At 36.0% G+C, this 55,278-nt stretch overlaps 2 protein-coding genes and 1 long non-coding RNA gene across 8 annotated transcripts in view; 1 reads left to right on the top strand and 2 right to left on the bottom strand.

Moving 5' to 3' along the window:
• The window catches only part of LOC111746265, a 12,568-nt gene extending 5,756 nt beyond the window's left edge, over nt 1-6,812 (bottom strand). Inside the window, exon 1 of the long non-coding RNA XR_002783034.1 lies at nt 6,712-6,812. This is a non-coding gene — a long non-coding RNA (uncharacterized LOC111746265). The remainder of the gene's footprint in view (nt 1-6,711) is intronic.
• SETD9 (SET domain containing 9) lies at nt 6,713-12,728 on the top strand. Of its 4 annotated transcripts, none has more exons than XM_023537201.1 (6): nt 6,713-6,849; nt 8,245-8,555; nt 9,738-9,861; nt 10,061-10,176; nt 10,857-10,962; nt 12,253-12,728. In XM_023537201.1, the coding sequence occupies exons 1-6, from the start codon at nt 6,752-6,754 to the stop codon at nt 12,338-12,340; spliced, it is 843 nt and encodes a 280-aa protein (XP_023392969.1). In that variant the 5' UTR covers nt 6,713-6,751; the 3' UTR covers nt 12,341-12,728. The 4 variants fall into 4 exon arrangements, with proteins under 4 accessions (XP_023392969.1, XP_011369349.1, XP_023392971.1 ...); XM_011371047.2 differs by having other exon boundaries at nt 8,245-8,612; XM_023537200.1 differs by lacking the exon at nt 6,713-6,849 and adding an exon at nt 6,880-6,983 and having other exon boundaries at nt 8,245-8,612.
• A 2,915-nt stretch (nt 12,729-15,643) lies between these two features.
• On the bottom strand, nt 15,644-46,616 carry MIER3 (MIER family member 3). 3 transcript variants are annotated; one of them, XM_011371044.2, is made up of 13 exons: nt 46,331-46,457; nt 44,861-44,885; nt 42,074-42,219; nt 33,489-33,623; nt 31,805-31,925; nt 30,824-30,909; nt 30,538-30,610; nt 28,416-28,567; nt 26,269-26,350; nt 24,772-24,866; nt 19,960-20,087; nt 19,733-19,875; nt 15,644-19,629 (listed from the first exon to the last, which is right to left on the bottom strand). In XM_011371044.2, the coding sequence occupies exons 1-13, from the start codon at nt 46,337-46,339 to the stop codon at nt 19,172-19,174; spliced, it is 1,653 nt and encodes a 550-aa protein (XP_011369346.1). In that variant the 5' UTR covers nt 46,340-46,457; the 3' UTR covers nt 15,644-19,171. The 3 variants fall into 3 exon arrangements, with proteins under 3 accessions (XP_011369346.1, XP_023392964.1, XP_023392965.1); XM_023537196.1 differs by lacking the exon at nt 46,331-46,457 and adding an exon at nt 46,592-46,616 and having other exon boundaries at nt 19,172-19,629; XM_023537197.1 differs by lacking the exon at nt 44,861-44,885 and having other exon boundaries at nt 19,172-19,629; nt 46,331-46,358.
• Nucleotides 46,617-55,278: the final 8,662 nt, after the last annotated feature.

Genomic DNA, 55,278 nt, shown 5'->3' with positions numbered 1-55,278 from the left:
GTTTACCAAACAGGACATTCCTATTCTATCCCCTTCCGACACTCACGACCAAGAAGAGGCTATATCAAGATACTTGATACCTTATTTCCTGGTTTCCTGCTCTCAAAACCACCCTGCTCTTGGGTGACCATCCACCCACCCACCCATCCATCTATCCATCATCCATCTATCCATCTATCCATCTACCCACCCATCCACCCATCCACCCATCCACCTACCCACTCAGCCATCCACCCACCCACCCACCACGCATCTAGCCATCAATCCTACCAACCACTGTTCTGAGCTTCCCAAACTATTTCTATATACTAATGCTCTACTTAAGGACCTTTAATAACTACCTACCACTTACTACCACAAATCTCAAGATTTTCCAACGATCTGACCTTACTCTGCCTAAAAACTTTCTGTCCTACTATTTCTAATGTAAATTTTGCTCTAATCAGATCATTACATTCTCTGAATCCACTGTGTTCAATCCCATCTCAGCACCTTTGCTCATGCCAGTGGTTCTCAAACTTTTTGGTGTCATAATATGGTCTGAGAAGCAGCTGACTACCAATGGCACTGAATCTTCCAATTGATACTCAAAGCTACCACAACCGTGTACTACATAACTCTATGGAGCATCACTCACGCCTCAGTCCTAATAGATTTGTGTGTTTAGTATAATTATTTTCCACTAGATGGCAATAAAGTGGCTGGAATTAGAAGTGGCTTTTGCTAATTTTCACAAAGACTAACAGAGACCTTTTTTTTTTCTTTTTATGCAATATTTTTAGGTCCTACAGCACAAAATAACTTCAAAATATGTTGTGTCTAATTTTATCAATATGCAACATACTACTGTAATTCATAGAGTTGGCATTAACGTCAATGTCCAATTAAATGCTTTGTCACATACTTGCCTTCTCAAACTTTTGCATAACAATATGTGGTTCTAACACTTGATTCTCAAACATTTTTGTCTTCGGACTCCATTACACTTTTAAAAATGAAGTTTCCAAGAAGCTTTTGTTTATGTGGTTTATATCTATTGATAGTGTATCACATTAAAACATAAATTTTAAAATATTTACTTATTAATTCATTAAATCAATTTAAAAATCTTTTACATGTTAAAACGGATAACATCTTTATGAAAAGTAGGTAACTCCCCCCGAGTAGTGAGAAAAATAGCATTTTTTTATATTTTTGCAAATCTATTTCATTTCCAGCTTAATAAAAGACAGCTAGATTCTCGTTTTAGCTTCTGATTTCAATCTGTCTTATCACACATCATGTAACCCCCTAGAAAATTCCACTACACCCTAGTAAGAGAATGGGACAAAATAAAGACAAATAACATCTTAGATCTATTATGAAAATAGTTTTGACCTTGCAGATCTCTAAAAAGGTCCTAGGGACCCACGGTATCCTCAGGCTACACTCAGAACTGTGGCTTATGCTTTCCCTTTCCTTCCACCTCTCTTCTACCTATTTATCTTTGACACACTCCTAAACTTCAGTAATTCACACTGAAATTCTTTGGTAATTAATATTTAGTTTTTCTAAATTATATATTTTTCCAACTTGACGGTAATCTTTTGAAGCTGTACACAGTTATGAGTGAATAAATATTTGCCAGTTATGTTACCCACTTTAGACAATGAAGCTATTCAAATAGCCTCCAGAATACCCACCATCTTTAAATATACTCTCTTCCATCAAAGAACTGTGAAATCAAAGTTCTGTCTCTTACTTCCTATTCCTCCCTCCTCCTCAACACAAACACACACACACACACACACAAACACACACACACACACACACACACACACACACTAAAATTTCACTCAAGAAACAAGGGGACTAAAAATGTATCATCTGATTCATGCAAAGTAAGCCTATCTTCCAGCTTATAGTTTGAAAAACACTTCTTTCTTGGACAAAGTCAAAGCTCTAAGTTATTTACTGATCCTTCTCTTAAAAAGAGTGAATAAATAATGCCGGGATTTCATTAAATATCTGGATATGTGCTAGTTTGTCAACATAAACTTAGTCTTTTTCCAGAGAGAAAATCTTAACTCCCGCCTCTGAAGGTGGAAAGAAGGAAGAGTACCCCTTCTTGATTACCTAGGAGCAGATAAACATTGGTAGGTTCGCTCAAAACAGCTCAGCAATTCCTTCTTGCATTTCCCTACAAGGTTGGCTTTCCCACAATGAGTTATCTTGTATCTTATCTTCTCATCTGAACCTCCGATATTCCCCTGTAACTCTTCTCAGTTGAAGAAGATCTTGAAAATATAACTTATCAAAATTCCTGGGATTCAACTAAAATAATGCTTAAAAGGAAATTTATAACTTTAAAGGCTTAGATCATGAACAAAGAAAGGTCTTAAACAGTGATGTACTACTTTAAGAAGCTAGAAAAAGAAAAGCAAACTTGCCCAGAGTAGAACATATAAAATAATAAAGAACAGAAATCAATAAAACAAAAAATAGACAAACAACAGAGAAAATCAATAGTCAAAAGCTGTTTCTTTGAAAAGACCAAAAAATCTATAGTTAAAATGATGAAGAGAAAAGAGAACACAAATCACCAAAATCAGGAATGAAAGTGGGGTTATCACTATAGATCATACAGACATGAAGAGGACAGTAAGACTATATTTATGATCGATTTTATGCCAACAAATCTGACAACTTAGATGAACAAATTCCATGAAAAATATAATTTACCAAACTCAAAACACGATAAAATAGAAATTTTGAACAGCCCTACATCTTTAAAACAAACTGAATTCTTATCAAAGAAAACAACAAGCCCAGATGGTTTTATTGGTGAATTCTTCTATCAACATTCAAAAAGGAATAATACCAATCTTATGCAAATATTATTTTTTAGAAAGCAGAGAAGAAACACTTCTCAACTCATTTTGAGGTCAGCATGAGACTAATACCAAAACCTGTAAACTACAAACAAGCCATAAGACCGAAAATTTAAAAGTGCACTTCAAAATAAATGTGATATGACAACAAAAGCATATAAAAATCTATAGGGTTTGACCAAAACATTACTCATAACCGAGTAGGCTTATCTCAGGAATCCAAGGATGATGCAACATTTGACGAAGTCTCATTATAATTCACTATATTAAAGGAAGAGCAGAGAGAAAATATGTGATCATTTCAATAAATAGCAAATTAAAGCATTTGATAAGTCATCGTTCATTTAAAATTTAAGACAAAAATTCTTGACAAACTCCATAAAGTATACCTACCAAAAAATTACAGTAAATATTAAACTTGACAGTGAAACTTTAGAAATAGAAGAATGAAGTAGAGTTTTACAAACTAATATGGGGAGACTTCAAAAATATTTTTGAATAAATAAAAGAAGTTGCAGATACTTACAGTATTTTAAAAACACATACACACATTTCTCTAATGTTCTATAGGCACATACACAGGTATGTAAATACACAGAAATGAGACTGGCATAAAACACATCAGCCTAGTAACTTCTGAGAGGAGGTAAGGACCAGGATTGGTGGAAGCACAGGTTATAAGGTGTGATTAAAGGAGAGTTTAGCCTTATCTACCATATTTCTATTCGTTATAAGGAGAATGTTCTTTTCATTAATTACTTATATAACTAAAAAGTAATTTTAATGCCATAAATTTAAATTCAACATAGTACTGAAAGTCTTAGCCAGGGCAATTAGAAAATAAAAAGAAATAAAAGACAGCTGATTTGGAAAAGGAGAAGTAAAACTATTACTAGTTACAGATGACATAATATTACATATAAATATTATATATAGAAAATTGTAGGTTCCACCAAAAAATTATTAGAATAAACAAATTCAGTAAAGCTGCAGGATACAAAATCAATTTACAAAAGTCTGTTGTGTTTCTATACACTAGTAACAATCTATCAGAAGAAGAATTTCTTTTAAAAATCCTAATTACAATTACATCAAAAAGAATAAAATACCTAAAAAGAAATTTAACCAAGGAAGTGAAAGACCTGTACATTTAAAACTGTAATACAATAATGAAAGAAAATGAAGAAGACACAAAGAAATGGAAAGATAGTCTGTGCTCACAGAGAATACTGTCAAAACGTCCATACTACCCAAAGCAATCTACATATTCAATGCAATCCCTATCAAAATTTCAATGGCATTTTTCACAGAGATAGAACAAACGATCATAAAAATTGTATGAAACCAAAAAATACCCCAAATAGCCAAGCAATCTTCAGAAAGAACAAAGCTAGAAGCATCACACTCCCTGATTTCAAACTATATTACAAAGCTACAGTAATCAAAATAGTATTGGCATAAAAAGACGCACAGATCAATGGAACAAAATAGGGAGTCCAGAAATACACCCAAACACATCTGGTCACTTGACATATGAAAGAGCCAAGAATAAACAATGGGGTAAGAATAGTCTCTCCAATAAATACTGTTGGGAAAACTAGACAGTTACATGCAAAAAAATGAAACTGGATCACTATCTTATATCATACACAAAAATAAACTCAAAATGGATTAAGGACTTGAATGTAAAACCAGAAACCAACCATAAAGCTCCTAGAAGAAAACACAAGCAGTAAGCTCTTTGACATCAGTCTTGGCGATGATTTTTTGATATGACACCAACAGTAAAGGCAACTAAAGCAAAAATAAATAACTGAGACTATGTCAAACTAAAAAATTTCTGGCAGCAAAGGAAACCACTGACAAGATAAAAAGGCAACCTACTGAATGGGAGTAAATATTTGCAAATAATATAAACTATAAGGGGTTAATATCTATAATATATAAAGAATTGATAGAATTCAATAGCAAAAAAAAGAATCAGATTTAAAAAGTGGGCAGAGGATCTGAATAGACATTTTTACAAAGACATACAGGTAAATGAAAAAATGCTCAACATCACAAATCATTCGAATCAAAACCATGAGATAGCACCTCATAACTCTTAGAATGGCTATTATCAAAAAGACAATAACAAGTGTTGACGAGGACATGACGAAAAAAACCCTTGTGCAGTGTTGGCGGGAATGTAAATTGGTACAGTCTCTATGGAAATCAGTATAAAGATTCCTCAAAAAATTAAAATTATAACTAATTCCACTTCTGGGTATTTATTCAAAGAAAACAAAAATACTAACATGAAAAGATATATGCACCTCTATGTTCACTGCAGCATTATTTACAATAGCCAAGATATAAAAAAAAACCTGTGTCCAAAGATTAATAAATGAATAAAGATATTATAGTTATATATTCATGGATACATTTACATATTTATGTATTTATATATTATATGTAACATACAATAGAATATTATTTAGCCATAAAAAAGGAAATCCTGCCATTTGTAACAACATGGATGGATCCTGAGGACATTATGCTAAGTGAAATAAGTCAGACGGAGAAAGACAAATACTAGTTTCATTTATATGTGGAATCAAAAACAACAAATAAAAACAAAAACCAGGCTCATAGATACACAGAACAGAATGGTGGTTGCCAGAAGTGAGGATGGGTGAAATGGGTAAAGGAAGTCAAAAGGTACAAACCTCCAGTTATAAAATTAATTAGTCCTGTTAAGGTAATGTGCAGCATGGTGACTACAGTTAATACTACTGCACTGCGTATTTAAAAGTTGATAAGAGAGTAAATCTTAAAAAGTTCTTATCACAAGAAAAAAATTTGTAACTATGTATGGTGATAGATGTTAGACTTATTGTGATCATTTCACAATACATACAAATATTGAATCATATTGCACACCTGAAACTAATATAACACTATAAATCAATTATACCTCTGTATATAAGGTCTAGACAAAATGGTCCTTTCTACCTTGAAGATGATTAAACTATATGATAAAAATTAAAAATAAAAAGGCATTGGAAATATATACAAAAAGTTTGTTTGTTTGTTTTTAAAGGTAAGTATATAACTACAGGTAAGGATTCAACTCGTTCCTTTTGGGTCCTCTTAAGTTTAGAGATCATAGAAATCACTCTCTTTGAATGCCATTTATTAATACAACCTGGAACTGAATTCACTCCATTTAGCAAATAAGGTAAACGGATGGCAATTTACCAAACACAGCATCTGAGGGCAGAGCCTTTAGAGTTTGCCAACATCGTATAATATTAGTGTGAAACCGAGACTTTGGCAATTTTCTTTCTTTCCTTTTATTCCTTTCTGGAATAGAATAAATGTCCTTAGCCCACTTGCATTTACCTGAATTTTCACTAGCTCTGACCTGTTCGATTTAGACGTAGGATTCACCCTGACTCAGGCAAAAAATAGGAAAGCCGACCTTCCAGCCTGAGGAAATGGCACCAACACATTTATTTCTTAATAAACACTTGTTGACTTAAAGATAGTTGAGGGATTCTTGAAGTTTGCCCTTCCTGGAACTAAGCGTTGTCTACACTTGTCCTAAGTGTGTGTGGGGCGGGGGGAAGAACACACGAACAAATGGAGAAAGAAAAAGGACTGTGAAGGCTTCCGTCAGCTCCACGTACCTGTTCAGCGAGCTGGGGTAAATAAAGGAGCAGCGCGGAGGCCACCTGCGAGAGGAGCCAAGGATGCCAGAAACTCGGAGCCTGACACTGAGGGCGGAGAGCGGGGAGGGGCGGGACGACCCGGCCTCTGCTCCTCCCCCGGCCTGGGCGGCCCCGAGACCGCGACCTACCTCTCCCGCGCCATCCTCGTCACGGCGCCGCGGGACAGCCATGCCCGGCCGTCTGCTGCGGGGCCTGTGGCAGCGGTGGCGCCGTTACAAGTACCGCTTTGTGCCCTGGATCGCGCTGAACCTCGGGCACAACCCAAGGTGAGAGGACGACGCGACCGAACCAGGGACATCTTCCTTCCGCCCCGGCACCGCGGCCTCTGGGCCAGAGGCCAGCTGGCCCGAAGGGGAATGGAGTCTAAAGCAGACGGAGCCTCGATCAGGCGGAGCTTCAGGTGGCCCAAGGCCTGAGGCAGGCCGGCTCGTGGTGGGTGGAGTCTGAGGCGGGAAGGCTATTAGTGGGCGGGGCCAAAGGCAGGCAGGGCCCGAGGTAGGCGAGGTGGATGCAGAGGCTGGTGGAGTCGGAGGAGGGCGGGGACCTGGTGGGGATGCGGAGCTCTGGGGCGGGGCCGCGGAGCTCTGGGGCGGGGCCGCGGAGCTCTGGGGCGGGGCCTGAGGCCTATACCCATCGTACCCCGCGCTTCGAGGTCTGCGATGGAGTGGCCGCTCGCGGGCGGTGGCATGTATTGTCCGTTTTGCAGTCCGGATTGGCCGTGGCTCCTGTGTCTGGGCAAAAATAAGAAACTTCTGAAAAAGAAGTTTACGGTGGGAGGGTGCGTGATCTCCTCAACACCAAGGAATAGTTAGTTGGAAGCTTGACATTCCTTAGAAAAGCCAAACCGAGATTTATCTTCACAGCTCTGTGGTATATGGTGAAAGCAACCCTGCCCGCTGTGAAGATAACAGCTTGAAGTAGCTGACGCATAAAAACGAACAAAAAGCCACTAAATGCACATCAAAGTGTTGGGTCTGAATTAAGGAAGCTAGCTGAGTGGGTGACCATGGGATCAGTATTACTGCCGGCTTTAGTAAGTGGCATGCTAGTGATCTGGAAGAGTACACATAAAACTCAAATAGGCAGGCTAGCTTCGACAAAGGCCAATTAATAACCAGTGTTTTCCCACAGTTTCATACTACGGAAACGTGAATTCAAACGCATAATTACCTATAAAAATTTGAGGCAGAAATTGCTTCCTTTTATTCAAAAGTAAAAATAATACCGTTACGGGAATAAAAGTGATGCAATCATTTAAGTACTCCTAGGAAAGAATGTGATAAAGTGTTAACTTAAATTTTTACTTGAAACTACACGCCTAGAAAAAGCCATTGTTTCTGCTTCTGGCTTTCTTACTTAGCATCTTTAGTACCTTGGGCAAGTTCCCTAATATCTCCAAGCCTCAGTTTCCTTTTCTGGAAAAATGATGTAATCAATGTAAGAACCCAACAGCATTTGTGCCCTTCATAAATATTTGCTGTTTTTAACTTGTGTAGGTATTGTTGGAAGTTAGGTAACTAGTCCAAACTACTCTTTTACAACTTTCTGCCCATCACACATGTGAGAACAATCTTCGTTAAGGCCAGTAACCCAGAAGGGATTAAGCCAGTCTGGCTTTTAACAGTTAAAGTGTAGTGAATAGAAACTTTTCCCATTTTCAGGACCCTCCGATATGTTCCAGAGGAATCCAAAGACAAAGTTATCTCAGATGAAGATGTCCTAGGAACATTACTGAAAGTTTTCCAGGCTCTATTCATAAATGATTTCAATAAACAATCAGATATCTTGACTATGCTTCCAGAACCTGTTAAATCAAAATACCAAGACCTACTGTCAGTTCAACATCCAAGGGTGAAACTGCTTGAATACAGACATCATCAGCAAAGTATCTTTAAACCAGAAGAAATTCTTTATAAGACACTGGGTTTCAGTGTTGCCCAAGCAACTAGCTCATTGATTTCTGCTGGAAAAGGTGTCTTCGTTACTAAAGGATTGGTACCAAAAGGCGCGGTTGTATCTATGTATCCTGGTAATGGCACAATTAGTACTTTGCCAAGAGTTTCTTACACACCTATAAATACAAGTTCAAAAATAAAAAATAAAAAATACCTAACCTTGTAATCTTTAGAGTAAGAAGTTGAGCTGGAAACTCAGATTTCCATAGATTTTTAAATCTTGGTTTGGAAATTAACTGTTTGTAATTATGTGTTAGAAATTATTATATAAATGCATTTTTCTTTTCAAGGAAAATTTTCTAGTCAATGTTTAGGAGAATATAGTATGGCCTACTTTGATCAGAGTTAGAAAGCACTAGAGAATAAGTTTGGCTTAGATAATTGATAACTGAAGATATGGGTTGAAACATGAAAATGGTATGAGTTAAAACATGAAAGAGAATTTAAGACCTTTCTGCTATTTCTACACTTTGAAAGTAAAGCAGCTTTGCAAAAGATCATTGACTAGAATGCTCAGTAGAATATGTTGTTAAACTAACATTATTTGGTGTAGTGGAAAATATATGTGGATATTTGAGTCAGAAACACCTATGTTTTAAAAAAGTCCTTCTATTTTCTAATTTTTGTCCCCAAGCAAGGGAGTCTCAATTTCTACACAACTCTGTAAAGAATAGAAAAAGCTAGCAACAAATATTAAAATAAATTTAAAGTTTAACATGCCTGAAACATAAGAAGCACCCAGTAAATATTTTCTTACCTCCACTGCCTGTGAAAGGAAAAACCACCTGAATGTCAAACTCATCTATTCCCATGTTTACATTATTTAATTGGTTATTAACAAAATACCTTCTTAAAAGACTCTGATGTCAAATCACATTTCACTTAAAACACACACACACACACACACACACACACACACACCTTTGTAAAACTGAGCCTGAAGCATGTTCACATATTTGTTAACCAAGTCATACTTTTTTCGTCTGTGTAGACAAATGGGTTCTGTGCTCCATCTGCTATTGGGTAATCTTTAGGGAGTAAAGTAGCCAAACAAAATGTGATGATCTAGATTGGATGCGAAATATTAGAAAAAGGTAGAGAAATTAAAACATTCTTCCATGTTATGTTTATGTTGCAGAAAAAGGCCCTTATCGTGTTTATGATTTTTATATGTTGTTCTTTGTCTTGTTGTATCATAGGTACAGTATATCAGAAATATGAGCCAATCTTTTTCCAGTCCATTGGAAATCCATTTATTTTTAGATGCTTGGATGGGGTACTCATTGATGGAAATGACAAAGGAATATCAAAAGTCGTGTTCAGGTAAGTCGGTGCCATGTTCAAATTTAATTATAGGAGACAGAACTACACCACCATGACTATGACCACTAACCTTAGTTGTCCTGTTGATTAAAGTTTTTAAAAAGAAATTGCACTTTTTCAGTTGTAGGGTTAATTTTGAATTTTTGAATTTTAAGATACTGAAGAACAGTCCCTTAGCTGATGCTTTCACATCTTTCAGATCTTGCAATGGGAGGGATCGACTTGGCCCTTTAAAAATGAGTGATAGTACATGGCTAACATCAGAATTTCATAATCCACTGGCTGTAGGACAATATGTCAACAATTGTTCAAATGGTAAGTTGGCACCATAGGACTGTGAAAAAGATATAAATAAAGCAGTAATAATTCTCTTCCTTTGCCATATAACTGAGATATTAAACCAGAGGCAATCAGGTTTAATATCTCAGCTATTTGAAGCCCTTAAGTAAACTATGACTTTTAAAGGCATCCGCAAAGAGAGAATTTTGGGAAATAATGACATACATTAATTGGAATTCTTCAAGTTACTATTTTCTGGTTTTGTAGTAAATATAGGCAATTGAACTGCCCTTTTGATCATTATCATTTTTTAATATTTAATTTAGAGATTGTTTTGTGTGTGCCTCAATACAGCCTTATAAACAGTAGACTGGTATGCCCTCTCTGTTGCTAAGTTTGAGTCACTTACCTTCTCTGGGGCTTGACTTTCCCATAAGTATATCTGGCTACATTTAGCATAGGCTTTGGTATTAGGGAGATATGAACTTGAAGCCTGACTCCTCTACTTAATTTCAGAACCTATTTCCTGATCTTTAAAAAATAAATAAACATACACATATACATGTGTGTGTGTATAACCTAGCAGTGCCTGGAACATAATAGCAGTTATTAATTTGAGCATGTTCTGATAATTCTGAAAACTATACATTGTCATAATTATTTTCTATGACCCTGTAAAATGGTTCTATTTCTAAAAATTATATTCTCATTTCTAGACAGACCTGCTAATGTCTGTTACCAGGAATTTGATGTACCTGCAGTTTTCCCTATAGAACTGAAGCAGTATCTTCCAAACATTGCCTACAGCTTTGATAAAGAAAGGTTAGTCTTCTAGAAGAGCTTTCTAGAAGAGCTTTTCCTATCTTATTCTATACTTTAAAAAATATATTGTCTTAAAAAAAGCTATGTAGAATTTGGGGTAACTTTTTTTAGTGAAAAATTATAACTTAGATTTTTATGTAATCACACCTTAATGCATTAATGTAGACTTATTTAAAAATAAAAATCTTGCATTAGCTTATTAGTTCATTCTGCTTATTATTGCCATTTTTTATTTTAGGTGGTACTTTTATAAATATCAACCTTGAAAGTTTTTTTTCAAGTAATTCTATTGTTTTTTTTCCTATCTACAAAATCCTCAAAAAACATTTTTACTTTATTTTAAGGATCATGTTCCTCACCTCACATGAGAGCACCCAGTTGAAGAAAGAGGCCAAATTATACTATTATTTCTTTTGCCCATTTCACTATTAGATTTGGAACCTTAGCAGTGAAAGAAAGGGAGTATACCAACTATACCTAAATTAAAAAAATTAAACTTTAAAAAAAAAGCAAAAAAAGAAATATTCAGAAGATATACATTTTTAATGTAACATTTAATTTTCTGTCCAGTAAGTGTAATCTACTGAGAATACTCAAGTAGCAATTTTAAATATGACAATTTTGTAGGAAGATACAACCTTTATATCATTTCACTGAGTTGCTATTAACTGGCAAACTTATTTTGTATGGGTCCTATTAAATTGTCCTTTTAAAATGAATGATACTTTAAAGTTAAACTATTCCCTGTACTTAAAACTTGGTAACATTTCTCTATATATGTGTGTGTTTAACAATTAGGTTTTTTAGCCATATATTCTGGTGCATAATGTCACTAGTATTCAACAAGGTCAGGAAAAGTTAAATTTATAGGAACTTTGAAGGTTAAACATCTTGCTGTATCCATAAAAAGTATTTTTTAACTCATTAATTTTAAGTAATGTTTCCAGCTTTGCAGACTACAAAGATACAAATTAATTTTAAAATGTTAAACTATAAAGAATATAATTTTTAAATGCTTTTTGAGCATAGAAACATGTTCAGAAGTGGCAGTTGTATAAACTTGTTGATTTATGGTCTCTTAAAATGATATAGAGTAGGCATACTCTACTTTAAAATACCTTCATCAGGGATAAAAACAATTTCCTCATGGAAATGAAATGCATAAACTAAGATGATGGTAAAGAATAAGAATAAAATGACATCTATAAAACCCATAATTGTTAAATTAAAAATATGAGCTGGTGTCTGTTAATACTTCTAACTTTTGTATATTTTTCTTTTTGTTTTCAGCCCACTTCGATGTGTTGTTCTTGTCGCACTCAGGGACATCAAACAAGGAGAAGAGCTTTTTTCAAATTATTATACAATTGTCAGCTGACTCTATTAAAAATTAGGTTTTTTATTCAGCTATTGCTAAATATAAATTTTTTTGTTAATTATTTCTGAGTTCCACCTATAGAAGAAATATTTTGAGACCTAATTGGAGTGGGATGTGTTTTTTTTTGATATTTGTTTCAATTCCATGATAAAGCTATTTGCTTCATTCCAATTTTAAATGTGTAATGCAATTCCAATTTTATTTGGTTTTCACCAAAATACAGTTTATTAAATTAAAAAGTACTGCCTGAACTTAAATTTCAATGTTTTTTATATGTCTCTGGTGGTTTATATAATTTTAGCAAGGTCATCAGCAATTCTTGTACTGTTGATGTATATGAACTTCTGTAAAAGCTTCATTTTTGCAGAATAAACTAAATCCAAAAATATTTGGTGTTACCATGAGTTAACTGGGTGTACGTACCATTAGTGAGCTTGTGTATGTTTAAATATTGTTTTAGCTGGTAAGGGAGAAATAGGGGGTCATTATACTATTTTCTCTATTTGAACATTTACACTCATACAGTTTAAAACAGAATGTTAGATTGTTTTGGCATGGGAATATAGTTAAAAGATAGTGGTGGTGGGCAGAATACCTATTACCCATTTCTCTTGTTTCCATGTGGAAGGCTTCCATTAATAATGCTCCTGACCTCTCTCTCCGCCCACTGGAGGGAGATTGATTTTCTAAGATTACCTCTGGAGAAGAACTAGACACCCGTGGCCCAGACCCCTTTAGTTCCTTCTCTGTGGACTCTGCCTGCAGAGAATGTGTCCTAGGCTGCCCTATGCAAGGAGTAGGCTGTAGTGAGCCGAGCCAATGATGGAGTGAGTCTAGAGGTGTATTAGTAAGCCAAGTTGGCCACAGCTCTGAAGTCACCTTCTCAGGAGAGTTTTATTAGTAATAATTACTTTGATATTCACTGACTTGACTCCTGCATCCGATTCTCAGTTCTAAACTTGGATAAGGAAGAGGGTGTTTTTTATTGGGCTCCTCAAATCCTAACATGGAACCTGTTTAACCAGATTCTAACCACCTTCGCTGCTACACTAATAGTTTTTTATTTAACTTATTGAAATTTTAATAGCCTCCTGCTCCCTTTACAAAACAGATCACCAAGATTGATTCTTTTAAGTCAGATCTTGACCCATCTCTACTATCCTGGAATATATGCTGAAGTCCTTCACATACATAATCTAGCTGCTCACTACCTCTGAACTTCTCTCTTGCTCACTCTACCAGTCATACCTGCCTCCTTGCCACTCCTTGAACCTGCCATGCATACTCCCACCTCAGGACTTTAGCACTAGCTCTCTGCCTACAAAGATCTTCTCCGCAGATAGCCATATTAACTCAGTCCCTCCTTTACCTTGCCTAACCACTCTATTGAAATTGACAATCCCCAACTGCCACCCCTGAAACTCCCCATTCCATTTCTCTTCTTTTTCTCTCTAGCATTTATCATGTATATACACATACATCCATTAGAGCTTCTCTGATTATTTTTCTCAGACTCATTTGTCTTTTGTGTCAAGATCCTAAGAAACTAGGAGGGATTCATCTTGTAAAAGAGCCAATCTACTTGATCAAGATCCTGTTAGCCAGAATTTTATGTAAAATGTGGAAACTAACTCCTGTGGACATATTAGGAGAGCTGAACCATTTAGGAATGAACTGTTACAATGCCAATGACTAAAAATAGTTCAGAAAAAAAAAAAAGCACATTATACAGAGATCAAATATGGTAAAATGTTAACAGTTCATTCTAGATTGTTTTTATCTTTTTAAAAAACTTTTGTCATAATTGGTGAAAAAGTCACCATTAGCTTAAGAGTAATATATGCTATCAAATATTTAGTGAATACCTACCTAATACGTGAAAGGTCCCCGGAGATTCAAAGAATAAAACATGGTTCCTGCTCATAAAACGCTCAAAGAGGGAGTGTAAAGCTTGCGTACCACAACTTGGTCTGGTCTGGAAAGGTATTTTTTGGAAATAAAAAATAGAACATCTTTTTACTAGTTTTTTAGATTTATAAATAGTTGATTTCATTTGTGACATGAAGAAATGCTTTTATGAATTCTACACCAGTAAATAACTTTGTGGCAGTCACTGGCTTTACCTCCATAAAAACTCATCAAAATTGAGGTACAGAAGAGTACAGTACAGAGTACAGGCTCTCTAAAATGAACATTAGCTAGTTCATTAATCCTAGAAATATGTGAGCATTTCCAGTCTAGAACCATGAATCAAGTGCCCTGGACACTGTTTTATCAGAGAACCAACACACAAAAATAGATGAAGATTAGCAATCACCTGGATGGGAAATGGTAAACAGTGCTATGTCCCGAGGACTAGTTTAACTTACAAGTGTATATAATGCAATGTCCAATTTACAGATACTATGAGGCCTTTGAGAAGTCACAGAAGCAGCAGACTCAAAAAGCATACCACTGATGGAAGCTATGGCCAAAATGGGTAAGGTCTAGAAGTCACTAGAGAGACTGCTCCTACAAGGGTCTCCTTCTACCCCTAAAAGCCTGAAATACTATGCAGCTCTCACATAACATTTAGCTGCACTCTTGGCTGCATTCGAAAATCCCCCCCGCTGAAGGCACTTATGTATATGTGTCTACCACAGACCCCTGCACATCAAGGCTCTTTGGTGTCTGTGAATAAAGAATGTGGTTTTAGACAAGTAACCAAACAATCCAGGTGTCTGTTTTCATTTTATCCTCTTCTTGTCCTTATACAAAATCTGGACATCATATGCAATCTGATCATTGCATACTAAGAATGATACTAGACAGAGAAAGCTCTGGTAAAAGCAAATGAAATATGGGGACAAACTTGTGAAAATAGACTAAAAGAACTTCAGCTTGAAAACATGAAGGCTTAGGGAAGATATTTCTAGTGTCTACTAAATTATGAATATTATAGGTAAGACTAGTTTACCATATAGTCTGTCAAGTAATGTATGATCAGAATGCAGATACCATGTCTTCCTAAAAGACATAGTTACCTAGCATGGTGTTTGAAACATAAAGACAGTCAATAAATATTTCCTGAATTAAATTGGAAAGTATAATCCTCACTTTGGGATAGTTACCATTTTATTTTAAATGGAAATATAGAGGATTTAGAGAAAACATTTTATGTACCAACTTTATTATTTACCTATCAAATATTTACTACATCTAAACCCAATTTAGTAGTGGTTAAATATCTACCCATGTGTTATAACTTAAAATTCATTAAATAAAAATCTATTGGTGGCACATATTCACACGAACCAAGAAAAAAAAAAAGATTTCCAGATTTTTATTTCTGGAACTGTACACCAGGTATTAAAGTACAACAAATACAAAATAATGCTCAAAAAAATCAGTGTTTATGTACAAATATTAAAATCAATGCAACAATAGCAACTTCCTCTTGAACATCTGATACTAAAACTTGTTCTGATTGTCACTAATTAATCTCATACAGGGTACTTATTTCAAACTGGGACCGTTGTAATCATTGGTTATCTAAGAGGTATTTTAATATCTACCATATTTAACAATAAAACTAATAGTTTCCTCCTTTTAGTGAAAAAATTAAGAACTTTTTAAAAAACATAGTAATGTCAATATTTTTATAAATTATTTCAATTTCCATTTGTAGACAATGTGCTTTGAAACTCTGGGCAAACAATCTCCTTGGTGGTCAGGTTTATTCATTAGTTTACATTCAAAGTTGAAATATTTACTAGAGACTTTGGTTAAATTAAATAGTATCACTATGCTCTATAAGGTCTGACGTTCTCAAATATTTATGACCCTCAATTTTAAAAATTAAAAAGGAAACCACCGCACAATTCTTTGACCTAATTGTACACACTTTAGTATTGTTTAAACAGTATTCTACATCCTTCAAGTAAATTCAGCAGTTGACCATGACAAGAGGAAAACTGAACATTTAAAAAGCTAGCATGAAAAAGATGAAATACGACTAACAAAAGTAAAGTATTGCTATAATCACAGCACCAGTTACACTTCTAAATGAATCTACTGTCCTCTTCAAATTTTCTGTACATAAAATATATATCAGCCAACACTGCAACTGCTCACCATGGATTTTTGGTTTGTTCATACAAAAATAATGCAGCAAAGGAAAAAAAAAAAAACAAAAAGAATTTATCACAGTTTGTTATAAGAATTGTGCTTAACACTAGATAATAAAGGCATTATTGTTTCTTCATATGATTGCAAATCAGTTATTTTCATGCTCTCAAACGCAATTCTTCTAATAAACAGTAACAAATTCTTTGTTAAGATGCTTAACGAAGAGGGAAAAAAACAGGAAATCCAGCTTTTAAAAGAAAATTCAATAAATAGCTATTTTACATGGATAAAGTCATAGTGGTACAATTTATGAATGTCACATCAAGCATGCACAAAAATGGTATTATACATGGCAGAAGCAGTCAGAAAATATTGAATTAGATCTAAAAAGGTATGAAGAATTTACACATATATACAAAAATCTTGCAAATTATTGCCTCATTTTAACAAGGAATTAAAAGTAAACGTTACCAGCTAGTTAGCACTCTCTAAGAGGCTAAAATCAGATTGGCATTTTAAAAATCTATTTTAACTAGCTGGAATTTATTTTTCTCTCATATCATTTTCTGGATTTTGGTCAAAAAACTTTACTTAAATAACTAAAGTGTCCATTCAACTTGCTGATAATCAAAACTTTAGATAAGAAACACTGTTTCCATCTTATATCAAGATCTCAGCAATGCATAGATAAACTGAATATATTACTGCATCAGCTACTGAGAATGGGCATGTTCATTTAAGTGCAACTGGTATTACCATTCAGTCATCTTTGTGTAAATTATTTTATACAGACCAGCCCCTGTAAACCCAGAGTGAAAATTAAAATTATAACAATTAAAGATTATGGCCAGTATCTTACTAAATTATAAAGTTGTACTGATTTTTAACAAAAGAAGTAAGGTTCAAAGTTTAGCACATCACAGCAATAAGAAGCTGACAACTTGGATAAATATCTGAAAGCAACATACAGCCCAGGCTACCCATTATTTACTGTGTGCATACAGGAATGCTAGACTTCAGATGTATAAATTAGAAACTGATTTTAAGTTATTAATTTATCTACTTTTGTCCACTGTGCTAAACTAAATTTTATACTAAATGTGCTACTGCGTAAACACTTCAAAGCAATCTTCATTAAAATGCTGCAAAGAAAAACAAGAATACACATCATCCAAAACTAAGGATGTCATTGCAGTTCACAGTTTGTATAATAAATACCCTCCCTTTCCGTCACTAAGGTCACTACAATCTATCTACTCATCAGCACAACCTTGAAGTGACTTATACTTACAAATATCAGCAATGCAGCCAAACATTTGTGTTTTCTGCAAAGCAAGACTAGTAAAAAATTGAAATTTTTAATTAAGGCGGTGCAAAAAAAAAAAAAGTAAAACTGTTTTAACTAAAATATAAAAGCAAAGCTTATTACATCCTAATACTGTATTACATATTATTTGAATTCACCTTATAACTTAAAGATGCATATCTATAGAGCAAAAATGGCCAAAGTTTATGACCATGGTTTCTCATTCACAATGTTTGCAACAAAAATAAAAGTGAGTTTGAGATGCATCTGAATATCTATCACTTTTTAAAACTTAAAGTGGTAACGTACCATTCTATTTCAGATAGGAACTCACATTTTTCTTGCCAACTGTTCAAGCTAAACAAGAGTTTAAATATACTTCAAGGTTCTACTGCATTATGTGTTCAATCTAGAACTCCCTCCTAAATATTAACACTTTGAACTGCAGTGCTACAAACAACTTAAGAGGTGTCTCAAAATGTAAACCATTGAGTGGCAACATCCTAGGCTTTGTAGACTGTGCCCTGCCAGTCAACTGCCTCAGGATAAATTAAATTATCAATGACTGGTATGATTTTTACAATTACAATCTTGACAATGGTGGACAAAACCCCATTGGAATACCACATCTCAAACTGCCAAATTTTTAGCCAATAAATGAAGTTACACAAAAATCTTCTGACGATAAAATGACAGATTCTGTATAAGGTAGCCCTGGTCTAGTATTTTGAAACAGGATCCAAGCAAGCGTCTTCATAATTTGCACACAATTCCTCGTGCTGGCTTCCATAAAGATGGACTTGCTGTTTTGTAAACTGAAGTGCTCTAGTTGAATAACATGAGAGAAATTTCCATTTTAAAAAAATCTTTGCATGTTTGTGCAGTTTAAAGAAACCTACCCCTGCTTTTATTTAAGAAAATAAAACCAAAAAAATGCTACATTTAGCAGGGATCAGGATCGGTACCTGTAAACATTGTTATTCCACTGCATCCATTACGGCAAAAGGAATTTACATGAAAAGAAGCCATCCGTTCAGTTCAGAACATCTGTGCTGGTTTTGAGTTGGTGGCCTCTGTCTACAGGTTTTAAAACTGGGAGTGAGGGCAGTGGGGAATGGAAAATAGAAAAAGAAGGGAGTGGGAAAGAGGTATTGGGAGATGAGGAAGAGATAAGCAGAGCTTAAAGCTGCACCACAAAGTTCAATCTTAGTTCCCAAATCTGCTGAGTTCATTTCCACATTTATGGATTGAAAAATGAAAATACTCTTGATAAATCAAGATATAGTTCTATACATACTGACATCACTGATGTCATAGTGAAAAATGTTCAAACTTCCAGTGAAAGACTAAGCAAACCTGATACTTTCCTCAAGTTTACTGGTACTGCACACCCACTGTTTCCGGGCCCCTCACTTGTGTCACTCAGAGTGGAGGGCGGTATGCTGATGCAGAGCGTGGGCACTGATGAAACCATTGGTCTCATTGGCAGACAAACTGCCAAAGTCAGCCACAGAGACAGCCATTTTGGCACTGGTGATGTGATGTGTGTGATTTTCAAAGTCCACACCCAAATTATTTACAGAAACCTCATTCATAAAGGATTCAGGAACAGCAATGCCCATTTTTAATCTCTTTGCTGGTCTTTCTGACTCTTCACTGCACATGTTCATGGAGTTGAGCTCTGAATGATAAAATCCAGTCTCAAATAAATTAAAACAATCACTTTCCCCACTGCTGGGCAGGGAGAGCAATTCCTCCGTTACAACAGGCACATGATTTACTTGTCCTCGGGGTGTGCTGCCCAGTGGAGGAAAGCTATCATCCAAACAACTCACATCAGTGGGATTGCAGCCGGTTGCTACACTGTTGGTCAAAGCTAAAGAAAAAAAAAGAAAGAAAGAAACAGTTTAAGTAAATGATGCTATGTCAGGAAACAATTTTGGCCCAACTGAAAAAATACAAAAATATGCCTATTTAACCTGTTAAGTCACTGGCAGTGAAAGAGTTGAGAATGTTAAGCTGTTGATCGGGAATAGGCTCAGGTCGGTTAGAAGTTAAGGCTGAAGAATTTACTGTTCCACCCAAAGCTTCTGTTTCATCCACCAAACGATCCATATAGTCCCTGAAAAACACACCCCAATAATTTTATAACTGCATATCACAGTTAAAAAATCAAAGTTCCTGAAGTCAAGCCTGCAGTACTTACGTAACTCCAGGGTGATGGTTGTATCGTTTCTTTCCAAATCTTGTCTGTTGGGCAAAGTAATCATAGCGTTCAGATTTCTTCCACATATAGTAGAATGCTACACATTCAGCAACTGTTCTAGTTCTCACCTACCCCAAAAAAAGTTGGATTTTTAGAAGCACACCCAACATATTTTTAATTAACCTCCCCCGACCCCAACACTGTACCTTCAATCTATGGGACATTTTCTATCCTCCCAATTATGAAATTCTGAACATTTTATCAGTGAACTATCTTTACATTTACACTACTTAATAATGAGGCTACCTTCGAAAGCCCGAGGATTTTTATCTAAATCATAATGTATTAGTTTATAAAATAAATGTGTATCCAGAAATTCTCTCACACTTGTACTAAAAATCCTAAAAAACTGACATCCCTTACTTTTCTTCCTTGAATTCTCACTGTGATTCTGACTACAGCGATTCTGACTACAGCGGGGTTCCTTCTTAATCCTGACGGTTCCATGAATGGACTTCACTGGAATCTCTTAATTCATAATATTAAATGCAGGTACACTTTTCTGAAAAGAAGGACTGCAGCTTCATCAGACTACGAGAGGTCCATGACTCAAAAGAGATTAAAAAATCTTGGAAAAGACATCGGCACTCTAACTGCATCTTGAATTTAAGATGATTTGTTAACTAAAAGCAAGTTTCTTTCCCCCTCATGAATTTGGCACTTAGCTCCAACAGAGTTTGGTAAGAACAACAATAAAAAAATCTGGGCCTCATCAATTTAGCTTCACATCCAGACCAGGGATCCTCTAACTACACATAGCTATAGGTATAAGTTCAGACATACACAGACAAAATTCTATATCTTTATCCAATAAACATTTTCTCCACTGCTTAATCAGTACCCAATATGAAAGTTTTAGTATCTCTATCCTGGTTAGTGAGCATGATATAGGATAATATACAAAAAACAAAGTATATCTTTCAATAAATATTACTAACTTTAAGTCCTCACAGAGAATATAGGATTCTTAGGGACAGACACTTTTCCTGTCTTATTCACTGATATATCTCTAGAGCTTAAAACATTTGATAAATGATAGACCTAAGCTTTTTATGAAATGAATAGATAAAGTTCATAAGTCACTGTAAAACTGATGTTTTGGGAGCAACCCAAACTTCTTTAAAAATATTTTATCTATTCACTAAATTAAACACTTCATCTCATCTCTGAGAAAACATTAGGTTTTCATAAATACAAAAAAACATGAAACTATTCAACATCACACTGGAAGGTCTAGCTAATGCAGTAAGACAAAAAAAGAAAAAGAAATAAAAGATATACAGATTGAGAAAGAAGAAAACTGTTCACAGATGATTGTCTATACAGAAAAATCCCAAAGAATCACTCCCTCCCTCCTCCCCCGCCCCACCAAAAAAAAACACTCTGGGAACTAATAAAGAATTATAGCAAGGTTACAGGATACAAGATTAACATACAAAAGTCAACTGCTTTCCTATATACCAACAATGAACAACTGATATTTGAAATTAAAACAATACCATTTACATTACCATCCTCAAAAATGAAATACACAGGCATAAATCTAACAAAATTCGAGCAAGGTCTATATAAGAAAAACTATGAAATTCTGATTAAAGAAATCAAAGATGACTTAAATGAAAAGACAGTCCACATTCATATAAGTGACCAGACTCATTATTATTAGAATGTCAGTTCTTCCCAACTTGATCTACAGATTGAGTCAGTGCAATCCTGAACAAAATCCCAGGAAGTTACTTAGACACAGATCTTACATCTTTCACAAAAATTAATTCAAAATGAATTATAGACCTAAATGTAAAATGCAAAACTATAAAGTTCTTAGAAAATAACACACGAGAAAACCTAGATGACCTTTGGGATGGCAATGACTTTTTAGATACAACACTAAAAATACAATCTATGGAAGAAAATTTGATAAATTGGACTTTGTTAAAATTAAAAACTTCTACTCTGCAAAAACACTGTTAAAAGAATGAAAAGACAAGCCACAGACTGGGATGAAATACTTGTAAAACACACATCTAATGGACTGTTATCCAAAATATACAAAGAAATCTTAACACTCAACAATAAGAAAAAAAAAAACACCCAATTAAAGAATTGGCTAAAGATCTTAACAGATATCAAAGAAGATATATAGATGGCAAATGAGCAGATGAAAAGATGCTTCACATCCTGTTATCAGGGAAATGTATATTAAATCAAGATACCACTACATATCTATTAAAATAGCCAAAACCTAAAACACTGATAACACCAAATGCCGGTAAGGATGTGGCAAGAGGAACTCTCATTCACTGTGGGTGGGAATGTAATATGGTAGAGCCACTTTGGAAGATAGTTTGGCAGTTTCCTACAAAACCAAACATACTCTTATCATATGATCCAGCAATTACATCTACTGGTGTTTATCTGGAGGTGAAAACTTATGTCCACAGAAAAACTTCCACACAGATGTATATAGCAATTTTATTCATAATTGTCGAAACTTGAGAGCAACCAAGATGTACTCTAATAAGTGAATGGATAAACAAAGTGGTATATCAATAGAATGGAAAAAAAAGAAATGTGATATCAAATAGAGGATAATCTGGTGACTGCTAGAGGGGAAGGGGTTTGGGGGACTGGGACAAAGGGGTGAAGGGTTAAAGTACAAATTGGTAGTTGATAGATGGTCACGGGGATGGGGAACAGGGCATATGGAATGCAGTTAGCATTAATGTAATGGCTAGGTGTAGAACTAGAGGAGAGAAAGAGCAATCAGGGGATCATTTTATAAACTATATAAATGTCTAACCAATGTACTGTGTACTTGAAACTAATAATAAAATAAAATGTAAAAAGTCAGAAAGAAAAAAAAAAATGTGATAAAAGAAATGAGCTATCAAGCCATGAAAAGACATAGAGAAACACATATTGCTAAGTAAAAGAAGTCAATGCAAAAAGACTACATGCTATGTGATTCCAACGATATGACATTCTGAAATGGCAAAAATATAGACAGTAAAAAGCCAGAGGTTGGGGTGAGGAAGGAGGAAGGTGGGAGGAACAGGACAGAACAGGTTAGAGCACAAGAGATTTTTTAGGTCAATAGAACTATTCTGTATGATATTATAATAGTGGATACATATCATCATAGTTTCATCAAAACCCACAGAATATATATCGCAAAGAGTGAACCCTAATGTAAACTACAGACTTCAGTTAATAATAATGTATTAGTACTGGTTCATTTATTGTAACATATGTATCATACTAATGTAAGATACTAGTGAAAGCTGTGTATGTGTGGGGAGGAGTATAAAGGAACTCTGTATACTTTCTGATCAATTTCTCTGTAAACCAAAAACTACTCTAAATAAAATGTATTAATTAAAAAGAGAAAGGCATAAAATATTGACCTATCCACCTAAATACTTCGGACCCTATGTTCCTTTAGGATGAAGGGAGATAATAAATAAAAAAGCAAACTTTAAGGAGACTTAATTCCAAACTATTAGAAAATACACAAATACTTTTTAAAAGATACACTTCATTTTTGAAAGTAGTTTTAGGTTTACAGCAGACTTGAGCAGAAAGTGCAGAGTTCCCATATACTTCTTGTTCCCAAACATGCATAGCTTCCTCCACCATCAACAACCACTACTATCAACATCCCTCACCAGAGTGGTACATTTGTTACAATCAATGAATCTACACTCATCTTTATCACCCAAAGTCCTTCATTTACAGCAGGGTTCACTCCTGGTATTGCATATTTTATGGATTGACAAATACATAATGACATATATACACCATTATAATATCATACAGAATAGTTTCACTGCCCTAAAAATCCTTGGTGCTCTACCTTTACATCCCTCCCTCCTTACTAAGCCCTGGAATCGTTGATCTTTTTACTGCCTCCAAATAGTTTTGCCTTTTCCAGAATCATACAGTATTTGGAACCATACAGTACACAGCCTTTTCAGACTGGCTTCTTTGGCTAGCAATATGTATTTAAGGTTCCTCCATGTCTTTTTATGGCTTGATAGTTCATTTCTTTTAGGAGCTGAATGATACTCCATTATATGGATATGCCACCGTTTACCAATTCACCTCAAAGGACATCTTCACTGCTTCCAAGTTTTTGGTAATAAGATTAAAGCTGCTATAAACATTTCTGTGAAAGTTTTTAAATGGACATAAGTTTTCAACTCCTTTGGGTAAATATCAATGAGTACAACTGCTAGATTGTATGGTAAAAGTATGGTTAGTTTTATAAGAAACTGCCAAACTGTCTTCCAAAGTGGCTGTACCATTTTCATTCCCTCCAGCAATGAATGAGTTTCTGTTGCTCCATAATCTTACTAGCATTTGATGTTAGTAGAAACCAATGTTTCTTCAGCAACTTGCCGAAGAGAAACATTTTTGAGGCCATAAACTTCTCAACAGTTTAGAAAGAAAGTCAAGGAAAATGGTATAAGAGTACGACTTCCTGAAAAATAGAGTAAATCCATTTTCTGTAAGTAGAGTAAGATAACTGTATATGTCAAGAGATAGGTGAATATAGTATTAGCCATCTCATGAGCAGGTAGTGGCACCTATGAGTAAATCCCAGTCATGTTTAGGAGCAATATTAGAAATGTTAATGGCAGGGAAGCACCAACAAGTTGCTGCTTCTTTTCCTACTCAAGTGACTTGAAAATTACTTACTTATATTCATTGTAATTACTGAGTAATTTCTCTGTATTAATTTGTTCAACTTACCTTATTCTTCTGTATAAGATGAAAATCTTTTCCAAAAAGCATGAGTGCATGTTCAAAGCTCCTGCATTCTTCCTCCGTCCATGCAGTCATTCCCTCTAAGGAAATTTTAAAACAAAATTCACTGGCCTCAAAAGTCTTATATGAATCACCGATTTACTTTCAGTATGTTTTCCCTATTAAGGTCATAAATACACAGATTTTCTCTCTCTCCACACACACACATACATACACGTTCTATATGTTGGGAGATTTCAGTTAGGATTATCAAAAATATGTATACTATAAATCTTTTCAAAAAGTCTATAGTACCAAAATATAAACACTTTTTTTTCTCTGCATGGTAGAATAAGAATTTAATGTTTTTCTATAATTTATGCTGGTTAGTTTTCTGATTTTTAAAACAGTGAGCATATATTTTTTTAATTAGAAAAAAAGTTATTTCTTGTATGAAAAAGAAGCCTTATTTTGATCTTACATTAAAACCATAATAAGTTCTTTAATTAGAGACCATAAGTAATCAATTCATATTTATTTAAAGTCAGTTTTCAGAGTGTTATACTCTGGAAATACAAAGGAAATAAGAAACAGCCCATGCTCTCAAAAGACTTAAATCTCATTCAACATCCCAGCAGGAATTGATGGTAAATTCAAATGTAGTTAGGGGCAGAGGAGACATGAAGTGCCTCACTCAATGATGAGGGACCAGGTGCCCAAAGACATTAATAGCAGTCTTCCATAAAGTGAAGAACAGTTTGAAGGAAGAAACCAGCATTTTAATTTTAACAGTTATGAGAGCTTAAAATAATTTTTTCAAAGAAGTAGCTTTTACAAGGAAACATTTCAGTATAGACTATCTCAACCTACAAGTTTAAATGTACTGTTTTCAGCTTTTACATTTTCCCAAGCCATTTGTATTACTAAGTATTACTTCACTCTACATATCCTTAATGAAAACTATGGGGCATGCAATCCATTTACATAATGACAAAACTACTAAAATTAAAGTTAATCATCTTCCTTGACACAAACAAAATAAAATCTAAGCATTGTAAAAATATTATTAAATGATTACTAAAAATACACTTCTTGCAATTCAATGGAATATATTATACATATTTCTCTTTTAAATCTTTCATTTCCTTTCATCTCCTGTCTTTAAAAAAAGAAAGAAAGAAAAAAACTTTTTTTTTTCAATGAAATCATAAAATCATTTTTTTTAATTACTTTGGATATATTGTCATCTCTGGGATATGCTTTGTTCTTTAACTATTTCTTCAAGAAAATGGAGGTGAAAGGGGGATAACTAATTTGTATTTGAACAATCTCTAGTACGTCTAAAAATAGAGGGCAAGAAAAAGGAAAAATTATTTGCTATGACGATGATCGGAGATCTTACAAATGTTATAGGAATGCTCTGTCCTTCAGATACTTTGCTTATTCTAAACTCCAAATGACCATCCCTGCCATTTCCCTCTCTTGATCCCAAGTGTTTCTCACCTTGAGATGTCTTTCCATTGCAGCAGTACCTTTCAATTGCTTCTTTTATATTATGGTTACACTTGAGAAGTTCATATAATGCCTAGGAGAGAGGGAAAAAAACTACTCAATAAAAACAACCAAAGGTTGATACTTAACAGCATTCTTAAAAAGAGTGCTGTATTTTAAAAGTCCTGACAAACACTGGCTGAAATGTTCTCTAATTACAGAACACTTTAGGTTATATTTACTTATATTTAGTCTATACAACTACCCTGGCAGACTGATTCTGGCAACCCAAGAGTTCATTATTCATCCTCATTTTACCTCTCAGAAGTCATCTACCAGTATCATTCTTGACTTTTTTCTTTATTGCCAGGCCTTCTGAGCTGGGGGAATTTCCCTATTTTATATAATTTTTGTTGTTGTTGTTGGGAAAAATCAGAACTATAGTCTTCTCTCTATATCACCTACTTCCTGTTCTGAGAGTTTTAATAACAGGGATAGCAGCAGACCTAGAATAGAAGTATGGGTAACTTTACTGACTGGGATTCATAATGGTCTCAGTTTTTTCCATCTACTATGAAGGGTGTCATTTTTTTTAAATTAGAATTTCTTCCTATTGTTTGAAGACAGAACTCAACTGAAAGTTAAATAATAATCTACCTTCTCAAGTTGTTTCAAGAAAGGAAATAGCAGGTCAGCATCAGTAAACCTATTAATACATCAATATGTTCATAATCAATATAATAACCAATCATTAAAAAAACAATCTCAACAGCTGCTAAAAAAAATCTGATAAATTAGTATCTACTTCTAATTTTTAAAAAGACAAAAACTATTAATAGTTATAAGTAGACGATTACTACCATACTATAATAAAGATAGCCTACATCAAACCAAGAGCTTGTATTATTCTTAATATAAAATCCTCACATATATTACCTTCCATCAAAACCAGGCCTCAAATCACTATTACTACACCAAATGTCTCTGAGAGTTATGGCTAATATAGTAAGACACAGAACAGTAATAAGAGATAAAATAATGGTAAGGAAGGAACAAAAGTATAATTCAATGACTTTTAGACCAGAAAACCTAAGAGAAACAACTGATAATCATTCTATTAGTTTTAATAACTAGAGAAAAAATCTAAAATAATATTTCTCTATATCAACAATATACAATTACAAAACCGAGATCCCATTTACAATAGCATTAAATACACATATACATATTTAAAAGGTAGTGAGGAATTAATTAGATGCCTGTAATGTTCAAACACACAGAAACATTTGAGTGATTTTAAAAAAGTCAAATAAACAGGAAAGTCAGACCATGTTCTTGAAATGTAAGGGTTAATGTTTTAAAAGTTCTACTTCCTCCAAAATTAATTTATAGTTTTAATGAAATATAATACAAAAACCCAACGGATTTCTTTGTGACAGCTGACAAAACTTTGAAGTTCAGCTGGGATGGCTTCTTTATGTTACCTGGAAATTCAAGTTTAAGTCTACCTACTCATTTGTCAGGATCACCTAGGTTGGCAACACAGAGTGAAAAGGCATAGGAGAGAGGCAAAATGCTGTTAGCGGGCAAAACAAAGGTTATTCAAAAAAACCCTCAATAGGCAATATTCACACCCCCGCAACACAGAATCAGGAGTGTTCTGCATCTACAGATACACAGTGCTTAACAACTGCTCGTAAAGCAAATTTATACAATCTGAATATAACATTACTTTTAATCACTTCCTGAATGAAGTTCGAGAATAATCCAAAAATATCTTTATCATAAAACCTAAAAGTCTAACCATAGAGAATGTTTAAATAAGTAATATTATAACTATAGTCTGGAATACAGTCATCAAGAATGAGGTATTAAAGAATTCCTAATGTCAAGAAAAATAAGATTAAGTGATTAAAAGGATATAACATGGTATCCAAAGTAAGGTATGTGTATATGTATAGAAAAAAAGATATGAAACAATATAGAGCAATTACTGCTAGATCCTGAGATTTTTTTTTTAAACTGCTATTTTCCTAGTTTTAAAAACCTATCAGAAAAAAAGCTAGCCACTTGACACGTAAGAAATATTTGAATCAAATATAAGAAAATCAGTAAGATACTACTAGTTGGCTGTTGTTTCAACAGAAGTTGAAGTATACCTGTTCATTATCCCTTGTGTGTGTTCCTGCAGAAATCCTATCCATTATTTTTTCATTTCCAGTTCTTATTGAGGTCTCAACAAGGTATTCCTTAACTTTGCTCTCCAAAACCACACCAGGACGCCAAAGTAACTGGTCTTCATTTTCATATGCTGTTAAAGGAAATCCCAATAACACATTAAAAATAGTGAACGTACTCAAAGATGTATACAAACTGTTCCTCCTCTTCCTTGATAGGCTATTCAGTGGGACAAGTAACTAACTTTGAGAATATTAATAATTTGATTATCTGGCAAGTTGAGCCTTTCATTGATAAAGGTTTTAAAAAAAATTTTTAACTTTATTAAGGGCCAAATGTTCCAGTGGCTAAAGCAAGTAGCTTTTTTGGCGGTTAGATTTACTAACCAACCAGAAGGTTTTCTGTGCCTAGCAAACGTCTTATATTCTCCTAATGAGAGGGTAAAAATAACCTGTGTGAATTCTTTCATAATCTCAACGAAATTTTCTACTGAACTCCCAAAATGGCTCCATGAAATGTCTCTAAGTTAAAAATTGACAAACAAAAATAAGTAAAAACCAAAATATATGCCAATAATGAAATACCTAAGAAAGGTATATTTTTCCTTTACTGATTTCCTCCCAAAAGATGAATTTTTATTTACAGGAGATAGCAGATTAATCAAAAATAAAAAAGAATAAACAGTAAAAGAAATAAACTTTCCATAATCTCTTTAAGAGAGGGATGTATGAATAAGCAAAATATCACTGAAACAGGTATATATTATATTAATGTACACACTGCTGCCATACTCAAAACTTCTACCTCACACAATAAATACAAATGGCCCAAGTATTTTTCCCATTGCTTCAAGTGCAGTCCATTCTAAATATAGCTAATAAAAAATTTCTTGAGAGCTCACTATGTACCAGGGACCATGGTAAGTGCTTTATGTTCACAATTGTATAAGGTAGGCATTATCATTCCCAGTGAACAGGAAAGTTAAAAATAACGCGTGCCTATGAAGCAATGAAACTGACTTTTACGTTAAGTTTTTAGAACCACTTTACTCTTTGGTCAAAACCAAAATAAATAAAATAGCTTAGGGTTATTCCCTCAAAAGATAGAGAGGCACACTTTCCCTCCTGAATGTATGTGTAGAACTAAGAGAAGAATGCCTCCATTATGTTTACTCTAAGAACCAACAGGTGCTGAGCATTTAACTGGCTCCAAGGGTTTCTGCGGCATTTGGGTGGTAAGAGTGGAGAGGCTCGGGCATCTGAAGATGATCAGCTATCGTTTGCTGCCTGAAAACAACTGTCTTCCATCACTTTGAAAGCAATTTAGGGAAATGGTGTTGCTAAGGGCTGCCACGGCTAATGACCCCAGGGTGGCCACTTCTCCCTTCCTTTAAATGGGGGATGACTTGAAATAGAGGAAAGAAAGAACAACTCAGGGAGTATTGTGTCGCTGTGCTGTTTTGCCCTCATAACTTCTCAAGGCCGTATCGACTCATTAGAAAAAAGGTCAAATCCATGTGGGCAAATCTACTTGGTTTCCAAGTTCAACTAGGAAGGTATAACTGTATTTTTATTTCTCGCCACTTCAAACCTCCATATTTTTAGAACCAACTATAGTTGAAATCTACCAAAAATGTGAAGAAAACTAATTACACTTAAGGAGGAGTGTACAACAAAAAGAAGCAGAATCCTTATATTCCACTACCTTCTCTTTCAAGGCTGGGGCAGGATAATTTCTTCTGGTTTCTTTTTCATTCAAGAGTTTTCTAAGAGGATTAATCCCTAACATTCTCATTACCTGGAGTGATAAGATTCTACCCAATTCTACTGAATCAGGACATAGGCCACGCAGCTGCACCTTAAGAGGTGCTCTACTATTTTAACAGGTGCTGAGCCTACTGGCCAAGAAGCACTGTACAGAGAAAAAGGTAATTCTCAGAGTCTCATGGTTAATTTTGATATATTATTCCTAAGTCAGACCTACATTTTCCCTGACTCCAAATCTATCTTTATGCTACCAAGGCAGGTTTATAATCAGATATTTAAACTTATCAAGGGGTAACATGGCCTACCAAATATCATCATAACCAAAAGCCTTCCTTACCTTTATCATTACCATCATACTCTCCAAGATAAGGGGGAATCTCTGCCTGATATTGTAAACCAATCATTATTTCCTGCAGGAAAATTCAGAAGTAAAAACAACTTATTATAAAAATAAATACTGGAAAAAAATTCCAACTCATTAATCAATTACTACAGATCAAAAGAAACTTCATCTTGCGACAAAAAAAAAAAAAAAAATTCTTAAATTATTTCAAAAATGTTTTAAAAAGCTACATTAATACTTTAGTCCAAATGGTCTACTAAGTTATGATAACTCAACTTACCTTCCTCAAATCTTCAGGTGAGTTACCACTATCTGTTTCAACATCTTCGACCTCTGATTCCTTATCCCCATCACATGTAGTATTTGCTTAAAAGAGAAAAATTAAATTTTAAAAAAATTTTTTATTGCTTGTTTTTGCAGCACCTATAAGAGTGTCTGCACATAGTATTTATAAAAATTTGTTGAATGAGATCAACACAAATATACTAAACCTCTTGTACTAGTTCACACATTTTGACAATAGTCAAAACAAGACACCGAAAACACTTAAGATAGTATATAGTATCCTTATAATTATTTAGTGTTTGATCAAGTAGTTTGGGAAGGCAAAAGGCAAATCACTATGGTCACCTTAAAAAAATATATAAAGTACTGGAGTTCTAATTATATTAATCCATACTGAGACACATACCAAGAGGTACACATAGTTATGTTTTTGTGCATGCGTGTATGTGTATTTGAATGTTAACTGAGCAGTCTGTCTACCACAGGAATACCTGAGAAATAAACAAGGTTGCATATAAGAAATCTTTCCAAAGATCTTTTAAATATTACTAATAAACATTAAGGGATAACACCAAGAATTAAAAGGAAAGGATTAAATAAAATTTAATTAAATAAATCACTTAAAATAAAAAATACTTTGAGCAATTAGGAGCTTTCAAAACCAGGAGAGTAAAGAAGTCCAAAAAATGTCTATAAAATTTAATGGTTGAACTAAGATGGATTATCATAGCAACAGATAATTCTTGAAAAAGAAAACAGCCTTGAAAAAATAAGCAAATGTTTTAATTTTTAAACAGAATATTAGTTGACCTCTATCCCTATAAAAAGGTTATATAATCTTATTCAGATTATAATAGCATTTTATTTCAACCAAGTAAAAAACTTAGACTACTTTGGCAAACTATTAAATGTAATAAAATGTATACAAGCTAGATTATCAATACTACTATTAATTAGTAATGACTGGGTTTCTCACATCGTAAAGGCCTAGGGAAGAAATCGGAAGTTTCATGGGAAGTCACAGATGGTGTCAGATCATCTGCAGAAGACTGAGTTTCCTCATCATCACCCGACAATAGGTCTTTTGCTATTTCTTCCTGTAAGAATAGAAATACAGTGCTAGAGTTAGAAATAATTATATCTCATCAGCTTTAAAAATCTTTTTATAACATTATTCATAAACTTAAGGTGTTATGATATAATTAAAAACTAGTTGAAGCTCTCTTAGTTTTGAGAATTTGAAATTCAATAATTTACTTAATGTAAGTACATAACATTTAATTATAGATATTTAATAGCTATACTATTATACATGCATAACAAACAATTTGCCTAATTTATGGATATGTAGAGAGCTTATCTGAAGCTACAGGCTAATTTTTAGTGAATTTACAACAAAAATCATCTTACTTCTAAGTAGTTAACAACTGAACTAACTTTCTGCCAACATAAATAGTCAGTCCTCAGTATTTGAGGGCTCTGCATCCATAGATTCAACCAACCGTGGAATAAAAATACATTTTAAAAAATGTTATGTTGTTGCTGATGTGTATTATGTAGTTAGGTCTACAATGGTTGCTTCTGTACTGAACATGTACAGACATTTTTCTGTCATTATTCCCTAAACAATAATTGTTATAACTATTTACATACCATTTACATTGCATTAGGTATTCTAAGTAATCTAGAGATGATTTAAAGTGTACGGGAAGATATTCATAAGTTATATGCAAATACTACACCATTTTATATAAGGGACTTGAGCATTCTCAGTTTTTGGTATCCAAAGGGGTTCTGGAACCAATCCCTCTCCCCACAGACAACCAAGGGACAACTATAAAACAAAACCTAAAAAAGTCTCCAAACTCTTACGATAATTTAAAAAGTTCAACTAATGAACAGCTCTGACTTGTGAATAATTTCAAAAGAAAAAGGCTTGAATTTTTTTTTGTAAGTGTATAGTCATCCTTGTGCCTGGTACATAGTAGGCACTCATTATTTGCTGAGTTATTATGGTCATTAAGGTCTGTGGTACATTAATATCACATTTGATTGAAAAGTGGGAACATAACTCACAGGAAGAGGTTCCAAGATGTGGATTCCTCTCCCTGCCTGAGATCGGAAAGGCGAGGGAAGCTTTCCAGGGATCTGTTAGCAGAGACAGTGGCTGTGTAAATTTTCCTCAGCAGGGACTAGGTCTTCCCCACAAACAACCTATGTTAGAGATGTATCACTGAGGGCTTGGCTGCTACGGCTGCTGTCACTCGCAGAGCCCAAAAAAACAGAACTTCTCTTCAAACACTCCATACCAAAGCCAGCTGGGTTTGAAGGCTTGTAGGGGATTTATTAATCAATGCATGCAAGTGTCCACAGGATCAAAAGAATTTAGGGCAAAACCTAAGTTTAGACAGAAAGTATCTACATAGGAAAGATGGAAAAATTATGGAAGAATACTCAAACATGCAATGTATTATGAAGCTACTACTACTTTTAAAGTACTGTGATCAAAGTCAAAGAATACTTAAATCAGTCACCAAAATGATAACAGCAATGGGTTGATAAGTTTCATTTCAGAGTTATGAAATTTTTTAAATTAAGGAAACTCTAAAAAAGTCAGTGGTGATGTAGCTGGAATTTTTCTTTTGAATGACTGTACTTACTTTGTCTAGTGTCATATCTGGTAGTTCATCTGCAAGTTCACTTGGGGAGCTATTTGTACTGGAATTTGCAACTGCTGGAATTGTAGGTTCATAGCCATAGAATGCCAGTAAATCTTCTAGAGGCATGTTTCCTTCCTATCAAGCCAGGGTACAAACATGAACTTAGGAGATGTCACAGTACAGAAATGCAGATAAAGTATGATACCCCTAATGTTCATAACGTGCGTTAGCAAGACAGCAGTATCAAATCAAAGCCGAGTTTTAGTTTTTCTTTTTTGGCTATTGCTAGAAAACAGTCTCAAACACCTAGAGCTGTTATTAGTACATTAATATAAGCCTAATAATTAATATCTTAGTTTTTATTTTCTAGCATCAATCACTTCATTTTTCAAAAAACTCCTCAAATTTTTGCTTTAATGAAGACTTTTTTTTTTTTTTTTTAGCTTTCACACTGGTATAAAGGTTTTCCTTGAAAACATTTCTAATTAATCAGTCAAAAACTTCATGTAATTTTCAGCTTGTTCCCCCACAATTAACAGTTTACCACTTGGTTTATTCTTCATGTTAATTAGGAGATACCTGATAGGAAACCTTTACTCAGCATTTACTAACATCAACAATATTTATATATTAATGTTCAAAACACAATTATCCATTTATAATCCTTTTACATCTATCTTCTATACTTCCCCTCTCCAAAAGCTATCTAGTGAAATTTGTATTATTACCACCATCTAATAGATGAGAAAACTGAGTCTTAGTACTAGGTTTGAATCCCAGGATCCACAGTCCTCTTACTGGCTACATTGCTTTGACAAAATTACATACTCTGGCTATACTGCTGCCTGTGTTATGAGTATCTATGCATGCCACATGCTGACACCCAGTCACTGTTCTTGCCCCGACTATTCTATCTGAAAATAAGTATTGTACAGTTGATCCTTGAACAACATGGGTTTGAACTGCATGGGTCCACTTAGTCATGGATTTTTTTCAACAAATACATTGAAAAAATTTTTAGAGATTTGTGACAAATTTGTGAAAAACTCACAAACCTTATGATTTTAATAACATTTTCTATTCTGTAGCTTACTTCATTATAAGAATGCAGTCTATAATACATACAGAATATATATTAATTGGCTGTTTATATTAACAATAAGGCTTCTGGTCAACAATAGGCTATTAGTAGAGATTTTAGGGAATCAAAAATTATACATGGTTTTTGACTGTGCAGTGGGGCAGGGATCAACCACTCATAACCCCCACAGTGTTCAAGGGTCAACTGTATTTTTAAAAATATTTTAATTCAACTACTAAAGTGTATGAAACTATTTATAATTATTCGAATAAGTACAAAACAATATATCCACAGACAACTTAATTTGTTAAATCTTTTTAAGATGTATGTAATGTAAATATTTTATTTTGCCATCAGTTATTTTAAAAAATGAAACATATTTGCCTGAAAAAATATTTTTAATATGTTTATGTCAATCTATTAAGAGATTCATTTTTAACCCTTGCTTATTGGTTTAGTTTAAGACAAAATATCTAAGTCATGAAGCGAACAGCGTGAAAATGCTAACGCAGAGTGTGCAAAACATGCCCACAACTGGTCACAAAGTATGCTGAGATGAGCCAGTGATGACTCCTAGAGACCAGCTAACTGCCCACCAGGATCCACAGAGAATGCAGGAGCTGGGGAATCTGGCCCTCACCTTTGTAGGTATGGAACTTACACTTTTCACTGTGCCTGATTAAAGCAGACTCATGCTAAATAAACAGAATATAGAACAGAAAGTGCCAATTTGTAAATTTGCAGTGGGAAATGTGCCTTTCCAATGACCACACCAATCATGTCACACATAAAATCCTTTTAGCTTGAGACTGAAATCAGTAAAAAGCTGCTTTGGTAGCAGGGAGTTAACGCACATTGAGTTGTATGGTCAGGATGGACAGAGGTTCACTTAATGCCATGGGTAAGCCTCATGAATTAAAGAACCCCTCAAAGGTGCCCAGAACTAGATTTAGAATCTCTCTAGTACCGCTCCTTGAAGAGTCCATGCAGCCCATCCCCTCTGGCTCATACTGGTTATCATATAATAGAAGACTAGGTTGCAGTGTTTGCCAACCACCTGCCAGCAGTATTTGTCCAAAATCTCACAGTTTCAGATTCCCTCCATGAGCTGCAGAGATGAAAATCTGCACTCATCATACATGCATTATCCACCTTCCCGTCAATATAGCATTTATTGGGTTCTATCTGGTACTGGGCGGAAAGCTACCAGCTATGAATATAGAAATGTAGAATATAGACTTTATAGAAAAATTCCTACTTTCAAGGAATTTAGTCTTACTAAAAGAGATTGATAAGTTAATAACTATAATATAATGTGATGGCTGCAATAATTGATTCTGGAAATGGTGCTATAAATTGGTGGGTACAAAGAAGGGAAGACTTATACTCTAGGAATAATGGTATAGGGTAGGGAGGTACCATACAGAGGGCAAAGACTGAGCTAAAACTTGAAAGATGAAGAAGCATTTGATAGATGAGGGTTGTGTACTAGGGATTTGTCTGTCATCAGAAACACTGAGTAGTGACTGTGTGCCAGGAGGCCACTGTGTCAGGTGCTCTATGAAACACAGATCTTACCTTTCTACCACTCACAGTCTAAGGGGATACTGACAAAACACAAATATAGAACTACCAATTATTATGAATACAAAGGAAATAAACAGAGTCCTGAAATACAGAATAGTGTAGGAGGCCTATTTTCATAGGGCCATAGGAGAAGACGAGGAGTATCCTTTATTCCCAGGACAACAGGAGGCCCCTGGAGAATTATAAAAAGAGGTGATGACTTTATTTCTTCTTAAATGCTGGCAGCTACAGGAAGAAAAGTTTGGGGAGGCAGAGAGCTAACAGTTCTTCCTGGGAGATCATACAGGACCATCATGCTGGGTTAGGGTAGGGATGTATACACAGAGGAAAGTGAAGAGATAACACATATTCTGAGGTGCAATCAAATGGGTTTTCGGATGTGGGACTGTAAGGGAGAGGGAAAGATGACTCCCAGATTTCTATCTAAGCAATTGCTTAGCAAATGGTGGTAACTTTTACTAATACAGAAAAGACTAGAGAAGGGAAAGAGCTTTAAAGAAAAAGTTAAGAGTTCTACACAGGGCACAAGTTAAGTTTGAAAGGACAACAAAATATCCAAGCGGAAAAGTCAAATTGGCCAGGAGCCTGGAGCTCAGAGGATTAGGCTGGGCTAAAGATATAAATCTGGCATTCATTAGCATCTAGATGATATTTAAAGCCATAGAGCTGGTGAGCTCACTCAGGGAGAAGGTAGAGAAAGAAGGGGATATATGCTTTCAGAACTTTCAGATGTATTACCCTATAGGCAACGGGATATGTCTAGAAATTTTAAACATGATTTGCGTTCTGGAAATAACATTCTAGGGAGAGTAAAGAATGAGAGCCTGAATTAAAAAAGGGAATTATCCAAGCGAAATTTAAAAAATAGAATGACTTACTTGATAGAGTGAATGAAAGTGGCACGGTATCTAAATGAATTGCCCATTTCTGGCCTGAGAATGCTAAATAGCTATATATTATCATAAGACAGAAACACAAGACAAACTTGAGGGTGGATGGTGAGACGTTAGATGATGATCTAAGATAAAAGTCGTAGTAATGGGCTTGAACTTGATTATCCAGAAAAAGAATACAGAGTAAGAAAACAAAAGCTAGAACCCTGAGAAATACCATCAATTAAAATGGGGGGTGGGCAGGGGGGAAGCCCATTAATATGATAAAAGAAGACACCAGAGAGTAAAAGTAGAACTAGAAGAAAGCAGGATTATGAAAGTTTAGGAAGAAGCAAGTATGGAGATACCAAGGATGGTGACCTGGGTCAAAGAGCAAAGAGAAATCAAGTGAGATAAAGACAGACATGAATTCTTAGTTTCTGTCAATTAGGAATTTGACCTTACAGTCTGTTGGGAGAAGCAAAGCTGAGGACTGAATGGAAGAAGGGAAAGTACATAACTTTAAAAGAAGAATGATTAAGGGCGACACAGGGTCAAAAGAGAATTTCTTCCAAATGTGGAAAATGTACAAGTAAGATTCTATGCTGAAATAAAAAATAGTAGAAAAATAAACTGAGGGCAGTAGGGATGGAATCTAGGCATTAGCCTGGGATGTGGCAGATACTTCTGGGACAAGAGAGAAAAAAGGAAGAATGAGTATAGAAGTTTCAGTTTGTATGCGTGGGGCGAAAAAGAGGTTCCAGGTAGTCACCTATAAAAACCCTACTCTATAAAGCATGATCATCTGTTGAGGGAGAAAGTGACCAAATTACTGGACATCTCATTAATACGTTCAAGGGCTAACACTGTATAGTCCTCTAAAGGGGCCTGGTTCTAAAACACAGAAATAATCTTTCCTAAAACTTTAAAGCACAACTGGAAAAGATGCACTCAGTCTGTGAGGCACTTCGCGAGTGAGCTTTCTAATAGAACCTATTAATAAAGCACTTAGTGCTTTAAAGCATAAAAGACATTTTTTCAAAACTAGATTAGTAAATTTCAAAGTCTCTGAGGATGTGTGGTGACTAGATCAGATTAGAAGTTTGATCTAGCACCTTACCCCAGGTATGAAGATTTTCCTGTCTTTTTCTCAGGTATTTTGTTGAACCTATTTAAATTTTAAGGGGCACATTTAATGAATTGTTTCATAAGTTGAAGAGTTTATATCAGGAAGAGAAAAAGATTTAAAGGCAGAGTACTCAGTCATAAGAAGAGATGAAATACTGCCATTTGCAACAACATGGATAGACCTCGGGATGATCATGCTAAGCGAAATAAGTCAGATGGAAAAAGTTGAAAATGACATGATATCACTTATATGTGGGATATAAAACAAGACAGAGACTCATGGACATGGACAATAGACTAGTGGTTACAAAGGGTAGAGCGGTGGAGAAATAAAAAATAAGCAGAAGAATAAACTGAGGGCAGCAGGGATGGAATCTAGGCAGGAGTGGGGAGGTAGACAGGGTAAAAGGAGTCAAATATATGGTAGCTGAAGGAAACTGGACTTTGGGTGGTAAACACACAATAGAATATGCAGATGTCAAATTATAATGTACACCTGAAAATTATATAATTGAATTAACCAATGTTACCCCAATAAACTTAATAAAAAGAAAAGATAAAATAAATAAAAAACAAAAAATAAAAAATAAAAAAAATAAAAAATAATAAAGGCAGAGTACTCACTAATTGCTATTACCGTGGGCAAATCACCCAGCTTTTCTCCCCTCAATCTCCTCATCTATAAATAGAAAAATACCACAATTTCCTTGATTCTATGATACATATCCTCACATATCAGAAATCAGGATGCATCCCAATACCGATGTACAGATTTCTCATAGTAGTGTTCTTCCTTGCTCCATCTATTGATTTCGAAATTTATGGCACATCTCACAATCAACAAGGCCAAGGAAATAATGCTAATACTCATCTGACACACCTGATGGTGTGGTTAGATGGGTCAAATGAGGTTGTCTAAGTGAAGTGCAGATCAATTTTAATAGACACTAGTCTGATATCTTAAAATATGGGCTGCAAAAAAGCATACACATAACTTTTTCAAATGCTTAAAAAAAAGAACACCAATGTCTAAGTGGTACAAAGGTGATTTCTACTTTCTCGTTTCACTATAAATATCAGGGGGAAATCTATATATTAATAAAAGAAATGTAAAGGACTTTTTAAAAAGTTATAGCTCTAAATCTAGGACTATTTAATAAAACTTTTCAGGAAATAGTAACGTGAATAAATTAAGATATAGAAAGACATGACATAAACCTTATTTTAATGTTTAATAACAACAATCTAGTCATATAATCTATCTTTTATACTTACCAAAGCGTTGCTATAGGCAAATCGATTTTGTACCTCTAATTTTCCATACCAAATAAGGTACTAAAAATTGCCAAAATATACGTCATATTTACAGTCTACAAACTATCGAGTTTATTTGCAGCTAAAGAAACAGTGTAAATTTTGAAAATGAACATTAACATCTAGTCCGTAAGACTATTAACATATACCAGTATCTAAATCCTTGTTTCAATACAAGATTAATAGAATACATTATTTTAAGTTATGTAGAAATAATTTCAAATTTCTTCAAAAAATTAAATGATCCTTACTCTTTTTATATTTGTGACTCTATCTACTGTTTCTTTTATTCATTTTCATGCTTTATTAAACTAATAAAGAATCCAGAGCACATCTACACAGTATGCTTTACTATGGAAAAGAATCACAGTTCAGGGGAAGTGGGTGTCAGTCACTTTTAGAAATAGCTCCTCTTGACCCTTGCTCAATGAGAAGGATCAGTCTTCTGTGTGGAGACACAGCTCTTAGGTCTTCAGTAGAATTTGCTTAAAGATCATCTGTATTATTTTGTCCCGATTATCAAGAATTTGATAAAAAGCCAATAAACAAAACTATCCAAGTACAGAGAAGCTGAAATATTTAAAGGCCTATAATTTTTCTGAATCTACAAATTCAGTGATAGATACCATTACAAAGCAAAGATTTAATTACCAGTGTTTACTAAACAAATGAAAATCGCAGGAATAGAACTAGATATTTCTGTGAACGGGTGAGCAACTCTTTGCTGTTGATTATATCTTCTCTAATTTCCTTTTAAAACTCACTAAACACAGATCAAAGTAGTTATTACTACAATCTCTAGAAGAATAAAACCTGTAAATCTGAAAATTTTGCCAGCCCATAAAAATCTCTACAAGATTACTCATGCTGAAGTAGTCAATGAGTTAACACATTACATGAAATTTTTATTGAAAAAACAGCTATTTGCATGGCTAAAATGCAGTCTACCACATTTATATCATTTATGTCATGCTGTAACTAGACTGCTGTCTCCCTATCTTTAACAACAAACACATAATCAAGGAAGGTGCATTATGAAAACATCTGGGATTTTTGCCCTATGCCCAAAGCAGTGTCCTGACTTAAAAATCTACAGGAGAGAAGTAACTAAGAAGCCTTCCATGAACTTCCACATAGGGCTAAACATCTTTTATTAAATATGTATATTTTTTCTTCCATAGCTCTCACTGCTTACCACTTTCTTAGCTCTTAGCATATCATATTAAAAATCTTTGTTCTCATTTGTCACTCCACACTAGACTATAAGCTTCTAGAACTCGGAAACATTGTCAAGTTGCTCATTTTTGCAATCCCAGGACCTACCACAGTCTTGGGCTTAGTGATCATGTTAGCTGGACTATAACTCTCAGTTATTCTAGGTTTCCCATGCATAAGAGATAGGAAAGTGCCTGAATAAAGCCAAGGCAGAGCTCAAGACTCTTTGGCATCTTTTCTCATCAACAGGCAACATTTTATCATCACCCCTGAAAGAATAGGGAAGACTTCTCTTCTTGAAGATTTCCTAACAACTTCACCTCTATATTCTCAAGTATGTTTGGCTTTTACAGGAAATATATATTTGTTTTAAATGACTAATATGTAACTGCAACTGTGCTAGATTAATTTGTCAAACAAATGAATGTGCTTAGAAATTTTCAGGCCTACCAAAGCAAGCCTGGGGTCTAAGCCCTAAGTCTGCCTTCTGTTTCCTTGTGTATTAACATAAGGGAAGAAATGCAATGATAGCCCACCCCTGCCTCACAAAGGTAGCAGAAAAGATTATGTAAGAATGTGCTTTGTTGTCTTGAAGAAAAAGAAGTATGAAAATTTAAAGGTTTATTATTATTCAATAGTATACTTGAAAGGTTTTGTTATTCTGGTCTGATGAAAGAAAGATTTGCAAGTAGTTAATTTATAGATAACTATAACTCTACATTTTTTCAAAATGACCTATATGGAAGTCTCTCTTTGTAGTCCTGATACAAATATGTGTTTAAAATTCAGTTCATTTGAATTTATATTGATTTTCAGTTTAAAAAGTTATAAACTACATTTATTCCTGCCAACTTTTTAAAAGATGACTGAGAGTAGAAAATGGGTTATCATCAATTTACATTTTAAAAGAGTAAAATTTTTTTCTTCTTTAATTTTCTTATAGTATTCTAGCAGATAATCTGAAGGAAAAGACTTCTCCTTGTATCTATTGCAGTGCTTAGTTAAATTCAAGTTTAACCCTCTACAATAGTGTGGTATAATGCAAAGAAGGCTGGGCTAAGATTCAGAACTAAGTTTAGGGCCTACAGCTGTCTAGATCTGTAAGATGACCACATGTAGCTACGTCATTGTTCTGGTAAAAATGTAAAAATTAGGTTAACAGATATAAAATAAATTTGAAAAATTAAATAAAATGTACATATTAGTCTATCCTCCAAAACAATGAGAAAAATCAGTGACATTCTGTAAAAGGTGAAAAAGATGCCGATCCTATTTTTTTTTAATGCCAATCCTATTTTTATTTCAGGTAGACTATAAAATAATTTACAACGAAATTTCAAAATTGTTACTAAAAGTTCGTATTAAAATGCTAAAGTAAAACCCTTTACCTTTTCTAAGTCTTCAATTTCAGAACTGAAGTTTTTACCCTCATCCATCATTTCCTCTTCTTCAAGAGTTCTTTCGTCATCATAGTCATGGACCAACATCTCAGCAGTGGGGTCAAAATCATGATCCTCAGAAGACAAAGACCCAACTGGAATAAAATAAACTCAATCACTTTATAAGTTCATAAGGCTATTTACAAAAAAATATATAACTTGTGTTCTGCCAGTTCCTTTTAATGTTTATATGTGAGCTTTATTAAATGCACTTACTATATATTTTACAGCTTATAAAGACCATAGTTTTGAAAAGATACTCGAACCAGCAAAAGAACAAAGCAAAGTAATTTAACAACACTTTTTTATAAGTCCAATCCATGAGAGTAAGACTTATATTAGCAGCAAAGTGACTTATAAATGGAATGGTCCCCCCCGCCCAAAATAAATGTTCTAATAGAAAAGTCAAATTTGCTTATGCATTAATTTAATACATTTGTCCAAAAGCAATACAAAAATGTCAGAAGGATTAAAAGATTTTATAAAATTATAATTCATTTTAATGGCAAATGTGAAGTTAACAGGATAGTCTGAAACCAAGTGGGAAAAAATAAGATCTAAAATCCCAAGAGAATAAAATCAAATTATGAAAAACGAGAATGTCTCCATTTGTTTTATCCAATTCAATCAGACCAATGACACTCAGAACAGGGAAGGAAAGAAGTATCAGAATCTTCGGGTGAAGGAAGTGGAACATTCAACATAAAAAGTTTGATCTATTTTTAGTCAAGCTATTTTACATTTTGAAATTTCAAACATTTAAAGACAGTGTGAGATCATTAACAAAATACTGAACTAGACCAAAAAATTTTCAATATGTAAAGAAGTATGGATATAATTCAATGTTTTTAATTATAAGTTTGAAGAACTTTGATCTTTAGTTCCAAAAATAATACAATTTCTATGGAACGTAATTATTTAGGAGATTTACATTATAATTTTTAATGTTGAAAAATATTATCTGCTCATTTTAAAACAAAGTATTGGCAATTTAACTTAATTTTAAAGAAAAAATTTATTATATAGCTCAAGAGCAGAATATTCACCATTACATTTTTTTTTTCTTTGAGGAATTCCTGGAAACCTCTGTGGTATGCCAGAGTGTCAGGGAGAGAATTAGATGGTAACTTTTCTACTTCTCTGAGGGCAGAGTTCTGCCCTCTTTTGTAATCCTCCTATCACCTGGCGCAGCAGGCTCTCTATTAAAGTGGAAGGTATTCAATAAGGGCCAGAAATGAAAGGCCTCAGGGTCTACTCTTGGCTTTGTCCTGGCTTTCTGGGACCTGAGGCAAGTCATTTAAACTTCTGGGCCTAGGTCCAGTTTTTCATTTGTAAAACACATAGGGGTGGCTTAAATGACCTCGAATCTCTTCCGGCTATAAAATTCCCTTTAAAATTGGCTAATCAATTAAAAGCAGGTTATAAATTTGTTTAAACACCAAAACCAAGTGGTTTTGCTTTTTAGATTGCAACTTCTTCAAAGCAGACAGTGACACAAAATGGAAAAATTGCATTATCACCCAGATGTTTGGCATCGTGTAAATATTCTTTTCCTGAAATGTCATAAAAAGTCTCAAAATTAGAGAAATGTTTTAAAATGATTTTTAAATGTAAAGAGATAGACAGCTATTTTTAAAATAACCAGGTAGAATTTCTTCTACTTGGTGTTAACTATTTCATAATACCTTAAATGATAATCAAGGGAGAACCCAAAAGTCGACTAAATACACAAATATGCAAGGAAATCGACTACTCGCTCTAAAGCAACATGTTGTAATGTAAGACTTGGGAGCTCGTCCAGGCTCTATTAAACTAGGTAACTCTCAGTAGTTACTTAAAAGTCTCCTCAAGTGTAAAATAAGGGACTTGGACTAGTTCAGAGGCCCTTTCCTGGAGACCCTGTGAGAGAAAAGAGGCAGCCAAGAAGAGGCTGGAAAGGGGATGAGAAATTGGAACAAAGCTATCCTTACATTTTAGTTTAAGAGGAAAGGTCCTCACTATGGATGGGCTTCAAGGGTTCCACAAGCCCCAAATCGTGTGCAATTATGTATATGTACAGAGTTATGGAGAGAGTTCCTTGCTTTCATCAGATCCTAACAGGAGGTTCCCGCCCCCAAAAGACTAATAAACACTGTCCTAGATGATCTAAGGTTGTCTCACCTCCAAAATTCTATATTACCACCTTCCTGTGCCAAACTTGGAGATTCTGTTTCTTTTGATTAAGGCAGCTTTACTTAACTCTCAAATTTCAATTTTAACACCATCTATAGACATTCCTCAATCATGAAAAATATGTGAGACAAAATAAGGGGAGATGAGAGTCATGGTTAATAAGCAATATAAGCAACTCTAAAGTTCTGACAAATTAAAGAGTTGATTTCTAGAAAAAAAAATTAAAATCTAAACTAAATTCCTAAAGTTGTGGAAGGATGATTTGGGATTAAGTGTTTCGGGCTTGGAGAAAAAGAAAGACAAGATATGTACGAAAGATATACTACTTAAAAAGAACACTTGTCTGTTAGCAGCTCTGTAACAAATATGTTTTCAACAAACAAAAAAAAGAAAGGTCAATAGAGCTGTTCCTTCCCCAATTTAATTACCAAAACGTACACTGAAACGTAAAACGAGTGACGAAAAGCTCGCAGGACAAATTTTTGTGGGAAAACCTTTAGCAAGAGATCTTTGAGCCCCCATTACCCTTTGGGACCCACTGAAGAGGTAAGAAAAAGGACAAACCTGGGCTCGAACTTCCAAAAGAAGCCTAGGAGAGAGAAGAAAACGTGCGGTTAGATCGCAAAGCCGGGGGAAAAGGCAGCGCCAGCAACAGGGCGCAGAGGAGGCGGAGCCCAGCGCTCTACCGCAGCTGCCAAAAGTGCAAGACGTAGCTTCGTTCCAATTGCTCCCGGCCCCTTTCGGGCCCCTCTTGGCTGCTTCGCCTTCCTCCCCGAATTCCCAGTGTACAAACTCGTAGACCCGGGATAAAGCCGGGAGCGTAACAGGCAACTCCAAGCAGCCCCTTGGAGCTCAGGAAGTTACAAAGCGAAGATGCAAAACCCAGAGCAGTAGATTCGCAACATCGGTCCCCCACCCCTAGTATCTCAGCAGTACCCCAAATCCCGCTCGGCTCTCCACGGCCCCAAACACCACCTCGCAACATACTCCTTTTCCTGAAAGAGAATCGCCCTCCGAGCACCTAGTCCACCCCCTGGGACCCGAGGGCCCCAACTTCGGGGCTGTCTTCTATCGCCGAGCGTAGGCCAGCTCGCGACCGGACACTCTTCCCAAAACCGAAGCGCAAACCCCCATCCTCTCTCCCGAATCCGGAGACGCAGCACTTCGGTCGCAGAGATTCTGGTTCTTTCCAGGGTGTTCAGTCCCTCCCCAGGCCTGCTAGTGAGCCCCTCTCCCCAGCGAGTTCCTGCCGAGGGGCTCCTGGTGCGCTACCCCCTCCCCCCACCCCAGCTCACAAGTCTCGGGGGACATGGCCAGGACAGCTTCGCTCGTCTTGCCTCCCTTAGTTAGCCCACAGGAAAGTGGGGCTACCGAGAGCCCCTGGAAGAGAGTAGAGAGTCTTGATCGTCCCCCTTCACTCTCAAGGCTCCCGCATCTCCAGAGCTGCGGAACCCGGAGTCCCGCTCGCCTCCCGCGGAGCCCAGCAGCCGTGCATCCCGCTCGCCTTCGCGCCCGGAGCAAAGTGGAATGTGAGGTTCCTTTGCACCGCAGCCCGGACCCGGTGGGCCAGGAGCACAGAGTACTTCTCCCGCAGGGCACGGGCGCAGCCCGCTCCCGTCTTTGCAATCCGCTCGCGGAGGGGGGTGCTCGGCCGGTTTCCACCCACCCCGGCCCGGGGAGGCGGCGCGCAGGCTCTAGCGGCCCGCGTCAGCTGCCCCGGGGTACGACACGGCGCCGTACCCCGACCGCGGCTAGCTGCAGCTGGCCACTGCCTGGGGTCTGGTTCTGTCGTCCGGTCGGGTCGGGGCAGGAGCCGACGCGGCCTAGTCCCGGAGGGAGACCGCTCCCGCGCCCGCTCCCGCCCCCCGGTCGGCCCAGCCGCGGCCGGTTGCCGCCCCGCAGCCCCCGCGCCGCCGTGCCGCCTCCCGTGGGGCCACGGGAGAGGCCTGGCTCCCCCAGGCCGGCTCGGGGACAGCGGGAGGCCGCCGGGCGCCCGGTCCAGCCCGGCCGCCCCTGCCCGGTTTCCCTGCTCACCTCCGCCATATTGGTACCTTTAGGGCGAACGAGCAGCGCCGAGCCCAGTCCCCGGATGGGGCGCCTGAGCCAATCGCAGCCGCCGCCGCCGCCGCCGCCGCCGCCGCCGCCGCGGTCCGTCGGGCACCCGCCCGGCGGCGGAGGCAGCTTGGCCCCTTATAGGAAAGGGCAGCCCGCGATGCCCCCGGCCCGCGTGCACGACCACCCCGGCTGGCACCCCAAGCCGCGTCCCACACCAGCTGCAGGTTCCCAGACTCGTACCCGCGCTCACCCGCTCTTCCTCTCTCCGCTGGAGTAAAGTTCATACTGAATCGGAGGCATGCGGGATACGGATGGAAGCACGGGCGCGGGACAGACCCACGTCCAGCCAGTCGAGGCGAAAGAGCGGCCGAGGCGGCTGAAGACCGACGGACAGACACCCGGGTCCAGTAGGGCTTTGGGGAAGCGGGCAGGAGACTTGGAGAGATGACAGACTTCCTTAAGAAGAGAGGAGGTGGTCGATGGAATAGACTGATGGACGAGAGACCCCACCCCACCCCGAGAAATGGGAGAAGTGGGTGATGGACGTCAGGGTCAGTCCAGAAAGAGAGGTTAACGACCAGGCACTTTGAGTTTCCTGGAAGATACCTGCCTGAATTGGAGATGAGTACAATGGCTCTGGGAGTGGACAGTAGAAGTGGTCATCTGCCAGTCTCTGGAAGATAATGACAGTACAGGAAAAAAAGGTAAAAGATCAACAGGGCTAAGAATTGATGATAAATAGAGTGGCACAATTCAAAGAAGACACTCATAAAATATAAATACACACTTCATAGACCTATGGAAGGGCAGGAATAGCAAGCATATCAAAGTCCCCGGACCGAGTCTCAAAAACTCTACCTCCCACCTCTCTCCCCAAAAGCCAAACATTTGCTTAGGGTCAGAATGGAAACTAGTCCTGGGGGCAGGTGGATGGGTGAAGGAAGGACAAGGCTTAACAGGTATACTTGCTCCTACACATGCGTTATGGCCATTTGCTCTCCTTGGGAGCTGTAGTCTAACTCCTGGCAGGTCCGTATCCATACTGAAACAACTTTGACCAAAGTACACAAAAATACTCACTAAAAATTCATTGGTAGCCACCGAGGTAAATCCTACAAGAAGTTCAAGTCATCATGCCCTATTGCCTTGCCATGGGATTGTCTTGAGGCCGGAAGCCAGAAATAACTGTGTATGGAAAAGAAAGTCGAAAAATGTGGAAAAGTCTGCTGTAAGTTTCACAGATAAGTGAGATGGCTGCGCAATCAGGAAGGTACTGCAGGACCCTGCAAAGAACTGGAGAAGATAGTGATCTCAGACAACATTACTGTTATTGAAACATGTAATATTAAATGATAGAATTGAGATTCTTGCTATAATCTCACAAATAGACTTTTTAGAAGCTAAAACTTTCTATACTCTTGGTCTGAACATGAAAGTTCAGGGTTTTAACCTGGGGTCACCTTTGATTCTCCCCTCTAAAGGTACACACTGAGGATGAGGCTGGAGACTGGAGTATGGATAGGAGGGAAAGGGTTACTTTCAATATTTTTGCCAAGGCATCTCAAAGTTACTCCACTGGTAAAATTTATTTATGGAAATTTCATGGAAAAAATCTTTTCAACTATTTCCAAATATCATAAAATCATGGAAAATTACACTTTCCCTGCTGTGAAAGATATCTTTCAACCTTTTGTCCACTCAAATAACTCAAAATCAGCTGAACTTTGAAACCAGAGGCTTGGCACATGTTATAGGTATTGTCCTCAATGAGGCATTTAGAGTTTTCAAGTAAAAAATGGCTTGAAATTAAGTGTAAGTGATTAACTTTAGAAATGTGGCAGTGAGCATGCAACTGTGGACAGAACCATTAAACAGTGCCTTGAACTTGGCCATAGGGCGTGGGATCCCAGTCATGAAGAAAGTGTCTCCAACAGCCTGCCTCCTACTTAACACTAAGGAAAAACATTTTCTTCATAGCAAAGCATGGCTAATCCAAACTATAAATATGGCCTTAGGTTCCATGTCGCCATGTTTAAGAAATATACAGACTCATGCCCTTAAGTAGAGTTTCTGCAGATTCTCCTTTTATTAAACTGTAAAGATTTTATATAGGCATTTGTAATTTTGATTTTTTATATTTTGTCCATCATAATACATAGTTTATGTAGTCTGTGTCAAGGGTATTAAATAAGGGTTCATAGAAAGATAAGCGAAGCTAAAGTAATTCACAGTTTAAGGCAAGAGTGCTACTTTTCCAACCCTAATCACTAGAGAAAAATTTTATCACCAAGTCTTATATAACACATTCGTTTTATGATAAAGTATGTAAAATCTACTCTATGTACATGGATGTTTCATTCTTTTTGATGACAAGCAGTGGGTACAGATTAAAAATAAGTCCCCTTATTCCAGGGAATTGAAATAAAAAATGACTTTTTACTGTAGTTGTTATTATTGTGTCACGACACAACAGGTGGCATTATATAAAAAGCGCTATGCTGGACCCTGCGACTATGAGATCACCATAAAAGTCCTGGTTCCTCAAAAGCTTACAATGTAACTGAATAATTATTATGTGCAGTGGATGGGAACAAGAGCAAGGAAAACTCAAAACTGAAACCATGGTAACTTCCTAAGGAGAACTGAAATATAATAGATCCTCTAGCCATCTTTTGAAATGCAACAAATCAAGAAAAGGTTATGAATGTGTGATCTGAGATGTCTCACAGTAAATACATACAGTTAAATAGGAAAATGCAAATGTGAAAAATGAGGTCCAGTGAAACTAGGCTAGGAAGTTAACACCAGAGAAAAAGTTAGAACAAGAATATGCAGGTAATGCAGTGTAATACACAATATGAGAATTAAACCATAAATTTGGCTTAGAGATTTCTGGAGCTGAAGCAAACAAAAACCAAAAAAACAAAAGTAAATACAAACAGTTGCTCATTGTCTTTGAGGAGAAATACACAAATTCTTCAATGGAAGCAAAACTTCTCAGGACACTTTAAAAGAAATGTCTTGCCTGAGCTATAAAGTAACAGTAATGTAAAAGAAAATATCCTCTACCAGAACCTCAAACCCACTAGCTCATTTTTTAGTGACCATCCTTGAATATATGACCTACTAAAAGTTTTAATAGGGCCATGGTAATGTAATACAAATATTTAATTTTCTACAGATTTCATCTAACCCCAGGAAAAAAATAATAGACTATCCAAAGTTAATCTCAAGTGCCTGTAGTAGTCAGACAGGCACAATGAATGAGTGAAGCAGGCCGGTGCGAAGACAAAAGTAGGGGCAACAGCAAATCAGCAGATGTGATCCTGCCTAAATGGGGCAGCCACTAACTTAGGCTCAGCAGACTGGCTCTCGCCTTGTGAGAATGTGAGCCCAGTGCTTCTAGACATTCCCATTTTCCAAGAACAGCTGGAAAGCTGGATTTTTATGTGAACTTCCTTGTTTTTAAAAATTGTCAACCAAAAATTTTTAAACAATGTAGGCCAAATAAATCACATTAAGTAAATCATGTTAACTGTGAGTTTCCAGTTGGCAGACTAACCTAGAACATCCTCCTAATATCGCCTCTCAACATGGCTTTGGATAAGACTGTAATGCCACAATTCAGCTCTCCATCACATCAAACTTCTTGCATTTTTCTAAACATATACAGTTATGTGTGAAATTCAAATATTTTTTGTTTGAATGTCTATTCTATGAAAATGCCAATTCATTGCAGTAAGCTTTGCTTAAACAAAATTGTCCACAGAAGGTTGATGATCTGCATGGTGCCTAAATAAAGAAAAGAACATTCATAGAGATAAAAAGAGAGCGAAGCAAACAAAGTGTCCTATGATAGATGATTGGCTAAAGAAGCTGTGGCACATATATACAATGGAATATTACTCAGCCACAAGAAGAGATGAAATATTGCCATTTGCCACAACATGGATGGACCTCGAGATAATCATGCTAAGCAAAATAAGCCAGACAGAAAAAGTTGAAAATCACATGATATTACTTATATGTGGGATATAAACCTAAAAGCAACAAATGAACAGGACAAACAAACAGAGACTCGTGGACATGGACTATAGACTAGTGGTTACCAGAGGACAGGGGGTGGGGGAGGAGGGAGGTAGATGGGGTAAAGGGGGTCAAACATGTTGGTGACAGAAAGAAATCTAACTATGGGAAGTGAACACATAGTGTAAATATATTTATGCCTTATTGTTAAAGTATACAGCTGAAACTTATTGGATTTTGTTAACCAATATCACCATTAAAAAATAAAAATAAAAATTTAAATTTAAAAAAAAGAGAGAGAGAGCAAATCCTCAATTTATTATGAAGGAAATGGGAACCTGGTCCATAGATATGTGACTTAATCTGACTTATAAGTCAAGGCTATCTTTATAATCAGAGGGATGAATCAGGCTAACATACTTTTATAAGACAAACCAGTTAGATCTGACAACTCAGTGGCTTTAAATTTAAGAATTATTCTCAAAAGAATTTTGAAGAACTGTACCCCTTTCCACATAAACGAGTTGACATCTAATTTCGTCATATAAGTTTAAATAGTTGCAAAGGATATAGTTTCCAACATATTGTAATGGTCATTTTAAAATAAAGCTATTGTATAACCCTTTAAAATGTATGCAATGGACTCTAAATACCATAGCAAATTTATATATCAATCATTCTTTTTAAAAAATGAAGTTTCTTCTTTAACAATAGAAAATTTTATGATCCCTTTTTCTCCTTGAATTCATATGCCCATTCTCTTTCCTCCAAAGAATTTTATCCCAGTGTAATATGCTTCATGCCTAGAAGTCTTTTGTTGATACTTTACTATCTGCAACAAAAATATCTCTATAAATTGGCACTTAAAATTAATACTTTTCTTCTAGATTAAATTACCAGTATAAATATTATTAACTCACAATTGATTGAAACAATATACATGTGTTACAAATTTTGATTAAAGCTTATTGAACAAAAAATCAAAATTGAATTGGAAATCAATCTCTTAATATGATGAATGGAACCTTAAAAAAATTAGTTTATATACCTGTGGATGAATCTTACTTAATGCTAGAACGAGAATGAGCTTAGCATCAATTATATTCTTATTCTTTATTTTTTTAGAAGTAAGCTCAGAGAAACCATATTCATACAAAAAGTAGATAGCATTGGAAGGGTTTTATTATTAAACCATCAGTCAATCCTTTGAACACCTTAGGAATATACCACGATGTGATCTTCTGCCAAACATTACTTTTAATGTTCTTACACTGATATTTTGATTACCTTCCATTTTGCTGAAAGGAGAGAATTAAAAGCTACCTGACATGCAAAAGGACTTGTTATCCAGTCATTACAATATTTCACTATAGTTCACCAGAGACAGAGAGAGAGGGACAAATATCCCAGCTTTTCTCTTCTCTGATTTCCCAGAAGTACCTCCCATTACCTGAATCCAGGAAGAAGTCAGCTGACCCAGGAGCCTGGGAAATTCAGCTTGCAAGAGTTGGCACCCCTGTCATACTGAGCAGTTCAAGGGAAGAATATAGAATAGAATTAATGGCGCAGGCTAAGGACTGGCCCAGAAAACAAGAAAGGTTAACTTGGAGAAATGGTTAGAAGGTCAATAACTTTCAGGGCCAGGGAAGTGCGCCTTAAGAGAAAAAATATAACAGTGACAGCATAGTGGACATTAGAATAAAAGAGACCTGAGTTCAAATGTTATTAGCCTGTGACCTTGGATAAGCCATTTAATTTATTTGAACCTCAGTTTCCTCTTTTCAATCTGTGTTGTAACCTTCTTAGAGACAATGTGTAATACTTAACTGAAATTTTATCTACTAATTCCCAACCCCATTGAAGGTCGCGCTCCTGGCATTAACTCCTAGGCACTTACGGCCTGCCCTTCAGGAGAAACAACCCCAATTTCTGAGCCAGAGAACACCCTTAGGCAAAAAGATGCAGAAACCAGGTGCATACAGGTGCTGTCTGAAGGTGAACCCAGAGTAGACTGAGGAACATGGCTAAAGCACTGGCAGTATCTGCTGCTGATGTACAGGTGAAAAAGATCTGAGAATCATAATGGGCCTCAATCCAGCCTTAAGTCAGCAGTTACACTTTCATGTTTCTCCAGATCAGTGCTTTTCAAACTTTTCTGACCAATATTCACAGTTAGAAATATATTTTTACATTGTGACCCAGTACACATATGTGTATGTTTTTATACATATACTTATATAACTGAAACAAAAATTCCATGAAACAATACTTCTTTCTAAGTAGCACGTACTCCGATATTTTTTTATTTCATTAGATTTTTTTTTAAACAAAGGTTGCAAGTCCCAAAATTGATTTCATGACCCTCTAAAGCTACTCAAACTGTTGACTGCTGCTGTGACAAGTTAAGGAACTGGAGACAGAATGTAAATAAACTATGTCACTATGCACTAAAGTCTTTAAGCACCAAATTCAGCTGACATTTTTTTCAGAGCAAGATATTCTCAATGAAGGAAGCAGTGTGTTGATTGATATTTTGGCAGAAGCTTCTTCTCTAGTCCGAGACGAGTAACAATTCATGGACCCACACTTTGAGTAGTGCTGCCCTAGACCACACTTGAAGAGGGTTGAAAATAATGGGTTATTTTAAGAATATAAAAGAATTTTTCTAACACTTGCCCTTCTCTGTTGTGAAAAGATCCCTAGCCCTCCACAGTCTTTCAGTTATTCCTTGGGATCTCTAAAGGACATCTTTGATGATGTCATTAAACTGCATTTATAGAAGGTCTCCACCCTATCCTTAGAGCCAAAAGCTAGAAGCAAAGGTGAAGACCACTGCCTACGCCCTCTGCTCAGCCCTGCAAGAAGGACCACTTGGTCTATACTCGCTAGCTCCTTGCCTCCCCACTCCTGCTGCCATCTAGACTATTTGGAAATGAAAGTCAAGTCCCACTTCTGTGGACTAAGCAAAGAAGGAAAAAAGGGACCCACAATGTGACTGTGGTTCCCCTTTCCGGGCTGCGGGTAAATTCTGTGAGGCTACTATCTTCCAGGACAACGGTCCTCAAACTGGAGTACCCTAGTGATTCTCAACCAGGGGTGATTCTCAACCAGGGGTGATTGTGACCCCCAAGGGACATTTGGCAAGGTCTGGAGACATTTTTGGTTGTCATAATTGAGGTGGGGAGCATTGCTACTGGCATATAGTACGTAGAGGTCAAAGATGTTGTTAAATATCCTACAATGCACAGGATAGCCCCCACTTCAAGTAATTAAATGACCCAAAATGTCAATAGTGCTGAGATTGAGAAACCCTGCCCTAGGAGTATACATAGGCTTCCCAGGGGTGAGTAGGCATAGATCATTTTGAGCTGATTGGTTATATATCTTCAATTTCCATTTGTACTCTTTACTAAATTTGGTCTGCCATGGTCTTGTCAATTCTCCTTTCCCACCTCCCTTTCACAATAACCCGTCTCCCAAATCCCCAATATATGTTCCCAGGTATAAAAACTTCCAAGGCACCCAACAAGGGACAATTTGAGAATGTGTGGCTTCCTCCTGTGAAGAGGAACTGTGAGGCAGTTACCTGGGTGCAAAGCAAAAGAGTTTCATAAAAATATTACAGCAGCAGTGCCTTGTTTCACGCAGGTGATAAACTCCTGGCGAGTCTCTGGGCCTTATGTCCCTACCTATATGTCTTAGATTTAGAATCCAAAAGCAAGATAAATTGACATCCTTTGCAATTATTTAGATTTCTAATAGAAAAATATACATGTTAACTTTAGAACATGAGAAGATGATGACCGAAGTCATAATAGTGGTTACCTATGGGTAAGAGAGGGCAGGTGCTGGAAGGTTCTATATCTAGATCTTGGTGGTAGTAATTTGTGTGCGTAAATATGGAAAAGTTCAGAGGCATATACTTAAGACCTGTATATTTTATAATAGTTACATTTTCATAAAAGCAAGAAAAAAGTAAAAGGTTTTTTCAAAATTCTTTTGTGAGAGTATTCAAGCAAAAAGTTAGAAGACCTCTGCTTTAGGAGACAGAGAAGACTAAGTTTTCCTGGCCTTATGTCCTTGTTTTCCTCTACGTGGCCCAAAATATAAGTCTCTCCTATCTTCCATCCTTAAGACCTTTTCCTCCTAACATGTCTTTCTTTCCTTCCAAACCCTTCCATCAAGCCCCCGGAAGTCATACTCTGTGATCACACACCTCTCAGACCTGGAACCACTTCCCTAGGCATTTCCCTCCACCACCTGCCTTAACTGAAATCTGCCCCTTCTCCCGATCCCCCAGGACATCATCCTTTCAGAGTACACAACCCTCAGGATCAAGAGGTGAAATCCAAGTCCTTGTTCCTCTGACAGGAAGCCAGGAGCCTCCACCCTCTGAGAATCCTTGCACTCATTCATATTACCTTCACTCCCAGTCAATGTCATTTACTAACTGCCCTTCACAGGATCTGATGTACATATAGCCTTCTCCACCCCAATCCCTGCTCTTCTCTTGTTTACATTTATACTTGAAAAACAAACTTTAATTTTAATGAAGTTCAATCATTTTTTTTCCTTTTTGTAGCTTATGTAATTTTTGCCTACTCTAAGTTTTCAAAGATTTTCTTTGATATCCTTTTTCAAAGTATGTTATAGTCTTAACTTTAATATTTAGGTCTACGATCTATTTTGAGTTAATTTTTACACATGGCATGAGTTAAGGATCTGGTTCATTTCTTCCATGTAGATATACAGTTGTCTCAACACCATTTGTTGAAAAGCTTTCCCTATTGGCACCCTTGTCAAAAATCATCTAAATATATACATATATGTATATATACATATATATATACACACACACACACACGATACACGCACACATATATACATACACACACATATAT

This window comes from Pteropus vampyrus, unplaced genomic scaffold (genome assembly GCF_000151845.1).
Source record: "Pteropus vampyrus isolate Shadow unplaced genomic scaffold, Pvam_2.0 Scaffold181, whole genome shotgun sequence".
In the NCBI taxonomy this organism is placed as follows: Eukaryota; Metazoa; Chordata; class Mammalia; order Chiroptera; family Pteropodidae; genus Pteropus; species Pteropus vampyrus.
The sequence above is the reverse complement of the archived record's forward strand: the minus strand, read 5'-3'. Positions and strand labels throughout refer to the sequence as shown.

Bases quoted from the DNA above. Each gene is read 5' to 3' on its own strand.
- SETD9 (XM_011371047.2), top strand. From the start codon at position 6,752: ATGCCCGGCCGTCTGCTGCGGGGCCTGTGGCAGCGGTGGCGCCGTTAC. The intron at 8,613-9,737 runs GTAATGGCACAA...GTTGTATCATAG, and splicing joins GGTTGTATCTATGTATCCTG to GTACAGTATATCAGAAATAT. The intron at 10,177-10,856 runs GTAAGTTGGCAC...TCTCATTTCTAG, and splicing joins TGTCAACAATTGTTCAAATG to ACAGACCTGCTAATGTCTGT.
- MIER3 (XM_011371044.2), bottom strand. The intron at 31,926-33,488 runs GTAAGTACAGTC...CTATTCTTACAG, and splicing joins CAGATATGACACTAGACAAA to GAAGAAATAGCAAAAGACCT. The intron at 24,867-26,268 runs GTGAGAAACACT...AAATTTCCTTAG, and splicing joins CAATGGAAAGACATCTCAAG to AGGGAATGACTGCATGGACG.